The 72089-nt window shown below is 45.9% G+C and overlaps 1 protein-coding gene across 1 annotated transcript; it reads left to right on the forward strand.

The window, feature by feature from the left end:
* The first annotated feature begins 23462 nt into the window (after positions 1 to 23462).
* On the forward strand, positions 23463 to 23846 carry LOC130862969 (60S ribosomal protein L36). The gene has a single exon (XM_057752832.1). It carries the CDS (start codon positions 23494 to 23496, stop codon positions 23809 to 23811), a length of 318 nt encoding a protein of 105 aa, XP_057608815.1. The 5' UTR covers positions 23463 to 23493; the 3' UTR covers positions 23812 to 23846.
* The last annotated feature ends 48243 nt before the right edge of the window (positions 23847 to 72089 follow it).

The following is a 72089-nucleotide window of genomic DNA, read 5'->3' on the forward strand; positions in this document are numbered from 1 at the left end:
AAGTGTGTCTCCAAGCTGACACATTCCAGAGGCTGCCTCTGCGTCTCCCCTCCCTCCTCCTCTCTGCTTCCATCTTACTCCCTTCGGCTCCTCTGTGTGTGCATGTTTATCTTAGGAGAAGCTTATTTTTTTTCTTCACTGAAGATCTTTGGTAGAAAATTATATATAGTATTCTATATAATTACATCAATACATAATTATATGTAATTCTGTTAGTGTCTGTTACCTAAGAAGCAGAGCCTTGCCTGTCAGTTCTTAGTCAGTCAAATTATGGAATGGCTAGAATGGTTTCTGATTGAGACGAACTTGTCTCAATCTTGGCTCTTTTGTTTACTTAACTTTCCTTATGTAGTGAACACAGGAAGGAATAAGAAAATTGGAACAGAAAAAAAGAGGGAGAGAGAGAGAAAGCTGAGAAAACCCAAGCTGAGACCTGAACACAATGAAAGGGAGAAGATGAGTGGAGGGAGGAGAAGGGGACAGAAGAGAGCAGGGGACAAGGAAGGACCTGGAGGGGGCCAGAGGAGAACAGGAGCAGTGTACGGCATATACCCGCATTTGGCGAGCTCTTCTCTGTTGGATCCTCCAGCTGCCCCAAGGGCAGGTGCACAGTGACTTCTTTTTGGCACCCGTGAGTCTTCAGAGGAGCTGGGACACCGCTCTTTAGGGTCTTAGATGCTTGTGGCAAGGGATCGGAAGCCTAGTTCCAGTTCCTTCCTCTTGGGGGTCTGACCAGTGCTCCCTGTCAGAAGCACTGAGGTGCCTTCCAGCTAGAGGAGGGAAGGGGAGGGTAATGCAGGGAGGGGTGGAGAGGGAAGGATGGGGAGAGAAAGGAGGGGAGGAGCGGGAGGGGAGAGGAAGATGGAGAGAGGAGGGTGGGGAGATGAAGGAGGGGAGGGGAAGATGGGGAGAGGAGGGAGGGGAGGAGCCTAAGATGACAGGGAGGGCCGCTGCCTTTACTATGCCCCTTCACTCCAGCCATTGGGTTGTTGCATCAGGGCAGCCAGGCTCAAAGCCTTAGTCACGGACTTTTTGTTTTTCACTTTTCTTTGTTGCCTAACACGGGCCAAAGCTCAGGTTCCAACTCCAGGGTAGATCACAAGGTCACAGGGTAGGGCCACAGTTCCTCCTCACTGAGTCAGCTCACCCAAGGCCACAGGAGCCCGGGACACCAGCAGAGAGGTTTGCTGCAGGAACCTGCGCCACCTGCCAGCAGTTGGGTCCTTTTCTCCTTTCTTGTTTAAATCACCTTAGGCTTTGCTCCCTTGGTGCTGAGCAGAGAGGGCAATGAAGGGAGGAGCCCTGGCTGTCCTGTGCCCCCTGTCTATGTACAGTTAGAAGTGTAGAAAGCTGCCCTCTTCATCTCCGAGGAGGGAGCCATAGAGGGCAGGAGGCGGGGGCCAGCAAGCACAAGTGTGGGCTGGGTGCCAAGTTGGGAGCTGAGGCTAGAAGGGTCCTGGCTAGCATCCTGATCTGTAGACACAGTCACAGGCCCCATCACCCAAGAGGCAAGAGCAGCCATTTCCCCAGAGCTGCCAGCTTCCCCAGGGTCTGCAGCGACAATATTTCCCTCCCAGTCCTACAATGTTCCTGGTCACTTCTTGGCGTGGGTCAGCATTCCTGGGGAAAATGGGCACAGAGGGTGGTGTAGGTACCCACTTCTCACAACTGTGTGGGCCCTGAGCCAACAGGAATGTCATCTGAGGGTCCCCAAACAGGACTGGATGTAGCCAGCCTGCTGGGTATGTGCTTCTAAGAAATCTATTCTCCTGAATAAGCAAGTTATTGGGAAGAATGAAATCTGAAAGAAACCATAAACCTCCTGTGTGAGAGTGGAAGGCTCCTAGTCATAGTTCCTCACAGTCCCCAGAGATACAGACGTTAACTTGCTACTGGCAGCAAGGGGCCCAGCTAGCTCGCTGACCGCTTCAGTCTTCCATGCTCTGGGCTTTCCAGTAATTCAAAGGCTGAGATTGCAAAAGCGATTCCACACCTTGAAACCTCTGTCCACTGTACGGAGCTTCAGCGTGGAGCAGCTTCCACCCATTCTCAAATACAAAAAGGGAAGAGAAAATGCACCCTTCATTTAGCAGACCCCTGAAATGAATTCTCAGGCTTTTGGAGTGAGAATTATGATAAAGAGTGCAGTGGCGATCTTGTCATGTCTGCGTCTTTATGAGTTTGCAAAAATACTATACCCGGGAGGAACTTCCCCAGTGGCCTTGCTTACTTGCTGAAAGATGGAACTCAATCTGGCGAGAAAGTGGACCATACAAGAAGAAAAAAAAGTCAGTATTTTGAGGCATTAGGGTGACATCACCCATACCTCTTCTGGAACCTCTTTGGGCATCTGATTGGGATTTAAAGGCCAACTTAGACAGTAAATGTATTCGTTTTGAGTCAACCCATGTTGCTTTGCATTTCTCTTGCACATTAAGAAGAGGCCATGGGTCCTGAGTGATGTGGGAGTCTGCAGACACAGAAGCCATGTTTGGGAGACCATTTGTAAGGTCGATGGTGCCTAAAGGACCAAGAAGACCTCTTCAAGTTAAAAACTGTCCGTGTTTAGAAAAGTCATTCTGGAAACAAAACCAGTGAGTTTTCAAGAGTTTCTAAAAGTGTCAAGTAGTGAATGTTTCTTCCTGTTGGAGAGCACAGACGTTCATGGTGCCGTTCATTGATTGGGACATACCTGGAGGAACTAACTCATCCTTTTTTTATTTCCCTTTGTCTCTGGAAGAGGAAGATAGCAAGATTCGCCAGAGTAGAAATCTCTAATACAATGAGTCATCCTCTTTGTCTACCCTCAAACATGCCTGGAAGTCAGAGGCAGAGCGTAGAGGGGAAAGTACCCACTATACAAGCAGGAGAACTCACGTGAGAAGCAGCACGGCAGCAGGCGCCCTGTCTCTGCACTGGAGACATAGAAGCAAATCTCTTTGGCTGGCTGACCAATGGGCAAGTTCTAGGTTTAGTGAGAAACCTTGCCTAGAATACAACATGGAGAGTGACTGACAGTGGCTCCTGGTGCTGGCCCCTTGCACGAGCGTACACATGCACTCACCCTTGCTTATTGCTTTGCCTTTGGATATCTGGTATCTCTGTTAACTTTGGTTCCTGAACGAATCCTTTTACTTGTTTCTCATTTCTTTATAGTCTCCAGTTGAGCACGAACATGTTATCATGCTACGCATTATTGAATAACTCCAAAGTTCTGCAGAGGTGAATGAGATCCAGGTCCTAGTGACTTATGAAGGACATTTCTCTGGGTTGGACATTGCTGCAACTCCAGGGCACACAGCCTGTGGACATGCGTGTTCAGTGTGGCAGGGAAGAGAGACTTCATTTATAGGGCAACGGTCTGCCCTGTTCCAGGCTGCCAAGAATCCAGCTCCTTTCCCAGAAATAATACTGTTCCTCAGAGGGAAGATAAGCCTCCCCTCCCAGCAGAGTTAAGGAGAGATAACTGTGGGCACACACACCCAAAGGTCGCTCTGCCTGTAAGTGCATGTAACAGGAACCCCTCATAGGAAATAGAAAGGTTCAGTGGACACCTGGTCAGTGTCTGGGCACAGCAGCCCCAGACCTGGGCACCTGCAAGGGTGGGATGCAGATCAGCAAGTATGGGAAGGCCACCAACTTGCATCCTATAGTCATCATGGGCTGAGACTTCAGGGTGGTGAATCCAATAAGATCTGCTTTATTTACAGTCAGGGTAGATGAGCTCGTGTAGGCGCATACACAGCAGCAGGATCTCCTCCATGCAGGAGCATACACAGCAGCAGGATCTCCTCCATGCAGGAGCATACACAGCAGCAGGATCTCCTCCATGCACCTTGCAGGAGCATACACAGCAGCAGCATCTCCTCCATGCAGGAGCATACACACAGCAGAATCTCCTCTGCCCAAGGTTCTGGAGCTCAGACTGGGAGCAAATGCTGTTTTAAGTCTAAACAGGACTAAGCACCTTGGTTTCTGCTGTGGAGGAAGAAGAGTCTCCCACGGGTCTAAGGGAAAAGCTGAGTATATTCTTGAGGTAAATAAATACAGGAAAAGATTCTCTCAGCCAGAATGTCCAAAGGACTGCAGAGCAGGTGGCAAGTAGGGAATGTGTGGAATGGGCTGTGTGCCAAAGGATGAGAATCACAGGGGAGCTTGGCAGGGAGACATTAAGGACCCAAGAATAAGTTTCTGCTGTGTATGGTGGCTTCTACTGTGTGTGTCTATGTGTGTCTGCATGTATCTATGTCTCTCTGTGTGAATGTGTATGTATCTGTGTGTGTATTTCTGTGAATGTGTGTGTGTATCAGTGTGGTTATCTGTGTGTGAATTTGTGTATGTATGTGAATGTGGGTGTCTATGTCTCTGTGTGTGAATCTTGTGTATCTCTGTGTGTATGTGTGTATATCTGTGTGTGAATGTGTGTGTCTGTGTCCCTATGTGTGAATGTGTGTGTTTCTATGTGTGTGAATATGTATGTCTGTGTATCTGTGTGTGAATGTTTATATATCTTTGTGTGTGTGTGTGTGAATATGTGTATCTCTGTGTGTGGATGTGTGTGTATCTTTATGTGATGCTCCCACAGGCATGGGCTGTGACCTTCCCGATAGTCCCCATGGCTTGAGAAGACAATGGGAAGCCCCAACAGGCTAGTCAGAAAATCCTTGCTGGCTAAAAAAGGGCATCATGACGATGAGGGCTGACTCACAGCAGAGAGCAATGGCCTAAACATATACTGTACGCAGAACTTTATAAACGGAAGAGCTGGCAGTGACGCAGGGGAGCTGGAGGACACAGATGTCCAGAGATTGTAATACTTGTCTCTCCGCAGTGCAGAAGCAAAGCAGAGAGAAGATCCCAGTATCAGCACTCAACCTGGCCTAACATTACAGCATTTCAAATGCTCACGAAATATTTACTAAGATATGGTTTATTTATTTATTTATTTTTTTGGACCTTAGATAAAGGAAGTGTAAATACATGTGCACACAAAGACACACACACTAATGTTTTGAGCTGCTTAAATTTTAACATCCCAGGCTCAGGAACAACCCACTGTTCTACCCACAATTGAGTAGTGACATGTGTGGAGAAGCATCTTGTGGTATGCCCCTTGTGGAGGACCATTCCAGGCACGAGGGAACCACTGACATCATAACCACACAGAGGAATCCCAAATACATGAGCCCCGTGAGGATATTCAGACAGCATGGCCGCACAAAATTATATAAAACATCCATCCCAGATCCCAATCGATGGAGAAAAATCGGGGCAGCATTTTCAGCATTTGCTCGTAGAAGGATAGAGGATAAGGCCAGGGTGTGTTGGGGGGTGTGATGGAGCAGAAAGAGACACAAGGGGGAGAGGAAGCTGGCTTTGCCAACAGTGGTGATGATGTCATACATGTGCCAGTCTCACCGAATTGTCTGTGTTTACAATGTTCCTCATCAAGGCTGGATCTTAAGTCTGAAGTAGAGAGCGGCGTGAGAGTGAGTCTCATGTTGTTTTCCAAGAGTTCTCTTTCCTTCATTTCTTGTGCGTGTGTTCATGTGCACACGTGGAGGATAGAGGTCCCCTTCTGGCATTTCCTTGTTGCCACCTACCTTGTCCCTTAGGCATAGTCTTACAATGCCTTAACTTGCCAGTTGGGCTAGGCTGGCTTCTCCTCAGCTCTGGGATTAAAAGAGTGCGTCACCATGGCTTCCTTTCTCCTGTGAGCTCTGAGGGTCGGCTTATGTCCTTACTTACTGAGCCATCCCCTAGTCTGTCTGTCATTCTATAGTGGGATCTATGTCTGCGGGTCACCTGATGGTAAGAGGTGCCAGAGATTGTTTGCGCTGCCTGTAATCTCCAATATTTGGAGATCCTGCCCCCTCTCCAGCCCCAGTCACCAGTGTTTGAGGAAGAAACGGACTTTCCACTACTGACTGTGGAATACCCTTTTAGGTAACCAGAGACTCGAGGAAACTACGACCAAAGGAACCACACACAGCAAAGGAGGACCCAGCCCATGGTGATTTCTAGACAAGATTTTCCTTTCCTAACCCCAAAGCTCATCACAACCACTTCCCCCCAGTTCCCCTTGCTGACTGCTAAGTCTGATAGGGAATGTGACCTTGACTCATCCAAGGTTTACTTAAGCAATTCATTGTGGTGGTGGCGGTAGCTTGGTTCTGAAAAGCCCTGCCTGGAATCTGGAAAGATCTGGGCTGAGAGCTGCCAAACTAAAGCCACAGAAAAGAATCATCCCATGACCTCGGAGGTGAGAGAGGAGTCTAGGCTCCACCACAGACGAGCTAAATCCCCCAAAACGATTCCCTCTCTCCCTGTCCCCTCATCAGATCCCTGGGAATGCAGAACGAGAAGGAGACAGTAGAGGACATTGCATATTTGACAACTACCTCACGCTTATGAGCCAACTTTCCTGAGGGTGCAGAATGGCTAGCCAGCTATAACCCTGTGCCCATGCCCAAGAAGTTGGTTCTTAGGAGCAAGGCAGAGATCTAAAGTATCTACTCTGTCAAATCAGTGATATATATATTTAGTGGCCCTAAATTATTTTTCCATTTATTATAATAACTTTTTGTTAGAGATAGATAGATGATAGGCAGATAGATGATAGACAGTGAGATAGATAGATAGATGATAGATAGATAGATAGATAGATAGATAGATAGATAGATAGATAGATAGATGATAGATAGATACCTTCTAAGGACAGCAAGGTTTCTTATAAACAAGAGAAATAGACAAAGGTAAAAAACCTAGTGATTTGAAGGCAGAAGTGGTTAAAGCTACCAAATACAGGAACTGTATGGCAAACTAATCCTTGTGGCAGCCAGGGAAGAGTAGGGGATTTCCAAGGCTCTAGGGACTGTCATGCAAGGGTGGAAGGTCCTGGAAGTTTTCAGTAGAGTCATGCTTCTGGCTGAGGAGAGAGTGAACCAGGTCCCACAGAGCCTGAGAGGGGCAGTCATTAGCACACAGCCTGAAGCCTCCTTCCGTGGAAATCAGATCCACACCTAGGCATGATTTCATTAATGTGTTCACATTTCTCCATTCTGATTGGATCTGAAGATGGGCCCTGGGATGTCTAGACAGAAGCTTCCTTCTGACGCTCTGTCAGTGCATCGTGGAAAGCAGGCTGGGCAGTGCTGGGTGGCGGATAAGAGGAAGGACCGTGAGTGTCCGTGGGGGCATACAGATCAGGCTAACTGCAGATTAGGGAGAGACACAGGCTAGATAAAAGTCAGCGTGTCCTTTAAGATATTGGGGAACTTCACATGGAAGGAGGCAAAGAGGAGGCTGCAGGGCACCTGTATGTGTGTGTCCACGGGTCTTTTCTGAGCCCTCAGCTGCAGAGTGGCAGAGTCTTTTGTGGCTCACACATGTCCATCCTGTGATCCAGGGTGTATGTGAGTAGTGCTGGGTCCTGCATTGCCATAGGTCTCCTAAGAAGTGTGGTGGCGAAGGGTTATTTAGCATGGGTCCCGCTAGTGCCGGACATTCAGGATCCTGGCAACAATTGTCTGCAAAGATTTTAGCTTGAGAATACTCCACAGTCAGCTGGCATTTAGCTGGGAGCTTGCTTTCCTCACATCCCTAATATCTGCCCGTTTCCAGCTCCCTTTCTTCTTCGTGTGTTTATTGAGTCACTATCAGAGATCGTATCCTCAGGGATGGGCTCAAACTGAGGAAAGGTTGTGGGAAAGCAGCCCTGAGCTTCCTGCTGGACTCCTGATGTGACTGACAGAAAGGATGAGCCATGAAGATCTCAAAACAGGCTCTGCAACAGCCTGGCCTGGGGATGCTTATTTGATGCTTATGGCTTGACTAGAGAATCCACAGCAGGCGTCTTTGCCTGATTAGCAGGATGCCCTTCTTGATACCAGGTGAAAGACAAGCCGTTTGTCCCCTGTATCTCCTTGTGGTCCGTGATGATGACATGTTTACCTTGCTTTCTGAGCTGCACTTTGTGTTAGCCCGAAGGATGGAATGTGATATGCGGATGCCTGCACACGCATGTTTTTTGTGTGCTCCCATTCACTGCAACCAGGCCATGGAATCAACCTAGGTGTCCGTCACAGAATAGATTCCGAAAATGAGAAAGAGATATAGAGAGAAAGGTGGTCAGTACAGAGAAATTTGGGGAAGAAGGGAAGCACCACGAGCTAAGAAAAGGAACCCAAACTGAGAGAAAACATTGGTGCTGTTCATTTTGTAGTTAAATATTAAGGAAAATTACTTCAAAGATAAAGTCATCAGGCTGCGTCCATGTGCACATCACCAAGGAAGCGACTGACCAAATGGTCCCGAGTCTGATAAACAGATGGCAGGTGAGAACCAGGAAAGATGCAGAGGGAAGGATGGGCAGCAGGACACATCAAAAGGCATTTTTGTTAAAGACAAACGTTTAAGGAATGTAGCAGAAAGAGTTTGAGAAGAGGCAACAGTGTGTGTGTGTGTGTGTGTGTGTGTGCGTATGCATGTGTGTGCATGGCTTCTCAGTCTCCACAGTCTCTCCAGCAGAGAGACTTATCATTCTGACATGGTTCTTCCCTGCTAGTTCTATGGGTGTTAGACCTTTCCCACTTGAATGACAGGTTTTAAAACAACACTCCAAGTACGAGAAGGCTCACTAATACCTTTTATTAAAAGTCACAGGAGAAGTCAACTATTATTGTAGACACAGTGCATTTATGGTTTGAATTATGGATTTCTCTTAAGCGTTGTCAAGGATTTGGTTGAATGTGTGTACATGTGCTAAAGGTAGCCTCGTTATTTTTTTCCTGTCTTGGGTTCAGTGATAGAAGGCAAGACATTCACTACTCTCTCTCTCTCTCTCTCTCTCTCTCTCTCTCTCTCTCTCTCTCTCTCTCTCTCTCACACACACACACACACACACACACCATGGATTCAGAAATAGTTCATCAGTTTTGTTGATAAGAGAACAGCTTCTGTTGTCGACCAGAGTTCATAACCGTGCATTCTGACTTGATGGCCTCTCCTTAATGCTGTGGAACGTCTTTTCAGCTCAGTCTTGTCTTTAAACTCGCAAGATTTAACTATTCAATGATGAAACACAGAAGATCCACGACAAACCAAGAAAGTTATATTGTATCCTGGGATGGGGCACAAACATCTCGGCTTCCCCTTCCTCAGCTAGCTCTGCAGCTGAACTTGCGGCCTCCTAGGTCAAGGCACAGTTGGGTTGGAGCAGAGGACCGTGGATACGGTGTAGACCCCACCACCCTCACAACACAGACGTGCATGAAGTTCTGAAGGGGTGGGGCAAAACCACTCATTTTGCTTGTCATCTCTCATGCCACACACCCGGGACAGGCCAACCTCATTGGCCTTTATCTATGGCTAAGGAAGACCATGCTACAGAGGACACCACGGCTAGGGCCACAGAGCCCCAAGATACTGGTTTAGCACAGACCCTGGGTTCTTGATAAGCCTCCTTCCTGCCCTGCGGGATGGCGACCAGGCTTGTTCAGCTCCTCATCTGCAAAGGCAACCAGGAAAAGCTGACCCCTCTCCTGGGCAAGGGATTCATTAGCTGAAACTGAGCTGTTGTTGGCCTCTCTGGGAAGAACGCTTGCTCTTTCCTTCCCTAGGCCCCTCTACGTTTTATTTATTCAATTCCAAGAATAACTGAGCTGAACACGTGCAGGGCTGGCTGATTTCCTTGCAATGTTTAAAATTACCCATTGAGCGCTAATCTTTAAGGGACTCTGGGGAACCAAAGGGGTGAGTATTTTACGTTTTCTCAACCTATCTCTCTTTGTCCAGAGAGAGAGGCAGCTTTAGTGTTTCCAGAAAGTTCTATTTCTAAAGGCCCTTTGCTTTTTTAGGTTGTGCTTAGATGGACTACATTTGTTAAAGTGTTAGTCTATGTTCTGACATCTTTGCTCATTAACCAGAATGTCCTTGGTCTGTGCTTCCATTCTCCTCATCTCGGTGGAAACACTCAGCACCGTTCCCAGTCTGTCCGCAGTAGAGATGCCATGTTGAACACTTTCAGGGAGGGTGGAAGTAAACACGCCTCTTATTCCAGCATAGCCATCTTGGAGCTTGTGAAATGCTCCCCTCACGCTGTGGCTTAGATGCCCCCCCTCTCCTCTTCCCCCAACTTGTACCTCCCCTCTCCTCCTTCCTTTTCTCCTCCCTCTACCCCCTCTCTCTTGGTTTGCTTTCGTTGTTTCTATCCCACGATCTGCTTCTCTTATTTACAGCTCGCATGCTGGTGAGACTCTTGAGATGGTTGATTGAGAACTGTTATCCTGATGGTTGTGTCCTGCTCAGTCACTCACGTACAGCAGCGTGTGTTTCTCTTTCAGAAAGGCAGCTGCGTATGTATGTATTATGTATATCAGTGAGAGTTGTATGTGCATGTGTATGTGTCCGATATAGACAAATGCATTCATGTATAAAATAGATTTATATGTAACTGAAATGATAGGTAAATTTGTAATTAACACAAACAAACAGAATTGATATTCTGTGTATGTTTACTTGGCATTGTACACACATACATGCATATGTAATGTTTCTGTACCATCAATAGGATATACATGATGGCCAGTTCATACCTGTATGTCTCTCCTGGAGTTCCCAGTGGTGTTTCCTCCTCACTTGTGGCCCTGACGTCACATGAGTGTGTGTACCTATTTCTATAATTGCATTGGTAAGGGAATGCATTCTCCGCCTGCCCACCTACTACCACAGGTGGGCAGTTTCTACTCCTTCTCACACAGATCTCCACTGATGCAGTAGATCTGAGGCCTCTGTCTGCTTCATCATGTAGCCTCTGCATCCCCTCTCTGTCCTCTGCATCAGTTTTCTCACCACTGGACCACTTTTGCTATTAGGACGAACTTTGTGTTCCTATCTGAAAGACTCTGCCCCAGTCGTTCTGTCTGTCTCTCCTGCTGCTGATCCATGTGTGCCTTTTCGTCACAGGTGAGGATGCCCACAAGGTTTGTCTACATCAATGTCCATTTGTCCTTAAATCTAGCACAATGTAGAACTTGTCATGTCCCTCCCAAACTCCCTGAATGATGGACACTGAGAATCAGTGGGGGTCATCTTGGTAGACAGTTCTCCTTAGTCCCTGCTGCCAATTGCCATCTTCTCCCTTGACCTCTGTATGTGCTTGACACAGCATTGCCTCCGGCTCTTTCCTGATAAAACCACTGCTGTCTTCAGTTATGTCTGTCTGCTGTCCCTCCACCTCCCTGCTCTGTCTGTCTGCTGTCCTTCTACCCCCCTGCTCTGTAGAATGTGGGGAAGGCCAGCAGTGGCTGTCTGTGCACGGAAGACAGCTGTATAGCAACATGGAGACGACTCAGCATGGGAGGGAAAGGCAGGATCCAGAACACCGCATGGCACGGGCATCTTCATACTCGTGTCTTGAATCTCTCTGGATTCACTTTTAGCAAAGACATTCAGCCAGCCCATTGTGTCGGAGCTTTGGTGCAGTAAGGATTGGGTCAGTGAAAATGATGCAGCGAAATAAAGAGAAGGGTTCTTGACAGACCAGCAGCCAAGGTTGCCGGCTCATCTAGCCCTTCTCCTGGAGGGAGCTGAGGGAGGGGGTCAGAGGGAGGGCTAAGGGATAGAAGCATAGAGAGGATTGACTGAGCATCAAGTCAGCCTCAGTGTCTGGGGAACTCTGCAACACACGTCAGGGAGTCCTACCGTGAAGGCTACCCTCCACAGGGCGGAACGTGGGGAGAGCTTGTGATGGACTGGGGAGACCCGACATCATACTCTCCTCATGCTGAAGTGTTACTTTAAAATGCTTTGCTTGTGCCCATACACACAATACACTCGAACAAGCATGTGTGTACACATACACATGCTTTCATACAAGCTTGCATGCATGCACAGATTCTCACAAAGCATGCATGCACATACAAAGATACTCATACAAGCATGCATGTACACATGCAGATGCCCCACAGCATGTATGTACATACCCAGATGTTCATACATGTATGCACAGACATACATACATTCACATAGCATGTATGTCAACATACAGATACTCAGATGAGAATTTCTATACATATATGTGCTCACAAAACATGTATGTACACACAAAAATGTATATACACATACACATTCACACACTAAATGAAGAAGCCTTTAAGGGTAGAAAAAAATATGGATACAAAGAAAACAGACCTGGGTGAAGGCAGGCACTGAAGCCAATGTGCCAAGTGCAGAGACCAAATCTTTCACCAAATATCAGTGTGCATGTACACGCATGCACACACGCCCTGCCCACCATTGCCAGGCACCAGGGGAAGCATTCACTTGCTGTAAATGGGAAGCAGAAGCCACAGTGACTTATTTCTGTTCTCTAAGACTCGAGAAACCATACAGAGCAGAATAAAAATGGCCAAGGAAGTGGAGACAGAAAAGAAGAGGAAGGCAGACTGACAGACTATTTCAGAACTGATTAAAATAAATGAAACCAAAGATACCCATGGAAGGAAGTGGAATGTTGCCATTAAAAGAGCAAGCAAAACAAACGTTGCTCTCAACTGCTGTATGCAGTGACTGATCTCCTATAATCAAGAGTGAAATCGCTGTATGTTCAGAGAATAAGAACTAAAGGAACTCACAGTCCCCATCCTCTCTAAAGATACTTGGGGGTTCAACCTCTGGAAGGATGGAAAGCGCCCAGGAGGGTGGTGTGGTGACCAGCAGGAAGTGGGGTGGTCTAAGCCAGCCCTGGATAGAGAATGACAATCAAACTGTCGAATTCAATCTACAACCGACAATACGAGACACTGCACTGCTGCAGTGGTCCTCCTGCTGGGGATGTGAGCTGGCAGCTCCACGTCTGTCTCGTTCATGAGAAGACACCGTGTCTGTTGAGTTTTAGACTTACCATCCTAATTGGAGACGTCAAGCAAATTAGAGAAAGCTAAACATGATACAGAAAGCAGGAAGACAAAACAAGAGTTCAAAAGAAGAGCATAGGGTTAAAATGCAAGTAACTTCAGTGTATAAATTCACAGGATAGAAGAAGATTTCCAGATGGGAAAACAAATCGAATTATGTGTTGTTTGCGTGAGATTTGCCTAAAGCCCAGTATGCAGAGATGCTCAGGTAATTAATTGAAAAATGGATACCAGGCAAAGAAAGAACAAGCACAGGATACTGAGCACAGCAATATTAATACCAGAGAAAAGAGCCAAGAGGCAAAACCACAATCACAGATGAAGAGAGCCATTATGTCTTGATTTAAGTTTAAATTTCCCAGGAGGTTATAAAAAGTCTAAATATTTATGGATGTAATAAAATAGCCAAAGGACGTTTTTAAAAGTGACAGAATTATATGGAGATATAGGCAAATCAATTAATAGATTGGATCTATTCACATAATTTGGTTAGAGATTGATAAATCAGACAAGGAATATTTAATACAGAGGGAAATATTTGAGCCATACAATTAACAAGTCAGCCTTCACCGGCATTCAAGGAAAAGGCAATAATTTCAGAATCATTATATTTATTGCCGCAAAGACAATTTACATAAATATTATGCTGGTGTCACAAAATAAGTGTAAGAGAATTTTAAAGAATTAAATTAGAACAGGTCATATTCTTTGATCATAATGTACTTGTTATATATCCACAAGAGGAAGACCAAAAGTATTAGCGATGTGCACCCTTAAAAAGGAATGCATCCAAAAGTTTTCAAGCTTTGGATTCAGATGTCAATCAGGAGACCTCTTGTCACTTGCTGGACAAGCCTGATTACCTGAACTCAATCCTGGGAGTCCACATAAAGGTGGAAGGAGAGAACTAGCTATACCAAGTTCTCCTCTGCATGCACACTTCCCTGCCCATGATAATAAACAAAAATTTAAAAATGTAAAGGAAAACAAATCAAACAATAATGAAAATGGCATCTATCAAGATATGCAAGAGTGTGTGCACATGGGACATTACATGGAGAGGGCTAGGAAGCCAGCGAGATCCAGGAGCTAGGGTCCTCGTCTACAGCGGCTCACTTTCAAGAGAGCTAACCAGTACCTTCTGAGGGCATCCCTCTAATGGCCTAACTTCCTTCTGCGAGACTCCATCCTCCAAAGGATCTACCACCGAATAATGTGGGCACACTGGAAGCCAGTCCTGCCCTCCTAGGATGAGCCTCCAGCGTAGTACAAACAAATGAACACAGGATATAAGGAAAGAAAAGAGCCCTAAGAGGGGCAATTGAATAGACAGAGCAGCTGTGTGTGTCTGTGTCCTCATTTCATCCATTGCTTCAGGGAAGTCACAGAGGTGGGGCCTGAGACAGACGGTGGCACCACATCTACAGTCAAGAGCAGAAAAAAGATAATGAACCATGCTGTCTGCTGGTTTTCTCCACTAGCCTTCTTTGTCTTACATGGTTCAGGGCCCTGCCTAGGGAGTGACGCCTCCCACAGTGGGCTGGGTCAGTTAACAATGGGGACAGTCCGCCATAGACAGGCCAACCTGATTCAGATAATTCTTTCATTGAGACTCTCAAGAGTTCTAGGCTGTGTAGAGGTGAGAGTTTAAACTAGCCACACATAAACAGTAACCACAGAGTAACCCTGCCCAGTATGAGGTGAAACTAAGGTGAAATAACTCAGCGTCGGGTGCCCTTGAGGATAGCCAGTGGAGATTTGGAGAGGAAAACACCAAACTGGGGTGTTTAGAAACACAGTTGAAGTTATTTATGCATAAATGAGTCAATTCACATCGATTGTACATGTTCATAAGCTGTAAGAGAAGACAGACAGTGAAGACAATGGGATTTAACTTTGCAAAACCTCAACACAGAGGCCAAACAGGTGTTTATCGGTTACTTTTCCATTGTTGTGATAAAAGCACTACGACCGAAATAACTTATAGAAGAAAGTTTATTTTGGCTTTCAGTTTAGGAGGGATAAGAGTCCAGCAGAGCAGCAATGTAGGGCAGCAAGCAACAGGCATGGTGGACAGAGGCAGGAGGAGGCTGAGAGCTCAAATCCTCAACTGTTATTCTTCAGGAGAGAAGGGACTTGGATGTCATGGCTGGGGCTGTCCTGGAACCAACAAATCAGGAAATGGCGTAAGTCAGAAGTAGGAAAGAGTTAGGCTAACCCTGCCTTCCTGATTCCCATGTGTACTGCTGACACCCCAGGCCATGTCCCACCTGCTACCACACTCACGGTTTGAAGTGACGAAACCTCAGACAGAGAGGGAACAATTCAAGGCCAGTTTCCAAAGAAGAGGAAGAGGAAGAAGAGGAGGAGGAGGAGGAGGAGGAGGAGGAGGAGGAGGAGGAGGAGGAAGAAGAAGAAGAAGAAGAAGAAGAAGAAGAAGAAGAAGAAGAAGAAGAAGAAGAAGAAGAAGAAGAACTCAAAAACTTAGGAAGAGAAAATTATGTCATTGAGCATGTCTTGGCCAGCACTGACCCTCTGAAAATGCCTGCAGTCCACAGCTGGAGCCTGCCCCTGAAGCTTGACCCTGTAGTCCATGCCTGCAGACCATGCTTCACTCAGGACAGTCTTCACATTGGTTTTTAAAAATCAAAGCATCGATCTATCACCTCCCCATTTGTTCCACCTGCACAGCCAGGGATGGATGTCCAGACCACCCCCCCCCCCGCCCCGAGTAGTCTAAGTACGCTAAGTAGTTTCTTTACCTAGTACTATAGGTTTGTTGTTTTGCTTTGTTTTTGTCCTGTTTTTATTTGGGCTATCACCAAAATACAGTAGCGCTGTCAGGGATTTGCCGAAATGCCAATGCCTACAGCTTGTCTTTCCAAGTCCAGGTTGTTGCCCCCTTGGCCCAACTCTAAAGTCTCTCTCTAGGCGATCTGGGTGTAGCTGGTCTGAGACTCACACTGAAAAGCACTGCTTTGTGTGTGTTAAGCTTGCCGGAGGTTTTGCATATTCAAAGAAGCTGTATTTGGGCCTGAAGAGAAGGCTCAGAGATGAAGGGCAGTGACTGCTCTTCCAGAGGACCCGGGTTCAGTTCTCAGCATCGACACCGGGACTCGCAATTGTCTGGAACTGGGATTCAGTGGGATCTGATGCCCTCTTCTGGCCTCTGAGGGCATGAGGCTAGCATTGTAGACACGCATGCAAGAAAAATACCCATACATATAAAATAATTAAAAGAAATGCTTATCAGGAAGATATATTTGAGAGCATTACACATCAGTTGAGAAGATGCCTGTGGTCCAGCTTCCTTCTTGTTGCTGTGAGAAAGCATTCCAACCAGAAGCAACCCAGGGGATGAAAAGGTTTATTTGGCCAACAGTACCGGGTTAGAGTCCATCACTGCGGGGCAAGACACAAGCAGGCTACAGTCACAGCACATCCACACTCGGGACGGCGAGAGACAGATGCACCCACGATGCCTGATGGTCACCTCCTTCTGCTCAGCTAGCCTTTTCCTTTCTCATATACTTCAGGACCATCTGCCTAGATAACGGTGCCACCCATAATGGGCTCTGTCCTCCTGTAGGAATTAAGAATGAAGAAAGTCCACCAGAGACACGCCCACCGGGCAACGGCAACGGGATCTAGGTAATTCTTACTCCAGTCTCCACTCAGATGATCCTAAGTTATGATGAGTTGATACTTAGAATTCATCATCAAATATGCCTCTTGTAAGTATCTACTGACTGGGAAGCAAGTGTATCTCCTCCCTGTTCTAGAGAGCCCTCCGCCTTAGAGGTTCTGCTTCTGACAACACCCAGGACCAGCCTGAAGCCTTTTCTCTCTCTTCTCAGACACCCCCACCAGGACTGTCCTTTGAGAGAGACCATGAAGACTGTAATCAACAACCGGGATGGAGTCTATATTCTGAGAGGAACAAAGAAAGAAGAGAAAAAACCACTCAGCCATGGTTATTTGGTAATTTAGATTCTTCCTCCCATTTCTTCACATCTTTGATGCTCGAGGCCAAACCATCGTTTAAAAAATGAAAAGGTAAAGGAATTGGCATGTGTGCTTAAGAACCCATATTTAAATTGTTCATAATTTGATTATTTTTTGCTGGTTCTATTAATCAGAAGAGTAATTAAATGCAAATGTAAGCATTTAAGGCCTCAAAATTTATGCAGAAAAATCTGAGTGGAATTCTAAGAATATGTATGTATATGTGATATATAAATTATAATTGAAGGGCCTTTCCAAGAACATTTGCTTAATAAATAGACACGAGAGTGGAAATTTTTGCAATGCTAATTATCATGTTACTTTTCTCTCTCCAAGTCTTGCAAGATGCTCCGAGGCACGTCACAGGTACCCAGCTAGAAGAGACGCCATCTCTAATGTCTGTTTCATGGGATGAACTGGAGACTCAAGAAAACCCACATGATGGGGCAGAAAGGGCTTCCAAGAACCCTGTGATTATTAACGGCTGTCTGTGCAGCAATGAGGCAGAAACACTCCACTCAGAGGCCCCAGAGAGCATCCAAGTCCAAGTCCAGGACATGATTTGGAGTTAGTCCACGCATCAGTTTAAAAATAGAAGATGGAGAGGGCCAGTTTCAGCCAAGACTGTCTCAGCTACCCTTTCATTGAGGAAGACCGTGTGGCTAGACACACATGGGCTGGCTGAGGTACCACGGAAGCATTCATGCTAGCAGGCTAGCAAAGGTCTCACATCCTTGGGTTGGTTCTGAAGATGCAGAGAGATCAGCCTGGAAGTCTGGGGCAGCCATTGGCACCTCTCTTCCTGGTGAGTACTTTGTTCCTTGCAGGGCTCTGCCAGGGCCTGATCTCAGCCATTGGCGTTGCTAGGTAAAGGCTGTTTTCCACAGTCAACGACTCGTAAACTAAGAAAACACATCGCTGGAGGTTCAGAGCCGGTAACAAAATCTTAACTCCCTGGAAGATACTGAGTGTTGCTCAGGCAGGAATTAAAAGCCGCTGACTGACCAAAAGCTCCACCCTAGGCTTTAGCCACCTCCTCCTCGCTATTATTTGCCCACAGTGACAAACAAGCAGCTGTACCCAATGGGTCCATTGGAACAGTAGCCATGACGGAAAATTATCAAAGTGCGGAGTCATTGACCTTTAGCCACTGTGCTGTTTGCCCCTCTGCTCCCAGTTGGGTCTGTAGCGGGAAAGGACAACTTTCCATATCGGGAAATGTGGGTAGCAACTGGGTTCTTTATCGGCGTCTGTGGTGGGAGCCAGGTGCTAGTTGAGAACGTGGTCCTGGAGCCGCACATTGGGCTAGAAACCCAGTGTGTAAACTGTGGGGTGTATCTAGGTAGCTCATAAGTACAACCAAACCATTGCAACCTTCTGTAAGCAGCACTCATTTTCAGAGGCTGCGCTTTCATTCCTGGCCGTCCAGACCTGAGTAATCACAGAAACTATATTAATTATAACAGTCAGCATTTTATTAGCCAATACAATGACAAATCTTTACAGTGTGCAAAAGCATTATCCCACAGCAGGTAGTAGGTGACACCAGTTACATTCTAAAATGGGAAACATCCCAAAATGGCAGTACCACTCCCGCTCTGTCCTCAGCACCCGCTACCTGTTACCTAGCAGATGAGGTATCAGTGGCACAGAATTCTCTGGAATCCCTGTCACACCTTATTGTGATTGAGTGTGTTAATGTCTCCCACCTGGCTCATGTGTTTGAGTACTTAGCCTCTGGCTAGTGACCCTGTTTTAGAAAGGTGGGTCATTGGGGGTGGACCTTGAGGTTGGGTAGCTTGGGCTGTATGGACTTAGCACCCTCTACTTCCTGTGTGTAGACAATGTGATCAGCCTCCTTGCGTACCCGCTGCCATGGTTTTCCTTTCATGATGAGTTCAGTCCACAATCAACGCAAACCCTTTCTTTCTGAAGTTGATTTTGTTAGGTCTTTCGTCCCAGCATGGGGACTTAGTACAAATCTCTGGATGGGGTGGAGGTTGTTCTACCGCCATCACACAGCTCCTACTAAAAATCCTTCATTTTTCACTGCTCAGTGGTTGCCATTCACCCACAAACTGGCATTAACAGTGACTCTGATTATATCAGTATCAATGCAGGACTTCTTGACGGTTGTTTAGGGAAACACAGGCTCACTCTCTCTGTAATGGTCATTCTCAAGTCTGGTATGATCTCCATTCTTTAAAGCACATGATTTGAGAACCACATACTGTTGGTCCTTGGGGTTCTGTATGGGTGAATTGCCCTACTTATCTCAATTTTCTCATTACTTCCAAAGCAAGACTCTTGGTGGCTTTGCACTTAATTGTGAACTTGTATAATGAGTGGTACAAAACTTGAGATGTCCAAGTTCAAGGTTCTGGTGTCCTGTGGTAAGGGGGAACAGTCCTTTTCAGGGTCGCTGGAGCATGTTTCCACACGTTTATGTCTTTTGTTGTTGACTTCAGTTTAAAGTTTCGTGGGCAGTATGCTGTCTGATGCTCTTTGCATGAATACACATGCGTGAGATAAACTTCTTTTGGATGGAGTTTGGCCATAGCTTCAGGGCTACTGAGTCAGTGATGTACAAAGCTGACAATGTTAAGCAGAAGCCCACAACAGACAAGGTTACATGTTGACCAGTTGATAAATCATGACACACAGAGATTCCTAGACCTGAATCCCCAGGTCCCCCCAGCATCAACCCCTTGGCACTCAAGATGACTTCAGAACATGATGGGTGGAGACATCAAGAATCAACAGCACTTCAAGAACATACCATATCTGACACTCATCTCCCTCCTTTGATGCTTGGATGTGTTATATTCCTGGGTGAAAATGACTTTGAATGAGACAAGACCCATTCCTGTCAGTGAAGGTCAAAAGTAGAGATTCAAGCACTTGCATCTGGATATCACACATGCAACTGTGAAGATGTAGGGCTTGTCCATCTAGGACCACAGGAGTACACAACAAAAACCCTTCTTTAAGGTGCCTTTGTCAATTATTTTCCCACCATACAGAAAGTAACTACGACAGTTCCAGGAGAGTTCGCAGCCGTCATGCTTCTACCCCTCTTTAAAGCTTTGTGGGCAGCAGGTGTCCCTGGCAAATGTGGAGCAGGTGACTCCCAAAAGCTGCATTAGTCCTGCGCTGTCTTAGAGTCTATCCTGGAAGGGAAAAAGTGTCCTCCTCGCCAATCAACTGGCTATTAAACTCCATCTGCTCGTTAGTTACTGTAGGCTACAGACCATCTGAATGTAAAATACACCATTTAATAACTCAGCCTCTTACAGTTTAAAAGATATAACTTAATTGGTCTGGAAACTTACCTGGAGGACTCCAGTTCATTCACTGCCGTGGTGAGCATGAGGAATTGTGTGAAACTTTTTCTTCTTGTTCTCCCCCTCCCTCCATCTGTCCCTCCCTCTGTCTGTCTGTTCATCCATCCATCCCTCCGAGTCTCCCTCCCTACCCCCTCCTCTCTCTCTCTCTCTCTCTCTCTCTCTCTCTTTCCTTCTTTCTGTTCCGTGATCCATTCGAGCCTGTGTTCTGGTATTACCCAGAACATCACTTTCTTTCTAATGTCCACACCATCACCTCATGAAGAAATCCCAGGGAAAATAAGTTTAAAGCCACACCAACTCAAGGATTTCATTGTACTCTTACATATTAATTTTTACCACTTCTTGGTATAAGATAAATGAGAATCAGAGGCTTCTTCAGCAGGGACAATAGTCACGTTTGTATGTCCTTGCTTATTCTGTACATATGAAATTGTTGCTGCATTCAAATGAGGGCATTAGCACCACACAAATATCGATAATTCTGGTTCATGGTGGGATGTGACCCGTGGATGTCCCTTGCCTTTTCACTGTATGAAAAAAGAACAGCAAACAGGAGGGCAGGTACAGTGACCTATCGAATGCTATGTCTCATCCATCACCCAGAAGACCCGCCGAAGTTCTCAGCATGAACTTTGCTGAGCTCGTGAGTCAAGGCTCCTATTTATGAGGTAAGCAGTCACTGCTAACACAACACTAACACCCTATTGGCAGTGCATCAGTCTTATTCCGGCTTTTAATATTTGTGGTTAAAATTGAGCTGCTGTCTCTTTACAGCAATAGCACGCTGGTCATCGGCTTTATGCGGTATCTGATGGCAGCCTGCTTCTGAGGAGGAGAAATGATGAGGCAGAAATTGGTTTTGAGCACTTTACCATCATCTTGACATCTAAAAATCTCTCCTGGAAATCACAAACAGGGCAGCCAGAACCATTCTCCATCTGCGACGATGAGGAGACATCCTCTCGTCACCTGGCCCGGTCCAGAAATATTTCTAGAAAACACAAACTTCTGTGAAATCCAGGTTGTCAGCATGAGGGGAGAGCTGGCAGAACACAGGGTTCCGTTGCTAAGAGATTCCTGGCAAGCAGCACGTGTGTGTGATGACTCTGGGTGACACCATTGGGAGAGGAGAGAGTTCCAAGTGACTGAAAGCGAGGTTTCAGAGTGACAAGGGAAGGCGAGGAGAGGCGGGGCAGGGGCTTCAGTCACCTGGATTGGGAATGATGCTTTCGGACCGAGTAGCATGCTTCTGTCCGGTCCTGCTTCATATTGAGAGCAAGTGTGAGAATCTGTGGTTTCCTAGCGGAGGGTGTCAGAGTGCCACACAATGGTTGGCACAGCCTGGGTCTGTAGTGGTTTTTTAGGGGTTTGGAATACAAAAAAAAAAAAGTAAACAAGTCTGTTGTGCACACCCCATACCTGTATCTCTCCAGAGAGGTTGGGGATACAGTGAACTTGTGACATTTGCTGTAGCTACCATTCATCTGAGGAGCTGAAGTGACTTTAAAATCAGGAGATCCCATCCATTTCTGTGGATGAACCCAGAGGTTAAATAGGTAGGTCCAGGTTGCATAGATAGCTTATGATCCATTGGGACCACAGGCCACCTTATTCCCAGGGTATATTTTGATATATAGACAAAATACACACATGGGCCATGGAGCACCTGAGTCATCGGTCACACCAGTGGCTGCTACCAGCATGAACCAGTAAGGCTCAATGAGAACAGGACCCAGAGGTAGGGCTACTGAACAACCCGAAGGGAGAAGGGTGTTTCCTCCTCTGCCTCTGCACACCCTCTTTTCTCCATTGCATGGCGTGGATACATCCCTTGTTTTTAGTGAAACACCTTATATTTTTCTCGGCCAGTTGCTCTTAAACTTCTGACACATTCTGATGGTGTTTTGAGGAACTCAACTTGACAGAGAGACCCCTGCCATTGACAAGCTCTCTCTGTTTTGATGGACAAACTGCATTTTTTCACACATCCCTACTTTGCCTCAGCTGTGGAACGGTCGCGCTGTCACACGCTCCCCAGGACTTTCAGCAGTCAGGAAACATGGCGGGAAAAGGCAGAGATCTGTGACACTGCTGAGGCAGAGTGTTCAGACTAACATGTTTTCTAAAATGGAGACATCATGCAGGGAAACGACAGAGGCCTGACAGCCCAGCGTTGCTGGACAAGAGGAATGAATGGTCTAGGGTCCTCCTGGTTTCTATGGGGACTTCCCTACCATACAGAGAACAGTGGGGAGCAACATCATATCCCCAGTCTTCACGATCAACACTTAAATTTGCGTTGTTGGCAGATAGAAAAATTCCCCAGTGCAGGAGGATATCTCAATACTATTGCAGAGTGTAATAAGGGGCCTTCGGACATGCGAGCTTCCTCTCTGAGGGTGTTTCAACCTCTGTGGGTTGAGCCCTGACTCTGACACAGCAGTCATGAAATTTGCTGAAGAACAAACTGTATATCAGTTTCTTTGTCTGAAAAAGGCAGAGAATCAAACCCACCATCCTCCGGTGTTGCTGTGAGAATGAGCTGTGTCCCTATGTATGAAGTACCCAGCATGTTAAAGCTTTCCGCTGTTTCTTCTACGGCAAACATAGGACTATGACGACAAGTGTTTCTGGAGCTGTTGTGAGACCTCGGTGGCACATGCTGGTCTGGTCCTAGCAGTTGAGCGGATGGCTGCCTCAACGGTGTGATGGTGAGTGTTCTTCTAAGCAGGTGTCATGGGATCTGCACCAGCAGCTGGGCTCATCCACACCGTTAGGATACATTGTTGTCCCACCCTCTCTGAAAGTGTACCTTCAAGAATACTTTGTAGCAGCAAAGTGAGTCTAACTTGAAAATCTGTATTCACCAAGTCCGGCTCCTGGTCCCTCTGCTCACTGCTAAGTCCCTGGGATCTGGCCCCATGCCATCCACTTTAATTACATGATACGAGTTACACATTGCTCCTCTACAACTGGAGCGTTTCCTCTCCGGCACAGTTTAGTTTCCAAGGCGAAGCGCTAGCCAATCAGTGGCCACCATCTGCAGTCCATGCATGAGGGGTATTATTCAGCTATTCAGGCTATCCGGGCTGGAATCAGTTCCCCCAAATCACCGGTCTAGGGTGTTGCACTCAGGACATAGTTGCAAATTGAGAACCTGTAGTAACTGATGATTTAAGATTTTATAGCCGTCCTGTCGCGGCCGCCATCGGAGAGGAGCAGCCATGGCCCTGCGCTACCCCATGGCCGTGGGCCTCAACAAGGGCCACAAGGTGACGAAGAACGTAAGCCAGCCGAGGCACAGCCGGCGGCGCGGGCGCCTCACAAAGCACACCAAGTTCGTGCGGGACATGATCCGGGAGGTGTGCGGCTTCGCGCCCTACGAGCGGCGCGCCATGGAGCTGCTCAAGGTGTCCAAGGACAAGCGCGCGCTCAAGTTCATCAAGAAGCGGGTGGGCACGCACATACGCGCCAAGAGGAAGCGGGAGGAGCTGAGCAACGTGCTGGCCGCCATGAGGAAGGCGGCGGCCAAGAAGGACTGATCCCCTCCCCGTTCTCAATAAACATTGCTGTGGCGCAAAAAAAAAAAAAAAAAAAAAAAAAAGATTTTATAGCCAAGGTGTTCAGACACACTGGAGTTTAGAGAATTCCATATTTAGTAAGCATTTAACATTGTTTTCCATATTTTGTGCCAACATCATAAACCAGAGTGGCCCTATTTTAAAATACTGTTGGTCTAGAATTGAAAATCATTTAAATGTTTTTCGGTAGAGTGGGGAAGAGAAGAGATCAGAGGCCATCAGAAAAGGAGGTGTGGGTGAAAGGGCAGGGCCCCAGCATCCCGCAGTCTTTCCAGAGCTCATTTGCTACTCAGTGCTGCCTTTGTCCTGCCACAGGGAACTACAGCCCCAAACATTGCCACTTGAAGCTGTATATACACCGAGACAAGACAAACAGTAAATGAAAAAAATAAATATTTTGAGTGTGAATGAGTGTGTGTGTGTGCATGTGTGTGTGTACATGGTGTACACAGAGACTAGAAGAAGGCTCTGCCCACGTGATATAGTGATAGGTGGTTGTGAGCCATCCAGTATGGTTCCCAAGGATAGAACTCAGGGTCTCTGCAAAAGCAGCGAGCACTCTTCTTAATTCCTGAACCATCTCTCTGGTCCCCCAAACATTGATTTTAAACCACATAATAAAATCAAACCCCAAATTTTATAATGGGAAAAAGGTAAGGATTCCTGAACATGGCCTATTAGAATCTATAGCTCACGGCTAAGACAACATAGAAAGGGAAACTGGAGCCTTAACCATAGTAAATCGAGGGACGTAGGCCAAGGAAGCCATGGCTGAACTTCACAAATTAGAAAAGAGCAAAAACCCAGTTAACGCTGCAGATGGAAAGAACCAGGAAAGATAAGGAAGAATCGCAGTTATCAGGAAAGTCGATGTTAAAAAAGGATCTCGGAAAAAATGTAAAACCAGACCCACTAATGCAAATATAACTGTAGGCGTCCCACGGAATATGGGCAGGCTCACACGGCTTTGAAGCAGTTAATGGAAGAGAGAGAGCAAAAGCTTTATTAAGCCTAAGACGTTTGGTTAAATATGTGCACAAAATCCTGAGATCTAGACACAGAGATGAGCCGAATACTAGAAAACTACCTGCTAGCAAGCCTCCTACCCCCACGCTCTCCCCCCACCTCATGCGGATGAACCATCAAAGGAAGAAAGACCTAACCCTGAAAAAGCCTTTTGGAGTGTGTCATCAGGGGGCATTGGGGAACTCTAATACCGATTCTGGAAAGAACAGAAAACTGGTCCTCAAATTTAAAGTCAATTCTTCTCTGAATTGTAAATAAGAAAGGATTTAGAATGTGTGCATTAAACACATTTGAAGAATGATGAAATAATCCTAAACTCAGTTGCTTGTGGGACATAAGTGCTTATAAAAATGACAACCACAAAGAAACCCTGTGGTCTTCTTTTAGATTACAGAGATGGCTAGACGGGAATCTCACAGATAGAGATAGCCTCTCTATGAACGCTGTCTCTATTGATGCTGAGCCTTACATCCGCATCTGTTTAAGGACCCATCTATGAACAAGTATCGCATAGAGACTACCTAGACATAAACAGCCCTATATCTCAATGCCCACTCAACACAGCATGGTGCTCAGAAGCAGCAGCTCACTAAGAGCAGCCACAGGCAAGGAAGACTGGAGTCAGAGCCACACGACTTTATCTGAGAAAAGAAACAAGGGGAATGAATTCTGGACGAAAATAAAAAGATGCAAAATTTAAATAAATTAAGAACTCTATATGTGTGTATGTGTGTTTCACACATTATAATGATGGCATAAGTGGGGAAAGTCAGCTTGATTATTTATGGTGTTCCTGTTGCTTGTCATCTGCTATCATCTGCAGGAAGGAAACTGATGGAGTGTGCCTCCCTTCCTATTACCAATATCAAAATAAGTTTCCTGTGGATAAAAACAGTAGCTGTTAACAACAGCAACAGGGTGAGCGCCTAAACACACACAAAGGGACACACACTTGAGCATGCAACGCACACACACACACACACACACACACACGAGAGCTCCATGCAAACACGCCTATTAAGAAATGAGATTCCTAAAAATGAAACTCAGAAGACAGATATATGTGTTGCATTATAATTTCAAAAGCCTTTTATTATGAAAAAACACACACAAACAAAAATTCCGCCATGACTGCGACTCAGAGATAGAGTACTTGCTTTGCTATTCCCAGACTGTGGGTTTGAGCCCATGCATCATGAACCCAGAAATCAATAAACAAAACCAGCCACTATAAAACCCACCAGGAAATGACGCATTCAGAAAAATCACCCTAACACAAATGTTAGTGCCGTGAGTTCACAATGGTAGATTAGATAGACTCTAAAATTCTTCCCAAGTCTGAATTTCTATAACCTTGCATGCGTCATCCTTCACAGCTTTACCACTTGGGTAGTTATCTCTACTCTGCTAGCCACTGTTTCTAAACCAAAATACTTGCGCTGAACTCCTGCCTAGAAAGCACCCAGAATAAAGCTGAGATGGATGCAACCTGAGGCAACCCGGGGAAACGGCCACCAGGCGTTCTTGAGGCTGGTGGAGGAGTCCATGTTGGTCTGGACCGCATCCAAACACTCAACATAAACACAGCAATTAGATGCCTACCCCAAGCCCTACCAGCACCATCCACAGTTACATAAAGCAGTAAGTTTCCCCCTCTGAACTCAAACAGAAGTTGCTGGAGCAGGTCACCCATGTCCTAAAGACTCCATTAGAGAATGAAAGGGTCATTTCATCATCCTGATGAAAATGACCAAACGTGTCACCAACACGAGTGTTAGACCTGGAAAATCAGAGACAGAAACCAGCATTAACATTGTAACAGACACAACTTTCTTCCAATTAAAACCGAGTTTGAACTTGTGAACTGAAATAGCATGCCATAAATGTAAAAACCCAGCTCAAATGAAATCAAGATATAGTATCATTACAACACTAAATATAGAAGAAAATAGAATTGTTTGAGCACTTGGAAAAATGTGGCATAATATATGCAGGGTGGAAATTAGGATGTCACGAGGTTCTATTTTTGAATGTTTCCCTGAAGTGCGCCTTTGGTTTGGGTGCTTTCTGGGTACATACTTTATTTCATGAACAATTTAGGGCCCTAACCTCTTCCACCTCCACCTTCTGTGGGTCCTTGATCAGCTAAACTGCAGCAAGAGAGGATGTTACTTGACTAAAAGTTCAGCCAGAGCATCTCTTGATGATACTGACGAAAGAGAAAACCTTTGCAACCGACTCTGGAATGGAAGGTAGGGGCTTCCCACCTGCGTAGGACAGGGCCGGCAGGTGCAGGATTCTGAGCAGGAGCCGTGAGATATTCCTGCACCGTTCCAGTTTAAAACAAAGGGTTGTCTTTTGGAACCAGCATTAAAGGCAAGTAACCACTACCTGATGTCTTTGGTGTGCCGGAAGAGACTTTTGTTCCACCTCACTTGGTCCCTTTGTTTGACGCCATTTCATATTGTGATCCCGCGTGGTGATCTGGTTTTCCAGAGGGTCCATCCATCTTTTCTTAAGCACTGCGTAGTAGTGTCAGTGGCTTCCTCCTAGAAGCAGCTGGGAGAGAGGGGCTGAGTCCCAGTACGTGCAGCCGAGGTAACCACCCTTGCCTGTAATCACCTCTCAACTGCAGACTGGAGGGTTCCCGCTCACCATGTCCTGTTTACTCCTTTCTCCTCTCTCTGAGACATGTGGGTACTAAGAATGGAACCCATCACCGTGGGCTTCTCCTCGGTTCTCCTGACTTCTAGGGATAAGGCCTGCATCCCAGCTTCCAGTACCCCAGCCTCTCCCATCATGACAGAATTGGTGAGGATTGTCTCCATGCAATTCAAATACCCCAGCTGTAGTCTGCATATGGTAGATTCATGGATCATGATCACAGAAATTAGAATAGAATAGAATAGAATGGAATGGAATGGAATGGAATGGAATGGAATGGAATGGAATGGAATGGAATGGAAAGAGTGAAGTAGAAGTCAGTCTGTACCACATTTCCTGAAGATGGTATTCTTTAATGATGCTTTGGTTCTCATGGTGTGTGTATGTGACTATACATGTATGCATATATCTGTATAATTGTGTGAATATACACATATGTGCATTTGCCTGCATATGTAAATGTGCGTGCATGTGTCTGCATGTGAGTGTGTGAGTGAACAGATATGTGCGTGTTTCTCTGTGCATGTGTGGGTGGGTGTGAGTATACATGTGAATTTATCTGCAGGTTGTATGTGAGTACACACATGAGTACATATGTCTGCATGAAGGTATGGGTGTAGATGAGTATACATGTGTGTGCATTTATCTTCATGAATATATATACATACACATGTCTGCATATGTCTGAATGAATGTGTACGTGTGTGGGTCTGTGTATGCATGTGTGTATGTGTATGAGCATACATGTATGTGTGCTCATGCTCAGCTCATTGCTTCATTTCATGGTGTCCATTCTTGATCTCAGATCACAGCCCATGATGTAGATAATTTGATGTTTCTGTGGCAGACACGATCACTATTCTCACACACTGACTCTCTGCCTTCTGCCTTCTCTCTCTCCAGAGGCAGTCCCTTGTCCCACCAGAATAAATACCCCTTTCTGCTTTCTCCCTGTTCCCTTCCCTTATCCCTCTTCCTCTGTCTCCTGTCTTTGTCCCTTATTTCCATCTTCTGTCCTTCTGGGGCAAATGAACCTCCTTTGTGCTGAGAACTTAGTCTTGTGGTATCCTGAACCCATGTTGAGGTTCCCTATACTGAGAGTTGAAAGAGCAGAGCAAGGGTTTTCTGGCAAGCGGCTGATGAGGGCCAGTGATCCTAAGGGGTAGATAGAAATAGCAAGGGCTTGCCAGTCTCCAGTTCTTCTGTCAGGAGACTCTCTATGCTGCCCTGCAGGGAGGGGAGTCCCAGGGGGAGATGGAACACGGACCCACAGAGGCCAAGCACACCGAGCCCCCAGGAGGGCTCCAGGGAGAAGAGCTGCAGGCCACTGGAGAGCAAGCTGAAGGCTGCAGAGGCCCTTGGGACATTCAGCCTGTGTCCTGACCAGGACACGACCTCACTCTTGGGAAAGAACCCTTTGAACAGCCAGGAGGAAGAGTCCCCTGAGCTCCCACAGCCTGGAAAGGTCACATGTTCTCAGTATCTGGGTAGAAGACAGCTTGGGCATTGAGAGGATTGGCAGAAGGGCGTTGCCTCAGTAGTGGACAGATTCAGCCCTGAACTAAAGGTCCCTTGGGTCCCACTTTGCAGTGCCAGAGCGCAGAATGTGAAAAGACCCAAGTGTTCCCGAGAGGTTTAACTATGTCCTAGATCAAAGAGCAAGGATGTTTACAGGGACAAAGAAACAACCAACACCCAACAAGGTCAAATATGTAATATTAGTGCACCAAGCAGTCTTAAATATCTGACATGAAAAGGGGGTGCAGATTAACAGAAGCAAAACCCAAATGCCCTAAAATAACGTGCGGAGTTGGTAGGACTGGGTAGCGGCAGTCTCGTGGCTCTGGCCTCTTGACTGAGAAGCTGCTGGAAGACAAAGCCTGTTCGAGGCAGACACACAAAATGAAGTCAGAGGCTAGCAGCTCACCCAAGGGAAGCAGCCATGTCTAAGGAGAGTAACAGGGGCAGTGAGAGCTGCAGCATCCAAACGTGTACACAAAGGCTGGTGGACGTGAAGACATCACCGCAGAAAGTACCCGGAGTGAAGAACGGCAAGGTGATTCCGCAGCCCACGTGCTTGCCTTGCAAACTTGAGGACCTCAGTACAGACCACAGAATAACGGCATCTCCTTGTGATCTGTGTGCTAGAGGCTGAAGGCTTGCTAGACGACCAGTCTAGCTGAATCCGTGAACTCTAAGATACGGAGAGACCATAGATGGGAAGCATCTGAAGAGTGACAGTCTTGGTTGTCCCCTGCTCTCTTTGTCTGTGCATGTACGCTGGTACTCACAAGTGTACCTGTACACATACATGAACACATACATGCACATACATGTGATACCTCACCCAATCACCAGAGCCCTTAAGGACAGCAGAGGGGAAGAAATTGTGAAAAGATGATGTCCCCAAACTGCCCCAATATAGAAAACATGATTTAAAATTTTCTAGGAGTAGAACCATGCTAAGCATTTGCTACCGTGTATATGTGCACACATGTACACAGAATGAAGGAAGCAATGCCGGAACACTTGATAACTCATTGCACAGAGGACTCACAGCCAGACTTCCAGAGGTTTGACATTATAGCATGCATTTCCATTTTGATCCCCAGAGGCATCTTCTTGTCCTTGAGTATGCGGGGACACCATGAAGGACTTGAGACAGGCTGCCTAGACTTCGTCTAGAGGGTCAACTCTTGGCACTGTCCACATTGCCTACTGTCTTATGCACCCCTTGGGCAGTACACAGTTTTCTGACCTGTCCCTAGGCATCTCAAGCCTTAGGGAGTGGTGGCTGCCAGGCGGCTCACCACTATCCTGGCTTCCATCCTGGGTCACCTTGCTCCAGGCTTGGCATGGATGGCCACTGCAGTTAGAATCACTGTGACCTGTGCCTTTATCTGGGCTGACATGGACAAATAGCACATGCTGTCCCTTGTTGGAGGGAGGCCGCTTGTTGGTTTCCAGCTGCTCAGCCCCAAAATAATCACATAGAAACTATATTATTTAAACCATTACTTGGCCCATTAGCTCTAGCTTCTTACTTTCTAACACTTACCTATTAATTTAACCCATTTCAATTAATCTGTGTATTACCACAAAGTCGTGTATTACCAGCAAAGTTTCATTGTGTCTGTCTCTGGCAGCAGCTTCATGGCTTCTCCCTGACTCTGTCCTTTTTTCTCCCAGCATTTGGTTTAGTTTTCCCCACCTAACTAAGTTCTGCCCTGCTATAGGTTCAAAGCAGCTTCTTTATTAGCCACTGGTATTCATGGCACACAGAGGGGAATTCCACATCAGTCCCTTCCTGTCCATCTTGTAGACATGTTTTATCAACATATATGCATGGTACAGGCAACAGGATTTCATGAAGACATTTCCAGTTCTCTTTCAGTGCATTGTGGCGCTGTTCACCTTCCTCCCCCCTCTCCACTCCCCTTCCTTCCTCTCAGCCTACCCACTTCTGCTAGCTTCCTTGCCTCAATTTCCCTTCTGCAGGCACAGGACTTGCTGCTCCTGGGACTACTGGTTGGGCGAGTCTTAGAACAAGTGGTCTGTTCCAGCTGTGAGCCAACAAACAGGAAGGCAGTGGAATTCTTGCATTCAGTCTAAGAAAGGGAAACACACCCCTTTCAGGGAGCCATAAAGTTTTGGCTTCACTGATATAAATAAATAAAATTTACTCTTGTAGAACCACATGAAAATTACATGCGACTGGTAAATTTATGAAATACTACCTTCTGGAGAGATGTTCATAAACTCTTGATTTTAAAAACACAATAGAGAATGAACCACCAAGAGCCCCACACAACTTAGCAATGCATGAGCTGAGTGATTTGTGTTGCATTGACTAGAAATTAGGGATTGTAAAAAGGTGTTAAATGAAGCAGTACTGTAAACCAGTTCAGTCAGCCAGCTCAAGACTTACCTGTGACTTAGGAAGTCTTGATTGTGCTTCTACATTTCTGTACAGAGAGAGTAGACATGTATCCTGCTTTGTGCATTTTAATAGGATAGTCTTCTCATCACTCTGTGCTTCTTCTCTAGATAAAAGTGTGTGGATAAATCAAGTCGTCTGTGATTAGGTCTCATGCTTCTGTGAGAAGCGTTTCAGTAGGTTTTTATGCCCCCACCCTCCATCATTCTCTCCTGCTCTCTCTTTTTGAGCCAAGCTTGACTCTCTATCTGTTGAACTGATATAAAATACTTGGGTAGCTTAAAACACACACACACACGTGCGCACACACACACTACACACATTGCACACTCATTGCATTCTGGGGGTAGACACATGAATGCACAGCCTTGCCTATGCCCAACTGTTATTTGGAGTAAAGAGTAAAATCCCAAGAGTGGAAACGTTGCTCTTAGCAGTGAATTCAATTAAAAATGAAGTGGTGGGTGTAACTGTGGACGAATAACTTATTGGTTTTAATTTTAAGACCACAATGGAATGTAGAGACGCCATGAAAGAGTTTCCAGTCCACTGGGCTCCCTAAACGTTTAATTTGAGAGCACAGGATTATGTTTCCTGGGTGAATAGACAAGAAAACAGAAGAGCCTGTGGTCTGGAATCATAAGCTGGGCAAAATGATGACGATGTGAAGCTGGTTCACAGCAGCTCTGTCCTCATGGAATGCAGAGAGAAGAGAGGTCGCTGTCCACCCTCCAGACTGACCTGTGGTGTGAGTCTCTCCCTTTCTGCTAGAGGATAGATCCACTTCACAGATGTCTTTGCAACATGCAGAATGTGCTTTTGCTCTGCCTAGATTCATCCATGGTGCGTTGTGTAGACCCTGCCAGCGAATGGTCGGCCCCAGGTTCCAGGGCAAACTGATTGTGTGATATTTTGTAGAGCAGCACCAGGACCTGTAACTGGAGGTTTCTCTCCTGTCTGTCTGTTCCCTCATAACAATCAGAGGCTTAATATTAATTACAAACTGTTTAACCTATTACCACAGGCTTATTGTTAACTTAAATTAAGTTAACCCATTTCTATTATATTTTACCATGAGGCTCACGAAATCTTTCTTCCCCTGTTGCTGTCTCCCAGATTCTGCTCTTCTTCTCCTGTATCTCTGCTTGATTTTCCTCCTGCCTCTGTCCCGCCTTGCCATAGGCTAAAACAGTTTTATTTACCAGCCAGTGAGAGCAACCCATGTTCATAGCGTACAGAAAGATATCCCACAGCAAGGACCCATTCAGATGGCTGTCTCAGACATGGTATCAGAACAACCACTGATTCTTCCAGGGGCCAGCAGAAAGGAAGAGCATCTTGACTCTAACTTTATCTTTTTACCAAATCAATTTTAGTTTTGGTTGGGTCTTTGAAACCAAGGTCTCATCCTATAGCTCCGACTGGCCTAAAACCCACTAGGGGTGGTCCTCCTGCCCCAGCCTCCTAAGTGTGGAGAACATAGCACTAGACATGACTCAAAGCCTGTGTTTGCATTTGTGGATTATGTGACAATATTTTCGGTAACTAACAGCTATGGTTTGTTTCTTCTTTTTAATATCAAAAATGGCGTTTGGCATGCTTTCAGAAGTGATGTTCTTTACTTGGTCTCCAGGTTTCGCTAGGTGGGAGCAAGTTAGTGATGATGTCTCCAAGGAGGGTTTGAGTTGGTCATGTTGTCCAATGCTTGACATGACAGATACCTGAATTCTGGAAACTTCTTTAAGAAAATTTTTGTTCACCAGGCATGGAAGAGAATATATCTAGCACATGGGAGGTAGAAGCAGGAGGATTAGAAGCTCAAGGCAAACCTTGGCTACACAATGAGTTTTAGGGCAGCCTGTGCTATGTAAGACCCTGTCTCAAAAGCAACAATGGTTTTGTCAACTTAGAAATGGATTCACAAAATATATCATCCATGTACCCAAACACACTCTCTGTCTGTCTACTTGTCTCTGTCTATTGCTCTGTGTCTCTCTCTTTCTCTCTGCCTCTGTCTCTCTCTCTGTATTTGTGTGTGTTTAGTCTAGATGGCACCCTTGAATATTGATTCTCAGGGGACATCTGTCTTGTTTTTTGAGACATTACCTCTCAGTTACCTAAAGATTGCCAAGTAGACTAGCCTCAGTAACCATGGACCTGGAAGAATCAGTCTGGATCCACTTGCCAAGCCCCGGATTATAAACACACTCTATGATGGTCATGCTTGGGCTTTACAATGTGTGTACTGAGGTGTAAACCTCAGGTCCTCGGCCTTACCCCAGCAAGCACTTCACACATGGAGCCGGCTTTGCTGAGCTGACTGCTTTGCTGAGCTGGGGGTGGCTGCTAGGTTAGAGCTGAACGGAAGCAGCTGAGATGGGCTGGGGTGATCACAGGTGCAGCCACCATCCTCAGAGTAGTGAAACCATGGCAGTCCCCCAAAGGAAGAATGTCTTTCTAGTCACCTCAACACAGAGCACCCTCATGGTTGGTCCACGGTGAGCAGCCTGTAAAGAGAGCCAGAGAACTTTACCCAAACTGCCGGGTGAAGTGGACAGACACCAAGGAAGCTCTGAGCAGAGTTCTGGGAGGCTGGGTGTGTTCAGCGACACCAGGAGCTGAGCTTCAGTCAGGGCCATGCTTTTGTGAGTCCTGCTGATGATTGTTTAGGTTGTAGTTTACATTTTCTTTTCAGATGTAGTGGGAGCTTTTCAGTTCCCAAGTTTCATTTTTGCTTGTTGTTGTTGTGATGATGATGATTCAGTTCAGTGGGCCCAGCAGTGTTTGCCACTCCTGCGTTGCTGTAATAGCATGCATCAGTAATTATGTCTGTCAGGGACATCTCAATCCCTTATCCCCAAATGTATTTTAATGTACTTTAATTTTAAAAACCAACTCACTTAACCACGGTGGGACTTTTCTCCGAGAAGAAAGGACATTGACAAGCTGAATAACGAGCAGGTGAAAGGATTCTGGTTGGTACTGAGATCACAGCCCTGGAGCTCCTGCGGTTCCCCTGGTCTGTTCCCTCCCAAGTCTTGGGTTTTATTTAGACGTACGCAGTTGTGTGGCCAGCTTAGAAGGCCTGCCTACACTTCCAGCAAGCTTTCGTTGTTTCTGTGTTTCTCCCTGAGTCTGCAAACTTGACATCTGGTCCTTCTTTCTGGCTCAGGGCTTCACTTGGTCAAATGGGCTACAGTCTTAACCAGCACAGGGTGGACAATCTTGGCTAAGGATGCAATGACTGTCATTGCTTAGAAGGTCACTGAGCATCATATACCACCTCACATAGGGCAACATACTCTGCTCACTGGAGTTTCTTAGTTCTTCCCCAGGCTGAATCAAATCCCATTTCACTCCGGATCTTCAACCACACAGGAGGGAATCTTTGAGGTTGAAAAGAATCATATGTCTCTCATATCTAGAGGTTCAAGTACCACAACGAGGTTATTAAGGTTTCTAGTTCTAAACCACTGAGTAGTCTGTCTACCAGCCTTCTGGAACCTGGGGCTGTCCTAAGACATGGGCACTGACCACAGCAAGATATCACCAAGGGATGTCCTCTGTTTCTGGTAGTGAGTGCTTTTCATGTTCAAGACAGCACTCTCTCTCATACACATCTTTTGCTCTGTCCTAATTCTTTTTTGAGTTTTTGAGCGTGAACTCGGATTTGACTCTGTCTGCCAGGTTTGTGTAATAGAGCACCACCTCCTCTCTTGGACCACAGGAAAGTGGTTAGCTTCCCCATGAGTCATCCTCCAGACTACTGGTCTACCTCTTCCCTGGTCTTGCCCTTGAGGGAATGTATAAGTAGCCTTAGCTGTGTGGTTTGGGGGCAATATCTAGAAAACAACCTAGTCTGGGTGGTGACTGTATCAATGTGATGCTGTGTGTGCCCCTGAAGGCACAGTGGCAGCAATGTCCCTTTCTAAGTAAGCTGTTTAGATTCTATGCACGACAGTGCTTTAGATCCTAAATTATCAAAAGGTATTTGCCTCAGTTTGGACTGTGACTTGAAACACAAGGAAGAATGTCTTCTCTCTCCCTTCAATGAGCACTCTGAGCACTAGCCACAGTGGGTCCTCCCTGTACTTTAAACCTAGGAACGTTTTCTGGAAACAACCTTGGTCTCAAGATATCTTTGACTCTTTTTCAATTGTGTGCATTGTTAAAGTTTTTCCCAAAAAGACGGAAAGGAAGCAAAATAATATAGATACCGGGGCATAGCAAACTATGAAAATAGAACTTTAGATGGATATTCACATGTTTTTGAACATCTGGGATCCCACATTAAGGGTCAGGAATTTCTACCCAATTTGTTCATGGCTATAATGCTGTCATGGTATCTGGCATAATCAGCAGAAATTGCATTTCAGAAAAGGAAAAATAAACAGCTAAGGGATGGCGGTATGGCCAGTGCTTAAAGGGATGGTGGCCAGCACTTAAAGGGATGGTGGCAAGCACTTGTAAGAACAGGGTTGAAGAGGTAGACTATTGTGGATCCCTAGGACTCCCTGAAAAGTCAGTCAGCCTAATCTCATTGGTGAGTCCAGGCCAGTGAGAGACTATCATTAAAAAATAAAGTGGCTTGTGTCTGAAGACTACCACTTAAGGCTCACCTTCACCATCTACATGCATGTGCACACATGTACATGTATAATTGCACATACAAGTGCCCCCACATGAACATGCATATGTATGTATATATATATATATGTATGTATGTATATACACATAAACACACAAGAACACAAAAATTCAAGAGTCATTAAAAGCTTTTATTACATGTATTTATTTATTTTAGTGGGGGATATTGCACACCATGGAACACATGGTCAGAAGACAACGTGCAACAGTGAGTTTGTCTTTCTATGTGAGCCCTGGGAATCAAACTCAGGTCATCAGGCTTGGTGGGGGTGCCTTTCCCTCTGGGCCATCCCTCTGGCCCCCCAAAACACATTTTTATTAATAGCAAGACTCAGTGTTATCTGAGTTGGATCTGGCTGCATTGCATATATGACTCAAAATATTTTTGAATATCCAAAAAAAAAAAAACCAACAAAACCTGCCCCTTTTTTCCCCGGTATGGTCTTTTTATTTTTATTTTACATTTTGTAACTCTAGCTAAGTGAAGTCACCCCCGCACCCAAGGTCAGCTGAATTGAGAAAACAGAACAAAACACAGAGACCGGTGATTTTTCAGAAGGAAATGGCAGCATTCATGTCCATAGAAGCAAACTTTAATCCTGCAGCTGAGAGGGGGTAAGAAACACAATGGCTGCATGGGGCTAATGGAGAATTCCCAGCTCTATTCTTTGCTGAAATATTTCATGGATGCATTCATCGCTCTTTCTCTCTAGAATGAAAGCAATAAAACAAACGAGAGACCTAATCTTTAGTTCAAATAAATGAAAAGAAATTGAAATCCACTTCATTCCCTGAGAAAAAGGAAGAATACAAATGAGGCTTATTGTGAGGTTTCTGGAAAGGAATGGCGCGCCACAGCTGCAGGAATGTGGCCCCACAGCCTCTGCCTGTCAGCGCCATTAGCAGGGAGCTCTGCTCAGGAAGGCGAACTGCTGCAGAGGCCGAGTGTGCTGTGCACAGGGCAAGAGCAGTCAGAGTCCTGCAATCATGCTGGGGCCCTGACTTCCCACCTGGGATGTATGTTATGTGTATGTGCGTGTGTGTGCACATGCGTGTAAAGTTTATTGTGCATGTATGTGTGTATGTTTAGGTGTGCATGTGTGTGCATTTGTGTTTAGGTTTGCCCATGTGCAGTGTACGTGTGTGTTTAGGTATGCGTATGCATGCATGTTTAGGTGTCATATATGTGTGTGGTTTGGGGTGTGTATGTGTGCATTCGTGTGTGTATTTCCGTTTAGGTATGCATGTGTGCAAGTATGTGTTTTTAGGTGTGCAAGTGCATGTGTGTATGTTTAGGTGTGCCTGTGCATGTGTGTGTGTTTAGGTGTGCATGTGTGAGTGTATATGTGTGTTTAGGTGTGTATATGTATGTGTATGGAGGCCAGAGGATGACATCAGGTTTCTTCCTCATTGTCCACCATATCTTTGGATTAAGGTCTCTCACCAGTGAGGCAGACTGACTGAGCAGCCAGCCCCAGGATCCTCCTCTTTCCTCACCACAGTGTGGACTGACTATAAGCTCAGGGTGTGCAGGATTTTGACATGAGTTCTGGGGGGGAGGTCTGTGCCCAGAGCCTCATTCTTACACAGCAAGTCTTTTACTGACTGATGTAGTGTATATGATGCATGTATGTGAGTGTGCATGGTGAATGCATGTGAGTGTATATGATGCATGCATGTGAGTGTGCATGGTGAATGCATGTGAGTGTATATGATGCATGTATGTGAGTGTGCATGGTGAATGCATGTGAGTGTATATGATGCATGCATGTGAGTGTGCATGGTGAATGCATGTGAGTGTATATGATGCATGCATGTGTGCATGGTAAATGCATGTGAGTCTGTATGATGCATGCATGTGAGTATACATGGTGAATGCATGTCAGTGTGTGATGCATTCATGTGAGTGTATATAGTGAATGCATGTCTGTATATGATGCATGCATGTGAGTGTGCATGGTGAATGCATGTGAGTGTGTGTGGTGTATACATGTGAGTGTGTTTGGTGCATGCCTGTCAGTGTGTATGATTCATGCATGTGAGTGTACATGGTGAATGCAAGTCAGTGTGTGATGCATGCATATGAGTGTGTTTGGTGCATGCATGTGAGTATGTTTGGTGCATGCATGTGAGTGTTTTTGGTGCATGCATGTGAGTGTGCTTGGTGCATGCATGTGAGTGTGCAGATATGCATATGCACAAGTGGGGGCCCGAGGAAACTGCTGCATGTCTTCCTCTATTCTCTCTGTCTTGTTGGTCTGGAACAGTCTCTTACTCACCAGACACTGACCAGCCAAAGAACTCCCAGCATCCTTTTGTCTCTACCTTTCAATGCTGGTGGTGCAGCACATGAATTAAGTTTGGCTTTATGCTGGTGCTGAGGGTTCGAACTCAGCTCCCCATGCTTGTTTAACTGAGCCACCTGCACAGTCCTATGGTTGTCACTTTGACTTGCACCTCACATGCAGATAGAGAGGATCGTGTACTAGTGTCTGTGATTCCCCTCTGTTCTTACACCAGAGACAGGACTTTTAAAAGACTTCATGTGACATCATACAAAGCAGGATGTCAAGGCCTAGACGGTCACTCACGCTGATGACCCACTGAAGGGTAATGCACACCCCTTGGCCACATGTTGTTCTCTCAGCCTTTGTCTGACATGTTGTACCCCGGGGCTGTGCAGTGCCTGAATTGGAATGAACTGAACTCTGACTCATCCTCAACTCGCTATCCCAACAAGTTTTCAATGTAGCAAAAGGCAATAGAGATAAAATCATTAAAAGCCACATTGTACACCATGTAGCAAAAGAAAAATTGACTACGAACTAGAAAGCAAACATTCATTTAAAAAGGAAGATTTTTTTTTAAAAGTATTTCTTAAAAGCTTGGAAAGTTATTCTAAAGTTCAGCCTCCTGTCCGCAAGTGCCCTGACTGTAGCAAAGGCAGTGTGCGCCTCTCCTTTCTGCCCCGGGGAGGGGGTGGCAGGGAGGAAGCCAAGGCCCTGGTGTTCCAGAGAGTAGGCTTGGGGTCTTTACAGTCTTTCCACCGCCTCATTTGCTAAGGGTTCCCTCCCCGCTCACTGCGATTACCTCCACAAAGCAGCGCCCTCCCCCTTCCCTGGGGACTCAGATTTCAAACTTGAGATCTGGAGGACACAAACACACAGTCTGTCACGGAGATGAATAACACATTTTTTTTTTTGACTGCAACATGTTCGCCATAGAGAAGATGAAAAACAACAGAAATGAAATAAATAAGAAAAGATCAGACACCTGCTCTCCATTGAGAAGATGGAGTGTTATGGCCATCCTACCTAGGTGAGCTTATTCACAGGCGCAGTCACACAAGTGAAAGAGCTTGGGCTGTGAATGGAAAAGCCACAATGGGATATAAAGAGTGTAGGGAAAATCTGCCTTGGCAGTTACCAAAGAAATGCAAATCACAGCCGTACCTGTAACCACCTTGTCTCTGCTCAAGAATTTTAAAAAGGGCAAATCCCACCTGGGCCACAGCAGTATTGCCGCGAGAGGCACACAGGCTCCGTAGGGGAAGCAAAGATCAGTCTGGAAACAGAGACTCAAGCTCCATGCTCCTACTGCCTGGATCAGCCTTCCTTCCCCCGACCTCTTAACCTGGATTGGTTCTGGAAAGGAATTAGCCAGAAAGCTGCCAGCCTCCGGAGAAAGACAGTCCCTTTCTGGAGGGCCCACCAAGTCTCACAGTGCCATCGACGAGGCCCATATCATGTCCACCTTTACGAGCTTCATCGGCTTAATCTGGCCATCTGGAACAGCTGTCTGAGAATGTGGTTGCTTTGCGAGGCCAGCCCATTAATGATAGCCAAGTTCTGCAGTCTGCCTCAGTGCCCATCAATGGAAGAAATGCAGTGTGTGTGCATGTGGGATTTTATCTGCCCATAAAGAATAATAAAATCAAGTCTTTTTTGCAGGAAAATGGGTAGAATCAACAGCTAATAGATTAAACAAGTCACACATATATGAGATAAAATAGAGGGGGCATTTAGGACCAGGAAGGATACTGTCTCGTTCTCCTCCCTCCTTCCCATCTACCTCCCCATTCTCCTCTTCCACCCCTCCTCCCCTTCTCCCATTCTACCTCCTCATCCTCCTCCCTACCCTCCTCCTCCCTTCTCCCATTCTACCTCTTCATACAAAAGTGAACAGATAAAGCCAGCCCCATGCTACGATTGCTTTATTGGGATTTCCACTTGCAGCTGAAAGTGACCTATGGACCCTGAAGACTTAGCTGCAGGCTGGATTTCCTGCCCTCTCCTAGGCTCCTTGGAGTTTTCAGTTGACACTTAGGGCATGGTGACGTGGGTGTGAAGGAGTCTTATTGAAGCCATCTACACACAGAGCCTGGCATAATGAAGCTATGGTTCCCTTACCCCTAGGTTCTTTGTTCTCATGAGAATGCCAAGGGGGCTAGGGAGATATGAAGTGCTTGCTTGCAAACATGAGGACCTGGGTCAGGTTCCTAGCACCCACATAAAAGATGCTGAAGTTAGTAGTGTACCCCTATAATCCCAACACCGCAGGTGTGACAGTTAGATCTCCGGAGCCGGCTGGCTGACCAGCCTACGATACTTGGTGGATCCCAAGTCAGTGACAGATTCTGTGTCAAAAGGCAAGGTGGATAGTGCCTGAGGAAAGTCTCCAGGGTTGACTTCTGGCCTCCAAGTGCGCATTTGCATGGATGAACACAGGTGTTTGTACACACGAATACTCCCATAAACACGTGGACACACGCATGCACGTGCATGCACACATTCATGTGCATACACACACACACACACACTCACAAATGCATACACACACCCAGGGGGAGTAAAAGACAATTGTACTCACATTTGTGAAGCTTGAAATCATGGCGGCCATACTGTAGCCAGGATTGGCGCTAGCAAGGAATGCCACTAAAATGAGAAAAATATAAGAAAGTATAGAACGTGTGGTTAAGTATCATACATTTGTATATTACATTTTGATCATATCCATCCACCTCTGTCTCCCTATGGCTTCTCCTAGTGCTTTCCTTCTCAACGTAAGCACATAATTGAAGAGTGGAAAAGTGTCTTATAGGTGATAACTTCCATTTACTAGGAATTATTTGTTAGTTGGGATTTCTATTGCTGTGATAATGCTGATGCAGCTGGGATCGTCTGGCTGTGGAGAACTTGATCTGAGCTGTGGCTTTACCAGAGCTCAACGTGAGTCTTGCCACTGCCTTAGCCTCTGAGTGCAGCTTTATCTCAACAGAAAGGCGGGGCCCCACTTGGGAGCAAGCATCCTGGAGGAAACTAAGATCTTAAACCTGGAGGTTCTAATAGTGCAAAACCATTTCCATAAAGACATTGCTGGACTTTTTCGTTCCCACATCTCACAAGGTACAATGTTGTATGCTAAAGAGTGGCCTTAGAATTCACAGGGCATGAGATGAGCTGTCTGGGTGAGAAACCTGCTGCTGTTTCCACAATCAGACATTTACAAGATCTTCTGTAAATAGGAAACTGCCCCATTTTATAGAGCTGTTTTTAGACAGGTGCATGTAATTTTGAGTTCAACAAGTATAAGTAGAATTAAAGCCCACGCAGAGATTTGCAGAATTCTTCAAAATATCATTTTTATTGCAAAGGGGTCTCAGACCAAAACACTTGGTCACAGCATATAAAGACATGTACTTAAAACATATCTCATTCATTTGATGAAGTGTCATATATTCACACATGGATTTTGATCATGTGATCCACTATTCTCTTCCTCTAGCTTTCCCTAGGTCTGCTTCTTCTCCCTTCTAATTTAAACACACATCTTCTGAATATAAAATAAAAGCCTCTTAACAGTGATCACAGCCCATGGCTTTCATTTAAACTTGTATTTCTGGGGTAATGAACTAACCAAATGCAACTTGGGGAGGAAAGGGCTTATTTTTTCTTTCAGATCGCAGTCCCATCAAGAGAAATCAGGGCAGGAATTCAAGGTGAGGGCCCGGAGGCAGGAACCGAAGCAGTGGCCATGGAGGAGTCTAGCTTCCAGGATCATATTCAGCTAGTTTTTAAAAGACAGATCAGGTCCACTTGCCTAAGGACGGCATTGCTCACAGTGGGCTAGGCCCTCTTATATCAACTGGAATTTAAGAAAACACCCTAAAAACCAGTTTGTCCTCTGGGTCTCTTCTGGTTTGAGTAGGGGCTTGACACTGTACCTCCTGGTCTGGGGTGACATAGGTGGGATGTCCTGTTACACCCTGACCATATATATAGACTTGCTGTGCCTCGTCAGGATTTCTCGTTTCCATGGATTGCAGAGGCTACAGGAGAGTTGATAATTGACTTTGTTTTATTCAAATTCTTAAAAGTTGATGATTCTTCTCATTAACGTTTACCTCCTAAGTCTATGTAATTCCATCTCAAGCATTTGAAGCCTTGGCTGAGGCGCAGCTTTCCGTAGACGGGAAGGCAAACCATTGAGAGCCACCCCCCTTTGGAGGCAGAGCAGATCAGACTAGCATCATCACGAATGCCTATGAGTCTCTGCCTGGCTGCGAAGTTCATATTAAGATGTAATTTGGATAATGAGTTGCCTGCTATTCATTAAATTACCGCATGCCATTATTAGGCTCTGTTGCTAATGCCTTTTAATTTCAGAACGCCATGATTTCCTATGGACGCAGAGGCAAAGACAGAGTGTTCGCTTATAGGAGGCAGGAAGGAAAGGAGGCACTTGAGTTCCAGCCATCGAGGGCTCCCCAGTCCCCATGCACACACAGACACCGTGACAGTGGTGTCTCCCTCGCAGCAGCACATCTGGCTTCTGTATTTACTACATGGACTGAGCAAGGCTGTAGATAGGAAGCTCAGGAAATACAAGTGATTAAGAAGGTAGAGGTGGACCTTCTATGAGAGAAAGGGCCAAGGCAGTGATGGTTTGTCATGGAGAGCGTGAGGGAATCTTTTACCTTTTCACTAGGTCCCAGAGTGATCTTAAGGAGAAGAGCGTGGTGGGGCGGGGACCTCTGCACTGTCTGTCAGACCTTCACCTTGACAGAGGGGAGGGCAAATGCCTTATTTCCTGGGCCCTTGGATGATGATGTCTTGATTCCGGGTGTCTAAACAAAATCAATGATTTCAGCATGGGTCCTGTCATTCTCTGCTCAGATCTATACTGAGGTCAACTATTTAAAACCCATTTTCTGGGAGAACTCTCTGTCTCTCTCTGTCTCTCTCTGTGTCTCTCTGTCTCTGTCTCTGTCTCTGTCTCTGTCTCTCTCTCTCTCTCACACACACACACACACACACACGTGACTGGAACAGTATTTCTTTGCCTCTCCAAGGACGCCTGCTCTCTAATCCCCAGAATGTGTACAGGCTACTTTCTTGGTCAAGTGGAATTTGCATGTGGTGGAGTTAGGGAGGCCAAGATGGGGTGATCATGCTGGGCCACCCAGGTGGGATCAATGTAACCCAGCGCTGGCTGGGTTAAGTGAGGGAGGGAGGCAGAAAAGAGGGCCAGAGGGAAAAGTGGGGAGGATGGGGTCTGAGACTCAGCATGGAAAGGCTTGGTTTGCATTGCTGCCTTTCACTGAAGAGGGGATGAGAAGCCAAGGATGAGGTGAGGGAGAAAGAAGCCGAAGTCTCCCCTAGAACCCTCAAAATGAATGTAGCCCAGGCTGCTCTGTGGCCATAGCCAGAGAGACCAGTTGGATCTCAGATTCTTTATTTTATTTTGGATTTTCGAGACAGGGTTTCTCCGTAGCTTTTGGTTCCTGTCCTAGAACTAGCTCTTGTAGACCAGGCTGGCCTCAAACTCACAGAGATCCGCCTGCCTCTGCCTCCCGAGTGCTGGGATTAAAGGCGTGTGCCACCACCGCCCGGCTGGATCTCAGATTTATAGAAATATGTTTGCACTGTTTTACGTCACCAAACTGACTGTCACCGGCTGCTGCAGTATAGGGCACAAATTCAGTGCAAGCAAAGATCTGTTGAAATCAAACTAAAAGAAATGACAAATGCAAAATATATGGTCCACTAAATACACACAGAATAAGAAAGATCCTAATGGATCTTTAGCTTCTGTTATTGAGTTCTTCAATTTCATGTTTCATAGTTAAAATGAGCTGGAACTTGATTTAAGATCAGAAAACAAGCTTGGCCTGATGACCTCCATCCCTTCCCCACGTGTAAAAACAGCTACTAAGAAGGCCGGGGTAGGAGGATTGAAGTTCTAATCCTGCCTGGGCACTAAGGCCAGAGCTGCCTTAGTGCCTTAGTGCCAGAGGAGGGTTTAGGATTGGACTTCATGTTAGAGCAGGCAATTAGCATGCACGAGCCTTATGTTCAGTACCTGGTACCCCCCAAATACCCCCCAAAAGTCCAGAGGGACAGGGAGGTGGCTCAGTAAAAATGCTTGCTACATGGTGTTGGTGGCCTGAATTTGGACCCCCAGAATGCACATAAGAAAGAAAGGTGTGATGGTGTACCCCTGGAATCCCAGTGCTGGGGAGAAGAATCGATGGAACCTTTGGCCAGTCAACCTTTCAGTGAGAGACTGTAAATAACACCAAGGTAGTGAGCTATAGTGGAAAACATCCAGTGGTTCCTCTGGCCTCCATGCTAACACACATGCATCACACATCTCCTCCTGCCCCCTCCCCCGTTCCCACACATACACAGGTATGCACACACCAGGCTCCCCTGGCCTCCATGCTCACATACATGCACACACGTTTCCCCCTACACACACATACACACACACACACACACACACACACACACAGGCGTGCATATGCCAACATGTATACACACGTACATGAGTTTCAGAAAAGAGAAAACTTCCTCAATTTGAGCCATTGTTGCTAAGCTGAAGGGATAATTATGTATCAACTTCTTTGAAGCATGCCTTGGAACTGTGTTCAGAAAGGACAAGATGGTAAGCTGAACAGAAAACCACTGTTTCCACATCTTTGTCTTCTTTGAAACAGTCTTTTTGTATCTGTATAATGAATCAATCAGAAATTGACTTACTAGTCTTTCTAATAGGTTTTTAATTGGGACTAGTCCTTAGGATTGGATCCTCAGTTTGTTTTTGGCATAAACCAAGTAGGCTAAACCTATATTTTAAAGAAGAGTAAGTAACCGTTTTCTTAAATAAAAACATGTTTGCAAACTCGAAGGCCCAATGGCCCTTGGCATCCAGGAATCTGACAGGAATTATGAGGGAATGGTCTCCTCCTTATCTCTGCAGCACTTAGCTTTATACTAGTTCATTATGGGAAGTGATCATCGAGGCTTAACTCCGAACTCTGCATTTCTATCTGTGTTTTTCTCAGAACCGCAAGGAGAGTGTGTTACTGAAACTCATTTTTCCCCCCAATAGCTGTATAGATCTACTGCTCTCTGATGAGATTTGGGAAACATTTCAGTTTTTGTCTTAAAAATATTTCCCTTTATTATCCTTTGGTTTCTAAAAATAGACTGGAATTAAATGTCATGTACCTTTGGAATTCGTTTTACAAACATACTTGGTAACTAGGGAACTCACATCGTCATTATTTATAATCCAGAAATTATTTCCATGGCAACCGTTAGAAGGTCAGAATTATAGAGTATGGTGGAGGCCGGAGACTGTTGAAGAATTTGCCAAAGAAGAAGGCCAGCTTGCAAGGAGGTGGTGGCTGACATCCCAGCTGCACACGACTCTAGTTCTATCTCTGCTGTGATAAACCACTGACCGAAAGCAACCTGAAGGAGGAAAACGTATTTCAGCTCATGGGCTGCAGCCTGTTATCCAGGGAAGCCAGGCCAGGAGCACAAGGCAGGGACCTGGAAGCAGAAACTGAGACAGAGGCCACAGAGGAATGCTGCTTTCTGCCTTGCTCTGGGTTCACATACATCGCCCTGTGTTATACAGCCCAGGCTGCCTGCCTAATGATGGTACCAACCACAGCGGCCTAGACTCTCCTATAAAGCCCCAGAGATGTGTCCACAGGCAAGTGCAACAGAGGCAATCCATGATCTGAGGGCCCTTCCTTCTGGGCATACCAAGTGACCACCAATCTTAGGTCTCAGGGAAGAGGCAGTAGGCACACTGCAGTCCCTTCAGTCAGGTATGATCCACAAGGCCAAGGAATTGCTCTAGCACACTCGTCCCACTCCCCAGGCTGGGCACACACTTATGGTCTTAATTGAAGGCCACTTGGTCTTGTGGTATCAGGAACAGTTTGATGATGATGCTTTTGGTGCTTAGGATGTAACTGAGCCATGGGAGTCATATTCTCCCTGAGAGTTGACTTGGTTCATACAGAGCATGTAGCATCCTGAAGCTGGGCTGGGCAGTGCCTGGACAGAGCCCTGCAGGAGAAGTTCTGGTCCTGTTTTTACTGAAATCCCCCCAAAGGTGGAGACACACCTCACAGGGCCAGCATCCGCACAATCCCCTGAGACTGTAAAGGAGATGCAGGCAAGTGAAGGTCAGAGGTCTCAGGGAAGAGCCAGGCAGTGGTTCTCAGGGCTGCTCTTCACTCCCGGTATCATCTAGCTAAGTCAGCAGCAAGTTGGTGGTCACAGTGGTGGTATTGCCGATGGTGTCTAATGGGTAGGTCTAAGGAACTGACCTTAAATACTGACAAACATTCCACAAGGCACAGAACCCCTACTTCGTGTGACAGCGACTTAGCTGGACCCAAATGGGAGTAGCAGTGAGACAAAGGGAAGAAGACCTGGAAAAGGGAGGTCGGTCTAGTCCTGGGTCTGCTGCCATCGGGGGGGCAGGAAGAAGCGTGGGTTACATGGTATTCTGCCATGAAACTGAGAAAACATGCATAGAAAACAAACAAAACTTTGAAGAAGAAAGAGGATCAGGTGAGGGAGGAAGAGAAGAAGATGGAGGAAGAGGAGGAGGAGAAAGCAGAAGAGAAGACAGAGGGAGAGGAGGAGGAGAAAGAGGAAGAGAAGATGGAGGGAGAGGAGGAGGAGAAAGAGGAAGAGAAGATGAGGGAGAGGAGGAGGAGAAAGAGGAAGAGAAGAAGATGGAGGGAGAGGAGGAGGAGAAAGAGGAAGAGAAGATGGTGGGAGAGGAGGAACAGAAAGACAAGTTGCAATGTTGCAGCTAAGTTCATGGTCTCTGGTGCTTCCTAGGTACCAGCAGTGGGTCCTACACAGCTTCTTCTGTAGTCTTCAGCCCTGCTCTGCCTTGGTGCCATCACCGAATCTGTGAAAGAAGACACTGTCCACTCTGTGTCCTGCAGTACTCTCTGCACCAGGGAGGGGCCTGGCTCAAGGCCGTTGATTAGCATGAAGGAATTAAGTAGCATCACCTATGGAGATTTCATGGTTTGGGAGATCAAGTGACTAGCTAAAGCTCACAAAACTGGTGGGACAAGAGCTGGGGACCCATCCCCAGCTCTGCGTCGCAGCTAGTGATTATCTCTGCTAGTGTTAATATCTTCCGTGTTGGCTCTGGTGTCTTGGTTGGCATTCTAACTTCCCAGAGCCCATGCTCTTTTTTTTTTTTTTTCAAGAGTTAAGGTCTAGCCCGGCAGTGGTGGCACACGCCTTTAATCCCAGCACTCGGGAGGCAGAGGCAGGCGGATCTCTGTGAGTTCGAGACCAGCCTGGTCTACAGAGCTAGTTCCAGGATGGGCTCCAAAGCCACAGAGAAACCCTGTCTCGAAAAACCAAAAAAAAAAAAAAAAAAAAAAAAAAAAGAGTTAAGGTCTAACCATTCCAAAATGACCTGTTGTCTGACCTGGACCTCCACTTCAGCTGCCACAGCTCTTTCTTTCTGTCCTGCAAAGAACCATGGGAAACAGAGCCTGCTGTGAGCAGGAAGGGGGGGACCCTGTCCTTAACATACAGCTCCCTCTTCATCCCGTCTATAAAATCCCTAGACTCCAGGGCTCCATAATTGAGGGGAGGTAGAATTGAGACATGCAGAAAACCTTATTTATGGGGAAGAGGTGGGAAATGCTGCAGAGCCCGGTCCCAGGCATGTGTTGACTCCGTCGTGGAACCTGATGATGTTTGTTGCTTATCTGGGATATTGTGTGTCACCTTCACACCCATTATTATTATCATGGGAGGGCGGGAAATGTCTCTGATGGAAGGGAGGGCTACTGATAGCCTCCTGATTCCCCTGAGATTCGGCAGACCTTGAAACAATGGAAGAGTGGACCCAGAAAGGACCGTCTCATCCTCGGTGGGGTTTAGCCTTAACACAGGTAGTAGGTGGTTTCCCCTGAACCCTGGTTTCAGCACACTTGAATAAAGAGCACCTGAGTGTGAGGTGGGGTGGGTGCTGTTTGTGAAATGACTGGGTGTGTGTTTGAGGGGTGCTCCAAAGCACAAGCTCTCTCATTATGCCTCCCACAGCTGCCTCATCAGCACTGACTACATCCTAAGTGGTAGCGGGCAAGATCAAAGCTTCGTGGTCCCACCCAGGTCCACTCAGCCAGCCAGGCTCATCATCCCGTGAGTCTGTTAAAGGTGATATAAAATGCAGGCGATGATGTGCGGAATGTCTCTGCTGGTCCCTTTGTATGGCTGAGATGATGGACAGATGTCCTCATTTATGTGATTCTAATTACAGCCTCTTGGATGCTGCAGCCCTTCTCCTCTGCCCGTATGGATGGCACTTCTCTTTATCCACCCTTGCTGCTTTCTCTTGTATCTTTCCTCTGAGTTAATTTCAACCCCTCCAGAATCCTCAGGATTTGCAGACACCCCAGAAGCACATTGTCTTCCTATGGGCTATTTCTTAGATGCTCCCTTAGAAAAGACAGCACACTTAGAAATAGCAGGGGTCTTAGAAAAGCTATACTAACCAGAGATTTCTGGTTGGTACCAAGCTGGGCAAAGTGAGCAGAGAAATGGCCTGAGAGACTTTGGTGCTTCTGAGGCAGAGGAGCTTGGTTCAGGATGCCAATCACCCTCTGCACACTTCTGGAGATGGGCAGCATACCCTTCACTTCTCTGATCAAATAGCAGAGAAGAGGGCAGGATGGGGTGGTTGAATATGGTAGCTGCTTTAGGCCCAGACTCCCCAGGTACAGCCTCACACACTAGGTCCTAGGAACATCTCTCAGATCCTCCAGCACTGTCACCATGGAGGAGAGGCAGAGAGAGAGACAGGGCATCCAGCATCCTGTGGGTGCTTCGTCATGTTACTTCAGTTTAGAAACCCCACGGTTAGCGAGATCCACTGCATTGCCTTGTCTTTGTATGTATCTGCTCGCAGAAGGGCTTCTTTCATTGTTTCTTAAGAGGTTATATCACGGTGTAGCCTGATGGGCTATCAGAAGCAAGCGCATGGCCTGGAGAATCTCCAGTAATCAAATAGTTTACACCGATGTTCACCTCACGGGATGAGATGAACTCACCAGGCCATCGCTGTGCACAGACCCATCAGTCATCTTTCAACAGTGTTCTCGGTGGTGTGCATCTTATTCAGTGAGGGCACCGCATCCTAGCAGCTGCTTCCTGCCACGCGGACTCCAGGCACAGCATGCCCCCACTATGTATGCTTTTTTTAAGTGCTGTAAGTGTGGCATGGAGTCCTGGCCATGAAAGTGATCTGTCTCAACAATAAAGTATGGGATCCCCAGCGGCCAAAGGGAAGCACACATATCATCCATATCCTTCTTACCATACAAGGGCCCAGCTCTTTGAAGGGCTCTGTCATTGTCGTTCTTACACTACTCAGCTTCACATAATAATGGGAAAAAATCCCCGCCCCTTTTAAAATTGATCTGTTTTGTGTGTTTCCATTAAATTGAATTCTCCTGTTCATTTGACCCATGAGCAGTGTGCATGCTCCCTTTTAGGGTCTCACACTTTTTTTATTTTAAGATACAGTGTATGCATTCTGAGAAGTGATGGTCCAGGACCCCTCTAAACACTCACTCCGGCTTTGTGGTTCTAAACAAGGAGGTATATTTACCCTTCCCAACAGCCCTCCAGCCCTCCAGCCCCATCGGGCGTTTCAGAGTCCCTGACAGCGTCACCGCTGGGCACGCGTTACTTGGCCCAATGCTGTACCACAGCCGTGTCCACACAGTTGTCTGTCAGAAATCCTCCACATCTTTTATGTCTGCACAGCACATCAAGAGGTGAAATTCTCCTTGGAGTATGCATATTTCAGACTTTGCAGGCTATTATGTTTTTAACGGCAGACGTGTGCATTCCAAAATATGGTTTTAAACTCTGTTTCATCCTAGGGAGGCTCATGTTTCTAGGGAGGCACCCTGGTGATTACACAGGTCTTGAGGGGGCAGTTCACCTGGGTGTTTGTCAACACAGCTCAGTTATCCACACTGGAAGAACGCTGTGCTATGGTCTGAGGTAGGATTGCTAAGAAAAGGAAAAAAAAAAATAAATGTAATTTGTTCCAGAACGTCAGACCACTTAACATATCTAAGGAGACAGGAGCTGACACATGGATATAAGTGTGAGTGGCTACACACAAAGAGGCCCAAAGTTACCTAGGGTCGGCACAGTGGCCAGGAGCTCTGGAAAGCTCGTGCTGTCCCCCACTTCCCCCAGCCTCTTTCTTCTGTTCTTTCTCAATCACATGCTCCTTCAGATGTGGGATTGGACCCCAGCTCAGTGCCTGTACATTGCATGGCTTCAGACACATTGCTTAATATCCCTAAGGTCTGTTTGCCTCAGAGTGGACTGAAGACAGCAACAGTTCCTTCTTCATAGTAAATTGTTGAAATTCCATTTAAATGAGGTGTGCATTTGAATCTCAGGGCTTAAGGCTTCTTTTTTTTTTTTTTTTTTTTCTTTTTCTTTTTCGAGACAGGGTTTCTCTGTGGTTTTGGAGCCTGTCCTGGACCTAGCACTTGTAGACCAGGCTGATCTCGAACTCACAGAGATCCGCCTGCCTCTGCCTCCCGAGTGCTGGGATTAAAGGCGTGTGCCACCACCGCCCAGCTTAAGGCTTCTTACAGCAAGCAGCAAGCAACACCTGTTAGCAATGACCACTTTGCTTTCCAACTTGTATTTGCTTTAATGAAAGAAACGAAAACACATTGACGTAACCTACGTTTTGGTGCAAGTACGCCGAAAAGAAAAACGGTGTTTTCTTGAGTAGACTGCGCCATTTGAACTATCAGTGTGACAGTTGTCAGGGCAACACCTAGATTTTGGGCAAGGACTGAGCCACTGTGGCTTTCCCAGCCAGTTTGTCACCTGCAGCAACCCTGGAGGATATGGGACAATAAGACCAGGTGAGAGACAAACTTATTCCATAGCACAGGCAACCCTGACAAGGTGATGCTGTGTGAGGGAAGCCTGAAAAGGTCCCGTACCATGAAGCGTCTGCAGCAGGCAGAGCAGACAAACGCATTTGTTACTTACAGGGGACGAGACTTCAAGGCAGAGTTTGGGTGGTGATAAACCGGCACCAGGGAACTCCAACCAGCAGCGCTCAACATCATGCTGAGTCCGCTCAAGCCCACCATGACACACTGCAGAAAGGGACATTTAGGACATGCGCATTAAACCCTCGTGGAGCCGCTGTAGAAAGCATACAACACAGACTTGGAGCTCTGCAGACGGTACCAGAGCTGGAGAGCTGAGGATCCGCCAACGGTTTTGTGGGATTTATTAAACAGAAAGAGAGCCAAAGGGCACATACCACCCTCCACAGCATTCACACCACATTCACACGCATGTGCGATGCACACGCACACACACACACACGCACATACACACACAATGACAGGTTGACTATCTCTGGCAGCACAGTCTGTTCTGAGTCATTGGAGGAAATGTGTGAGTTTGCCCTCAGGTGAATGGTGACAGTTTGAAGGAGACTAAAATGTCTCTAAAGACACGTGTTTGGACATGTGGTCTCCAGCTGTTTCAGGAGGTGTAGAGCCTTCTAAGTCTGGGATCTCACTGACCAGTATCGGACCACAGCAGCCAGGCTGGAACATGTAGCTCTACTTCCTGCTGGACTTTCAGGTCCTGGCGGACTGATGCTGCCATGTGGACCCCCGTGACCCCTGCCAGGTCTTCCTATGGCAAAGGACTTGATCCGCTCAAACTGCAAGCAGAGGAAAACCTTCCTCTAATAAGCAGCTTCTTCCAGGTGTCTCCTCACGCCCTGAGGCAGCGCTCCTCGCCATGCTGGCCACAAAGAGACACGTCCGCTGCGTCCAGATCTTCAGTACCATCAGCACTGACACAGAGTATCTTGAAGAAACACCAGCGTGGCTAAGACAAACAGTTGAGGCTACAAGCTTCCGAGGCCTGATTCCAAAGTATAGAGGGCAAATCTTACCAAATAAAATTAAAAGGTGCCATCAATGCTCTTAACTTTTAGACGGCATGGGCTGAATTGTATGCAGAAAAGTTGGTGTGTGGATTCAAAACCCCAGCACCTCAGACTGGGTGCATGTTGGAGGTAGGGTCCTTATGGGGGAATTAAGTTGGGACAAGGTCCTTATGCTGGACTTGGCAATAATGTCATCAGTGCCCCAATGGGAAAGGAAAAACAGATGATACTGGGTTGAATTGCAGAGTGAAGGCAGCTCCCTTAGCCAAGGAGAGAGAGCCCACGATGGAGAGCCCCTCAGGCTCAGGAGCCAAGCCTCCAGACAGACACCTTGATCCAGGACTTTTGGCCTCCTAAAGTTTGAGACAATAGATTTCTGTTGTCTAAGAAAACTGTTCTACATAGTGTGATGGCATCTCAAGAGAGTTAATACGTGAAGGAAGACATCAGTTAAAGCCTCCACGTCCTTCCAGGTAAGCTATAAAATGTCACTGAGCTGTATAAGGCTGAAATGGAGCCAAGGAGAGATTTTGAAGGCCTGGGACACAGACACAGTCAACTGAAGGGTTAAGGGCTGTTGAGAAGGCAGGAATTGATGGGGGATGAGTTCCTAATGTATAAAAATGGGTTTTAAGACCTAAGGCTGAGTGATGCCAATATTTAAATAACTTTTAAACATCGTTCTTAAACACAACGGATAGGAATCATGCAGATTGCAAAAGAGAAGAGATGACATTTAATCATTAGATATTCCCAGAGCATCGTCTGACAGGGTGTGAAACTAGAACAGAACGGAGCTTCTTTTTCCAGTGTGGGAATAAGTTCAGCTTCCGTCTGAAGACGGCAAAAACAGGAGTATTGCACAGTGACAACAAAATTCATGGCCTCGTTGCGGCTCCGCCATAAATGTGCAAGCCTTCCTTGAACCTTCGATCGTTAAAGGGGAAATGTGCACTTTTCGATTATGTTTTCCTCACAGTGTGAGCTGTAGCACCCTTAATGCAGAGACAGAAATTGGAGCTCAACCTCAAAGTCAGAAAAGTAAAACAGTCAGCTCTTACCTCAACCTCAGTTCAAAATGGCAATGCTGCCTCCAAAAATTTCTGAATTGAGACTGTGTCTGAGAGCTGTCTCCTCCTGTCTTATATTCCTCTTCAGTGCTGGGATTAAAGGCGTGCACCACTACCCCTGGTTTCTATGGCAAACTATGTGGCTACTGGGATTAAAGATGTGTGCCACCATTGCCTGGTCTGTAAGACTGACCAGTGGGGCTGTTTTATTCTCTGAACTTCAGGCAAGCTTTATTAATTAAAATACAAATGAAATATCACTACAGTGAGCAGAGAGGCTTCTCAGTTTCCAGGAGATATAGGACCATCAATGAACGGGTGTCCAAATGCCAGCACCAACCGTTTTGTTGCAATGAGGGCTTGGATAATAGAAGTCCTTAGAAATTTTTGTCAAAAGTATTGGTAACCTACAAGAACATATTTAGAATGTTGTCAAAGAGTGCTTTATAGTGTTTAATAGGAACTATCAATCATTATTGAAATTAAATAGTAAATGCTACTTCTAAAATAAAGATTAGGGCTGGCCCTAGTGATACAGGCCTGTTATCTCAGGTGCTCAGGAGTCTGGTGCAGGTGAATCAGAGGTTCAAAGTTTGCCTGAGTTTAAGGTCAGTCAAGGCAGTGTAGTGAGACCCTATCTCAAGTGAAAAATTAAAAGAGGATCCTTCAGTTGGTAAAATTGCTTGCCTAACATGTGCGGAGCCCTAGGTTCACCCCCCCCCATTCCTAAAATAAAATAAAACCATTATGGAGACTGTGTTGAAAATTAAAGTTTTAGATATAGTTATCATGAACACTTTACCAATTCAATGTCACAGTGACATTTTGGGAAAAAAAAAAAACATATGTAGATCAAAGTACTGAAAATTTGACCATTATTGGTGTTAAGAACTTCACATAAAGCTATTTTACTGACTTTTCAAACTTAAAATACAGTGTTTTTAAAGTTAGTCCTTTTTCAGTGATCTTGGATAAATACAAGAAACTTGTTTTTTATTTAATCCCAGCACTTGGGAGGCAGAGGCAGGCGGATCTCTGTGAGTTCGAGACCAGCCTGGTCTACAAGAGCTAGTTCCAGGACAGGAACCAAAACCACAGAGAAACCCTGTCTCGAAAAACCAAAAAAAAAAAAAAAAGAAAAAAAAAAGAAACTTGTTTTTTAAGAGCAAATTTTACTGTTTGCACATGAGGCCTATCTCAAAGGAAGAGATAGAATGAGCCTTTCTGAGTCCTGTAAAATGGCCCTGGGATCAATCAGCCAAAGACTCAGCAAAATTTAGAATTATTTGCAAACACTTGAGTGTGGCAGCATGCAGGCATCGCAGACACAAATGGATGAACTAGAGATGGCACAAAGGTACCTTACAGAAGCCCTCAGCGGTTAGCCCAGTGTGGTGACTTGAACAGGTGTGGCTCCCATAGACTCCTGGGTTTCCATGGTTGACCCAGAGGGAGCAGAGTAGCACTATTAGGGGTGACCTTGTTGGAGGAAGTGTGTGTCTGCGGGAGCAGGCTTTGAGGTCTCATATAAGCTCAAGATTTGCCCGATATGGAACACGGTGTTCACTTCTGCTGCCTGTAGATCAAGAGGAACCTCCAGCTCCTTCTCCAGTGCCATGTCTGCTTGCCTGCGTGCCACCATGTACTGCAATGACATGGTGGATTAAACCTCTGCAACTGTAAGTAACCCAGCACCGAGTAAATGTTTTCTTTTATAAGAGTTGCCATGGTCATGGCGTCTCTTCACAGCAATAAAACATTAAGACAGATGTTGTCCCAGGGACTGGGGTGTAGTTGTGATAGGCCTGACCATATTTGTGTTTGGAAGAATGAATCTGGGGAGTTTGGATTAGAAAGGCAGTTGGATGCTCTAAGTGGGGCTTAATGGGCCAGCCCAGCAGGAGCATGGGAGACAGTGGTGTTGAGGATGCTGATTGGAACTCTAGGGCCTGGCTCAGAAGGTATCAGAGGAGAAGAATATTCGTGTGTTGCCTAGAGATCATTTTTTATGATACTTTGGTAAAGAACATAGTTGCTTTTTGTCCTTGTTTAAAAAGTCTGCGTGAGACTGAAGTGAAGAGTTTTGGCTTAATTCTAAGGGCAGAGAAAAATCTTAAAACAACCTTGTGTAGACTCAGTCATGTGGCTAGCACTAGCGTTGACTCCAATGAAAAGAAGCAAGGTGAGCAAGAAGAAACACAAAATTTACAATTTGAGAAGGAAAGTGGCACCAGGAAGTGGAATGGAGCTAAGCCCTGTGTTCAAGGAGATAAATGATTAAGAAATGGAATAAAGGGAGTGCTGGCCTCAGGCAGAGACCCCACCCAACTCAGCTTCCGTCTTACGGAAGGAATTAAAGAAAAGTTCAGAACTGGGTGTGGTGCCGTACAACTTTAATCCCAGCACTCAGGCAGGAGCTGGAGGATTGCTGAGTTTGAGGCTAGCCTGGTCTAAAGAGTGAGCTCCAGAACCATCAAAAACAGAGAACTGGTGAAGATATCATTGAATGAGGGGGGCCATGTTCCTGCCCTAGCAAGCAGGAGAACTTGGCAGCTTTGGCTATGCGGTTTCAGGACTAAGGAAAGCTGCTGAGGTCAGGTGTGTGGCAGGAGTGTCCCTGCTTAGAGGCCCAGAGATGCCATTGTGTGAAGCTGTGAAGGTGAAGCCTGGAGACCCCAATATGTTAGAGATGTCAGAGCTGTGGGATACCTGCCAAGGAGAACTATAGACCAGGTGTGGAACCAGCCCAGGAGAAAGAAGTGTGTTGCAGTCGAGTTGGAGATCCAAAGAACATTTTGACATCAGACGTGGAGATGCAGAGTTTGGAGTTTGCCCAGCTGGTTTTCAGTCTTGTTTTGTGTAGCATTAGGTCCTGCTTGTTGGAGTTTCTGTTCTGTCTGGTTCCCACAGGTGTGATCCCAAAGAATCACACAGAAGGTTAATATAAGTTATAAGACTGTTTGGGCCATTAGCTCAAGCTTTGTATTAGTTCTTATAACTTATATTAACCCATTATTCTTATCCATGTTAGCCACATGGCTCAGTACCTTTTTCAGTGGTCAGATCACATCCTGCTTCTTCCATGGTCTGGACAGGACTGCAGGAAGAGCTTCCTTCTTCCCAGAATACTCCTGTTCTCATTGCCCCACCTCTACTTCCTATCTGGTTGTCCTGCCTATACTTCCTGCCTGGCTACTGGCCAATCAGCATTTATTTAAAACATAATTGACAGAATACAGAATTGTCCCACACCAGTTTTGGTCCAGTATTTCCTCACTATGCTCCCTTCCCTTTATTTTGAGGGTATCTGCTCTTCCGTGTGACAGATCATTCCAAGGAAGACTCAGAGCCCTCCCTTCAATCCTCCTTCCCCAATGGTTTTGGAAGAGTCCTGTGGATTCCCATGTCTAGTGGGACATCTGAGTAGCCTCATATAGCAGTGGCCATTGGTGTCCGGATGTTCACAAAACCAATTGTAAAAGTAACAAACTACTTAGAGGTTAATATCACTTTTGGGAAAGCTGTGCCAAGCACACCACATGTTAAACATGGAAAATACCTATAACTCAATTCAGTTAAACAGTCTACAAAGGCAGGTGTTGTTAGTACTCAGGCATCCTACTGGCCTGCCCATAGGGTTCTGACAGGATGCATCCTCAGCTGCAGCCACCAAGAGCACCTCCTGTGCACATTTGCTATGTTCCCTTTAAAATGTGGGCCTTGCCCACTTCCTATCTCTTCCCCTCTTTTCCCTCCCCCTCCCTCTCTTTTTCTCTTCTGCCACTCTTGTCCCCAGGGACTCTTCTCTGCCTCCTCCTCTGTCCCCTTCTCTCTTCCTCTTCCAATAAAATCTCCCATGTGAGCCCTGTTGCTTGGTGTGGCCTCTCTTCACTGCGTTTTTAAATTACAACAGGTATGTTTCTGTTCGCAGTGCTTATATCTGACAATTAATGTATGATCATTGTTACGCTGAGTACATTGGGTATCATCTCTCCTGCTGTTAAGACTGGTATCATCACAAAATCTCCAGTCTTCCCAGTAGCCATTAAGAAAATGTATAAATGAGAGCTGAAAGAAGAAAAATAAAATTTTAGAAAGAATTTTTTTCCTTGCATAATCAATTGAAACTTTGGGTTCAGTGTGGTATCTGTGTCTTATCCTGCTATGATAAAGTACTCTGCTGTAAACAGCAGAGGGAAGGAAGAAAGGAAAAAAGGAAGGAAAGAAAGAGGGAGGAAGGAGGAAGGAAAAAGGAGGAAGGAAGGAAAGAAGGAAGGAAGGAGAGAAAGAGTGAGGGAGGGAAGGAAGGAAGGTTTACAACTCCAGCTCTAGTCCGTTGCTGCAGTGAAGTCAAAGCTGGTCACATCACACCCATAATCAGCAAGAGCATAGTGACAATGAACACACACCTTCCCCACTTAGGTGGTGCAGCTCGCCTACCCAGGTCATTCTAGATTGTGCCGCGTTCACTCTGAAAACGAGCATTCACAATTGGTCTAAATTCCCGTGGAGAAATGTCAGGAGGGGATGCCACTGACTGACAAAGATATTCTGACATTCACCAGGAAGATCACTCAGAAGAAATAAGAAGACTAAAATTTTGGGGGAAAAAAAGAGTAAGGAAGACATATTTGTCTACATGTAAAGGTTTAGTGAATCAGTTGTTATGGGTTATTGGGGACTGTGGGGCTCCCTGCTTCCAACAATCTGATCAAGGAAATCCCTCCAGGAGTGACCAGCAGTGTGCCTTTAAGTTGATCCCAGAACCAGCAAAGTTGACAATCAAGATTAATCATGCCATGCGGACAGCATGAATGCCTCTAACATTCATAGCATAGCAGATGATTAAAAAATAAAAAAATGTAGTCTAGTTGTCCCAGGGAGAGCGGATCCGGATTATGTCATTTGGGGGAAAATGGACTGAGCTGAATAACGTCGTGCTAAATGAAGTAAGTTAGGCTTAGAATGACCAACATGTCTTAGAGTGACATCTTCCCTCAAACATGGGATCTAGATTGAAACAAGCACACACGTATACACATGCAAGCACACATACATGCACACTTAGAAGGGAGGCTATGTAGGGCAAGGAGGAAATTATTAGGAAGGAAAGAATACTATCAGAGAGGGTGGGGGAAGGGAACGGGGCAGAGCACAGTGACAAGCGTGGACAGAAGTCTGATCGTGTAATAAAAGAGAGAACCCACTGGCTTACTTTGGCAGTTGCCAGTGAGACGAGCTGCCAGTGTGGCCGTTTGAATGTAACTGGCCCCCATAATCTCATAGGAAATGGCATTGTTAGGAGATGTGGCTTTGTTGGAGGGGATATAGTCTCGTTGATGGAAGTGTGTCACTGTGGGTGTGAACTTTGAGGTTCCCTACGCTCAGGATACCGCCCATTGTCTCAGTCGCCTTTCTGCTGCCTGTAAGACGTAGGACTCTCAGCTACTTCTCCAGCACCACATCTGCCTGCACGCTGCCATGCTCCCCACCATGATAATAATGGATTGAACCTCTGAAACTGTAAGCGAGCCCCCCCAAACTGAATGTTTCCTTTATAAGTGTTACTGTGATCATTGTATATTTTCACAGCAATAGAAACCCTAATGGAGACAGGCAGTATTGTTTAAAAGAGAAGAAATGATACTACATTATTCTAAACTATGTATCAACTTTTGAGGGAAACGCCCACAGCTGTAGGTTCCAGTGCATGTAGGGAAGACACAAGGGGATATTTTTCAGTTTCCTAGATGGTAACAAACTTTATAGTCACAACAGCAATGAAAGAACATGGTGGACGTGGCCAACACATCAACACTTCAGGCATGAAAATGAAGTGTAAATCAATATACTAAAAACAATAAGATAATCAGAGGTTGTCAATGGATGGCTTATTAAAGAAATAATACATATAATTCATATATATGGTAAAGTATCTGCCTCAGGAGACTGGGGAGATACACACTCAACGGTTGACACACTTGTCGTGCAAGGAGGAGCTGAGTTCAGATCCCCAGCACCTTTGTACAATCTGGAAGTGCTAGCTTGTGCTTGGGGTCACAGCACTGGGGCGGCAGAGACAGGAGCATGCCCTGGGGCTCACTGGTCAGCCAATCAGACTGAATTGTTGAGCTGGGGACAGTGAGAGACCCTGTCTTAAAAGCAAGGTGGGGAATGATTGATGAAGGCACTGAGCATCTCCACACACATATGTACACAAACACACAATATAAAAAATAAAGGATATTTATCCCAGCTTTCAAATTAATTAATTTTATTATATTAACGACTGCTTCCTCTTGATACAATACAAAAATTACTGTGGTGTTTGCTATGGTTCGACTGTAGAGTTACCATTTTCCACGTTGTTAGTAACAGATATGAACTGTTTGAGTTGTGGTAATGCCGGGTTCCTGGATGGAATGCCGGTATCTCTTCCATCCAGTGGTAACCGTTCTCGGTGGAAACGGTAATTACCACGGCATTCGTTAATGGGCGGAACTTTCTATTTCTGTTCTCTATCAAAGGCCCGGAAGCCAGATTCCTGCTAAAATTAAGATTTCTCCATCAGCTGGTTTTCTATTTCTGCTCTCCTTCCTCTTTCAATTGAAAGAGTTCGTCACCCGTGGAAACACCAGGCAGGAAATGAAGTGTTCCAGGGAGCATAGCAAACTTCACCAGTTCCTGGGTTCCTGCAGCTGCCTTTTCTGGTGTGTTACACCAAGCAGGAACGTCCCCTCTGCTACCGAGAGGAAACCACAAGGCAACAGGGAAGGGATGTGGATAAGGCATCTCGCCCAGATTTACCTAAAGGGCTCGGTTGAGAGCAGGTGAGGCAGATTCGATAGCGTGGCACTGTGGGCGTCATATCCTGAGCCAGGGATATGAGTATGGGACAATTGGTGAAATCTGAGCACAGAATGCGGGTTGCCTGGGAGCACTGTGAGGACGTGGACTGACTGCAGCGTCGCGGCCCCTGGGAGGCTGTCACTGGGACAGCTGAGGTGCGAGATGAGCGGAATTCTTTACGCGATGGTTGTAACTCTTTAATGGTCGGTAGTCGTTGCCAGATAGCAGGCTAGGAAGCCCTGCTGCAGGGAGGCCCTTCAGCTAGATCCTGTCCGCTGCCCCTGGGTTTTCACCACTTCCTTCCCCCACTCTGGTAATGACCCTTATGAGAGCGCCAGCGTTTCTGGCAAACACATGTTATCGTCACATTCGTAAAAAAGTTATTACCATCTATGGTTGCGCAGAATAATAGGTTTCATTTTCACATTTTCATGTATACACATGGCGTTCTTTGATCCCATACACACTCTCCATTATTATCCCCTTTAAAATGTTTGACAATGTCAGACTTGAATATAATGTCCGGTGATTGCATCCACCCCTGGCGGCCCCCCCTTACCCTCCGCTCCCGCACGCTTCCTTCTTCCCGACTTCTCTCTCCTACCCTCATTTCTCTCCTTTATTTTCTCTATTTGTTCCCTGACCCTGTGCAAACGGTCACAGCTGCTGTGTGTTTGTGATTTTACCACCAAGCTGTATCCAGAAGACAGTGCCCTGCTAACCTCTCCATTGTTCTTCGTTCTGACGTCCACAGTTCATGCAGCCGGATGTTCCCTGGGCCTTGGAGAGTCTGACATGGATGTATCCCCGGGGACTTAGTGCTCAGTCATCACCCATTCTCAGCACTCTGACTAGTGATGGGTCCCCATGGAACCCCAACTGCACTAGTTACAAAGACTTACATACATTTAACAGAATGACAAGTACTATACAACAGTGTGATGCTTGAGAGTTTGAGCTATGGCTTCCTCCACAGGACAATCTCAATCTGGACCACATCCCTGACAGAAACACCATTTAAAAGAGGTGTTTGAAGCTCTTCAGATGTTGCTCACTGCTAAACAACCTGAATTGTTAAGATGCTATGATCAGGCCGGGTGGTGGTGGCGCACGCCTTTAATCCCAGCACTCGGGAGGCAGAGGCAGGCGGATCTCTGTGAGTTCGAGGCCAGCCTGGTCTAGAAGAGCTAGTTCCAGGACAGGAACCAAAAAGCTACAGAGAAACCCTGTCTCGAAAATCAAAAAAAAAAAAAAAAAAAAAAAAGATGCTGTGATCATGTGAGTCACTAATTGAATAAGCACCATACACCCCCAAAAGAGGAAAATTGTTCACTCAGATTACACAGTGGTTATGTTTAGCTCTTTTGGTCTCCTCTGGATAGTCCAGCCATCAATGACTCATACATCGGTGGCAACCATCAGATGCGTAAGAACCATTCAACAGGAGGGAAATCAGGCCTTCTACTGGAAATTTAACCAGCTTTCTGGGGCTAGTGAGGTCATGGGCTTTAGAAAAGAATCTGTTACCACCACTTAGCTAGAACAATGTAATCCCTTTCCACATTCTAAATCTTATCCTTCTATCCGCAATAAGGGTAGCCACCACACCTCATCAAAGCAGTCTCTCTTTGAAACAAACGGAGGTAGCCACAGACAATCACAGCTGCAAATGATGTAGAGAACGGGCGGTGGGGAGCTCAACACCAACGAACACATCACATCACCATCCTACTCCTACGGCTCAAGGAACACTGCCGAAGATGGGGTGGAAAGACAGTAAAAAAAGGATCCAGTCAGTGTGTGATGAAATAGTAGAAATGGCTGGATAGACAAGACTGGAACAGCAGCAATATCCACAGGGTGTTAATGTAAAAGGGGGGACATTTCATGAGGTGCCAACACCAGAAAAAGAACTATAGGTAACGGTCACTGTAATGACTGCTCAGAGAAGGACAATTAGCCTCGCCCAGGGATGAGTCCCCTTCTTGCTTGTGCAATGCAGAGTGGCAGCCTTGAAACCATATACACACAAACAACAAAAATGGACTAGATATATTTATGCATATATGTACATACATGCATACATAATACACCTAACAATAATACCACCAAAGGAAGAGAGGCTATCAACTTGAGAGTTGGAGAGCGTAGGAGGGATTTGAGGGAAGAAAAGGAGGGAGGAAGTGATGTAAATATGTTTCAATTAAAAATTTATTTCAAAAACTGAAAGAGATTTCTGGTCATTGTCTCTGAGAGCAGTGGTGGAGTATGCTAGTCAGATTATAAACTTTGTCCTTTCAAATAAAGTGGAATCAGTTGACCATCATCACACAAGAAAATGTTTTGTAATCTACGGTAGAAAAGGCAGAATTTAAATTTCATGATACTGATGCCAGTTGAAAGCTACAGCATCTTAGATGGGTTTGTACTGGTACCTAGATTAAAGAGCAAAGAGAGACATTACAGACAAGCTAACAGGCAGTTATGGATGGACAAACGGGTGACAAGAAATTGGGTGGACTGATGCTTGGATGGATAGATGGATATGTTAGTAGATGATGGATGGATGGGTGAATACATGAGTCGATGGAGAGATTGCTGAATAGGTGAATGAATGGATATGATGGATAGGTGGGAGGAAAGATTGAAAGCTGGATAGATGGGTGAATGTATAGATGATAGAAGATAGATAGATAGATAGATAGATAGATAGATAGATAAATAGATAGATAGATACAAATGATCGGTAGTTTGATGATTAGAATGGGTGGGTAAATGGATGGTTCGGTAGATAATAGGTAATGATTGATGATAGATAGATAGATAGATAGATAGATAGATAGATAGATACAAATGATCGGTAGTTTGATGATCAGAATGGGTGGGTAAATGGATGGTTCGGTAGATAATAGGTAATGATTGATGATAGATAGATGATAGATAGATAGATAGATAGATAGATAGATAGATAGATAGATAGACAGTAGATGGATGCAAGGGTGGGTAGGTGGATGGCTAGATATGATTAGGTAATGAGTGATAAATAGAATGATGAATAGGTAGTTGGATAGACAGACACACAGACAGGTAACACACAGGACACAGAATGCAGGGAGACATCTGTGCTGTGCTACACTGTCCAGGAAAGCTGGAGGGTGAAAACCAAGCCTGTGGTGGTCTCAGCTCAACCTTTGCACTCTTCATCCAGGTCACTCACATGGGCTCTGTACAAGTTCTCTACTGTGATACTCATGTACTGCCTGGGACTTCCTGCCTTTTTCCTATTGCAAGTGCTCTCCTACAGGCTTCTTTCCAGGGGGAAACTGAGGCCCACATGCCTTCCCAGTGCTTTCTGAGCTCTCATGCATGAAACAAATGTCTTCCTCAATGTGTGAAGCTGAGGCAGCTTCATGGGGTGCCTGCAATCAAACAGAAGCTCCGAATCCTTGGAGAGAAACCATCACCTCCTCCTGCAAAGGTGGAAAGAGGCTGGGATCCAGCACTTCGGCAAGCCCCAGAAATCCTCCTGCCTCCATCCCCTACTGTACTGGAGTTACAGGCACAAAGTGACCACATCCAGCTTCTTACATGGGTTCTGGGGATTTGAACTTGGGTCTGCATGCTTACACAACAAGTGCCCTTATCCACGGAACAATCTCCCCAATCTCTCTCTATTTCTTTTTTTCCTAGATTTTTCTGGATTAAATATTTAACCTCACTGATGGAGGAGTTACTTTCATTTAATAAAGAAACTGCCTTGGCCCATTTATAGGCCAGCCCTTAGGTGGGTGGAGTAAACAGACAGAATGCTGGGAGAAAGAAGCCGAGTCAGGAGTCGCCATGATTCTCCCACTCCAGACAGACGCAGGTTAAGATCCTCCCTGGTAAGCCAGCTCGTGGGGCTACACAGAATATTAGAAATGGGTTAGATCAATATGTAAGAGCTAGCCAATAAGAGGCTGGAACTAATGGGCCAGGCAGTGTTTAAAAGAATACAGTTTCCGTGTAATTATTTGGGGGCATAAGCTAGCCATGTGGACGGTTGGGTGGCGGTGGGAAGCAGCCCCGCCGTTCCTATTACAACTGAGTGGCGCCCAGCGTGCTAATGAACTCCACGTAAAACCTGAGAGGGCTTTAAAAGGACAGAAAGAGAATTTAAGACAGCTTTTTGCTGTTTGTGGGTTGCGTGCCGCAAAGAAATTGCCCTGACTCAGCAGCAGGAAAAAACTGGCTGTTTTAAAATGCCGGCTTTCTGGGCTGTGCCGCCATTGCGATCTCTGTCTGGCTCCTGCGGGAGACAGAGCTTTTGAATGGAGCATTTGGAGTAAAGTGCTATGGCTTGCTTGATGGCAATGTGGACTGCTGTGTGTCTGGAACTGTGTGTGACTCAGGGGCACCAAATGGCTCTGAGGCAGGAGGGCTCAGCTCCGCCTGCTGAACTGTGCTGGTCTCAGGCAGGAACTACCATAATTACTGTAATAACAGCGCAGTTAAGGTTTCAATTGGGCAGGACACAGGCGGTACCGTATTATCTGTACATGGTGCAACTTAAGTTTTTAAGAAGTACTTAACATTTTAAGAAATGCTCCTGGATAGTAAAAAAATTACAGACTCACAATAGAACAGATTTCAGACATAGAAGATCTATAAATGAGTCACAGTGTTGGATGAGTATACGTAGGCTTGAGAGAAAAAAAATATAGAGAAAAAATAAAGTTAATGCCCTTAAAAAAAGGGGGGGGATAAAGTCTTTAAAGAGACAGAGTACAGATAGTTATAGATTAAAAGAAATAAAGAAAAATAAGCCACGTAAAAATGGAAAATTCACAGAGAGTCTGGATTCTTTGTATTATTGTATTTTCTTTAAAATTTTTGACTGTAAAGGAGCTAAGTGCAGAGAGACATTTCATTATATGGGCTGCCAAGCTAAACCAGAATGGATATAAGGGTATTATGATTTCAGAATATGGGTCTAAGGATATGATGCTTTGGAGAGGGTCTTCTTTTGTTTTCACAGAGGATGCGACCCTGTGGATTTCTTCTATCCCAATATGGTATGATAGACCACGCCCTCCTGAAAGGTTGCTGTGAACACCTTCAGAAAATTACTTCACTCAACTGCCGACTGAGATGACCCTGACACACAGGTTACACCATGAAAGATCTGAATACAGCGCCCCCATTCAGCAGGAAGCAGTTTGGAGAAAAAAACTGCGCCCATGTTCCCAAATATGGTTTATAAATGTTCTTTTACATTTAAAGGGGGATATGATATAGATATGAATAATTTGCATTGGTGTGGATTTTAAGGTCAATTTTGTTATATGTATATATATTTCTGATCTTGATTAAGGTATTGTGATTGTGTAGTTCATTTAAAATGTAATGTATAATTAGGAAATATAGGTTGCTAATGGATAATCATAAATAATAGTCAAGCTTATAGTCATGTTAGTTAGATTTTCTAGATGTGCATAGATATATTTCAGATAGGCATTCTTCATATCTTTCAAAGGCTACAGAATATGGCATTTAAGTGTTTTAATAACTTAGGGCTTTTCATGACAATGAGACACATCTGCTCCTGGCAGCACCAATCTACTTCAAGAGGATGATGGGCATCGAAGAGGCTCCTTATGGAGTTTGATAGCCATTTGGGCAAGAAACTACTCTTGCCTGGACTGATGCATAAACTGGACACAAAGAACCCGCAGAAAGAGGACTGCTGAACTTGCCTAAAGGTGAGATGGTCTTTCGGGGTTCCTGATTTATAAAAGAGTCTACGAGACATTCTGCAGGACACAGCAGATAGTGACTGAACTGTCTTTGAAATTTCCTGCTTCATGGAAATGTCTGCTGAATACTAGGGCCTGTAGGCTGAAGATGGATGCCCCAACAGTACAAAAGAACTTTGGGTGACTGTCCAGGCAGTGAGATGTTTCTGTCATTTCTAGAGTTTTGGATCTCTTGTTTGCTTAGGTAATATTATATCCTTCTGGAGTCTTTGATGGAGTTGAAGAATGGATAGATAGTTATAGTTTTCCTTAGTTATGATAAGAGATAAAATGGATATAAATATTGTAACTGTAATTCTTGCTTGATAACCATTTTGTTATATGTAATTTTACTATGTTAAAGTTAAAGCCTTTCTTTTTGTTTAAACAAAAAAAGGGGAAATGATGGAGGAGTTACTTTCATTTAATAAAGAAACTGCCTTGGCCCATTTATAGGCCAGCCCTTAGGTGGGTGGAGTAAACAGACAGAATGCTGGGAGAAAGAAGCCGAGTCAGGAGTCGCCATGATTCTCCCACTCCAGACAGACGCAGGTTAAGATCCTCCCTGGTAAGCCAGCTCGTGGGGCTACACAGAATATTAGAAATGGGTTAGATCAATATGTAAGAGCTAGCCAATAAGAGGCTGGAACTAATGGGCCAGGCAGTGTTTAAAAGAATACAGTTTCCGTGTAATTATTTGGGGGCATAAGCTAGCCATGCGGGCGGCTGGGTGCCGGGGACGCAGCCCCGCCGCTCCTATTACAACAATTACAGTCAACACCTCACATTCAGGAAAAACATAATCTTCTCCACTCAAAGTGATCAGAGCTATGTGGGAAGACAGAAAACAGGGTGAGAGAAGCTGTGTCTGCAAAAGATGTGGTTAGCCCAAGGGGTAGGGCCACCATGCATAGGCTGGAATCTCTGTTCTTTGGGAACATTTTGATCTTGGAGAACACACTGAGCTCCACCAATCACGCAGAGTGCTGTGTCCTGAACATCACAGCCTCACCTGTCTTTCATGGCACCTCAGACAATTTATGACTTGCCACGGATATGCAAAGATATAAAATCAAACAAAACTGCTCTTTTCTCCAGAACATCTGTCTCCCGTATGTGGCAGTTATTGGGCAATTTCCTGAAGAATTTATTATTAAACCAGGGGGAATAAAAGAAGTCTCGGGATAGCTATGGAAATCCCACTGTGTAAGGCACAGTTGAGAGAATGTGCCCCAGCGTTGGAATGCTACACAGACTTGGGAGGAAGGTTTCCTCACCTTCCAGAAGTAACTCAAACTCATCCTTTGCCCCGGAATGGGAGACCAGGTTAAAGAGGATGCAATTGAAGTGGCCATAAGTCCCAAGCCCCTGTCCAGAGGCTTGAAGCATTGCGATGTCCATTTCTTTCAGAAGCTGTCAGCTAAGTTGATAGCTTCTCCAAGATCCCATAAGAAGTACCAAGTCAAAAGACGGATTCTGTAAGGGGCAGCTCAGTGTCTTTAGGACTGGGTTTTTATTTGACGGGAATATCAAGGTCCTTGGAAGAACAGAGTGTGAGGAAACTTTGCTCTTGACCCTTCCTTCCTTCCTTCCTTCCTTCCTTCCTTCCTTCCTTCCTTCCTTCCTTCCTTCCTTCCTTCCTTCCTCCCTCCCTCCCTCCCTCCCTCCCTCCCTCCCTCCCTCCCTTCCTCCCTCCCTCCCTTCCCTCTCTCCATCTCTTTTTCCTCCTTCCCACCTTTTCTTGTTTTCTTTCTCCCTTGCTTGCTTCCTTCTTTACCCTCCCTTGCTCCCTTCCCACGTTTCCTCCCAGTTTTTCTTATTTTCCCTCTCATTTAGCTTTTTATTTGTTGCTGTCGTTCAATAGCAATTAACTATAAAAGGATTTTACTGGTTAATGTACATATCTTTTGATTTTTTTTCTTAATTTGGCAGAAACAAGGATAATAAACTCAAAAAGGCTAAGATTGGCCGCATTGATCTTAACATGCTGTAGAATCCTGGGTCCCCACATCTCTGCATTATTAATGTCACATGGGCATTGTATGGCTGCTGTTGTGACTTATATTTTAATAAAGTCAGAGAAAGAAGAAGATCAGTTGCTTCACTGCCGTGTCCATAAGGGTCAAAGGTTTACTGAGGCAGACCCTCTGATAAAGCTGCGTGGAGGGTCCTTGGTGGGACTGGGGTGGCATGCTCGCTGTCCCTCCTCTGTCTGACAAAGCTGCATGGAGGGTCCTTGGTGGGACCGGGGTGGCATGCTCGCTGTTGCCCCTTCATAGGTGCTGAGCCAGGCTGGGTTTCTGATGTCCACTTTGTCAATGCAGCTGAACGGAGGTTACCCCAGAATTTTTGCTCCCCCCTCCACCTAGAGGAACATAGGTAACCCTTTTGTTCCTAAATAATGAGAGGCGTGGCTGAGACCACCTCTTTAAACCTTGTTGGAAGATAACGCCATGGACCCATACTTATTTTCCAGAGTCTAAATACTGCAGCCCCTTAGGGGCCTCCTAAAGGTCTGAGAAAAAGAGCTGTGGTTTTTTTTCTTTTCTTTTCTTTTTTTTTTTTTTGCCAGCACAATGAAAAACAAAATAAAACCCCCTTCGCTTCACGTGCTTAGAAAGCCTCAGAATTATTTGTCCCGAGGTGTCTGCTCTGGAAAACTTGCCAGCTGCAGGGCATTTCAGCTCTTTGAAGGTTTCATTACGGCGAGTTGAATAACCCATCATATAAAGACCGAGTGGACAGGTTGGAAAAGTTGCAGCGTATAAACTTTTACTGAACCAAGTTCCTTCATTAAAGGGCCGCAGCACCTTGGAACTGCGGGGCGAGCGTCTGCGTAGTAATAAGCTTCATGCGGCTTATGATGTTTCTATTTGATGTTTAACGGTTCTTGGAATGGCCCCGCATATCTAAGAGTCTGGCAGAGGTGGGAAACTCGTGAGTTTACAGCAACATAGCTGAGAGCCGCACTGGCCTGCCCAGCTTTCTTCAATATTAACCCTGGTTCTGACGCTTTGAGGAGGAGCCCTGGGCCCTTTGCAAACAGCTGGGAGGAATCTTGTTCAGCTTTGCAGGCCCCTGGTCTGCTCTCACAGACGACTAGGGTGCTGGTGAGAACAGCCTCTGCTTGTGGCTGTCCCTCCCCTTGGGGAAGGCAAAAGCGGAAGAGGACAAAGGAGCAGGAGCTCCAGCCCCTAAGCAGGCCCAGTCGCAGGAAACACAGACCACACTCCAGTGAGGGTCTTGACAGTGCATTCTTGAAGGAAGCTTTCGGCCGAGGGCTGGAGGGAGGTGCTCTTGGCGCCGAGAGTCACAGCGGAGCAGATGGGCTCTCCCTGTCTAGACAGAATGGTACTGTCCCAGACGGAAAGGTCTCCCAGGCCAGACAGTCCAGAAGCACCACCCCGCCGAGGGGCCTCTGAGGCCGAAGGGGAGGAAAACAAGAGAGCAACAGCAGTGTCCTCGCTGGGAGGGTAATGAGAAGCACGCGCGTGCGTGCGTGCGTGCGTGCGTGTGTGTGTGTGTGTGTGTGTGTGTGTGTGTGCGCGCACGCGTGTGCATGTCTGTGAGTGAATGCATATGTGTGTGTACGTGTGTGAGTGCATGCTTATTTGTATGTGTGTATATGCATGTGTATGTTGTGTATATGTGTGTATATGTGTGTGCGTGTGTGTGTGTGTGTGGCTTGCGGTTCTCTGAGCTCAGAGTAACAGCCTTCCACCTGTTTTTAGAAAGTAAACCATTCTGCAACTGGATTTGCATCTCACACTAGACAAAGAAACTCTTTTTCCACAGTCTGTTTCACAAGCCTGGATTTCTAACACAGAACTCCCAAACTCAAAATCCAAACAGTGATGAGGTCAACAACTGAGTTGCCTCAGATTGCGTGTTTAAAAGGATGTGTAGGGATGATTGGCAGTGGGGAGGGTGCGTATTTTCAAATCATGGACTCAGCAAGCACGGACGTTTTAGAATGACGCACGCCTCCTTTGAAAGCACAGGCCCTTTGCAGCTTTTCTGTACTGAGGGCCAGGCTCTGCTGTCCCTCCAAAGGGAATGCTCCTTGTATGCTTCTTGTAGCCATTGGCTTTTTTCCTTTTATGCATACATCAGCTTGATGGTGTTAGCATAAATTTGAATGCATTTAATTTCTGTAAATCTTGGTTTGCAAAGAGCACAGGGGAAACTAAGTTGGTCCCTTTTCTGGTGATGTACTGCAAAGAACACGGCATTGCGTACCTGCCTCAGACAATGTGTGTCTTTGGTTAGCTTATACACAAAACACAAAGCTATCCGTGCATCTCAGTGTATGCTCTGATCAATGCCTGGGCCTTCTGCTAATAGATCCCGGGCCATTAATTGTCTTTGTCTAAAGTTGAGACAGATTTGAGACACATGGTCTGTGCTGGGCTCATGGGGGTTAGCCAGAGACCTGAAGACAATACTTACAAAACAGTGCAGAACACGGATGCTGAATGCGACATTTCCTTCACGGCTATTTCAAGACGCCTTTTAAACTGTGACTAGGTCTTGGGAAAGATGCTGCGTGCTGATGTGCGGAATGCCGTCCGGCTTGAATGGGTTCTACAGCGGGCAGAGAGATGTGCGTGATGGCAGAGTCATGGGGTGCCATCCTGCTGCACCGGGCTCTGTGTTCTACAAAGAATATCCACCTCGCCGTTCTAGAACAACACCCCCTCTCTCCCAGCATCCTGATGTCCTTGAGGAACGCATCCCAGGCAAATGAGGTGACGTGGCAGTGTATGTGTGAAAGAAGTGGTCCCTGTCCTCAGTTCTGCCTTGGTCCTTACAGAATCAAGTTGAGAAAAGGATAGAAGCTTTGCTACACCCTGCGTGCGGACTGCGTGGCTGCCAAGAGCGGCCAAGGGTCTATTTCAGTCTGTGTTTTGTTGATCTCAGCACTTAATGTTATTCCTGAAGTGTAATCTAAGGTTGCTACTGAAAATAAAATCCAAATAGGTCTCTAGAAACAGGACAGACAAGGCAATCAGATAACAAACAGTGTCAGCCTCCACACCATAGGCCCTCGGCACAAACTGCAAGACGCAGCTGTTGCTCCAGAAAATACGTGTTTAGAACAGATAAACCTCACTGCTAACAGAACTGAGATGCTGCTGTCTTTGAGCTTGGGCCTATAAAAATTTAAAGTTATATAGTGTTTAGTAACTTAGGGAAAATTATTTTGAAGTCAATAGAAGCATACCTATCATGAAATAATTTCTGTCAGAGAGAGAACTATTTTCTACATTCTGTGGGAATATTCATTATTTCCCTGTCCTCAGCATCAAACTAATGAATGAATCTTTTCTCAAAAACTAAAAGCCCACATCTCTCCATAAAATAGGAAAGTCAACTACCACCGAAGTGCAGTGCAATCATCTCTCAAGCTGCCCCTTGCCAGGTAGCGCTGAGGTTAAATAGACGCATACTTGAGATGGCTGTGGAAATGCTGGGTGTCTGGTTTGGCAAGCTGGGATTCTAGGGAAAATGTTTTTTTGCTATGCATGAGGTTTTCTGCTTCCAGGTTTTTGCATCAGCAATATACTGTGTAAGTTTTAAAGCCACAAAAAAAAAAAAAAAACCTATCAGTTGATAAAAGAAGATTGTGGAGAGGCTGGAGAGATGGTAGCCCCCTCGATGTTTCTAGGCTCTGATAGACATGAGTGGGGGTCCTCTGCAAATTCTTCCCAGAGCCCTGCATTCCCTCTGGAGCCTCTGGGTATGCCTTCTGGGCTTTGCACATTGCACCTGCTCCCTAGAAAGCAGCTGCTAAGCCTAAGCCACCGCTCACCTTATTGCTACCACTGTCTGTAGCCAGTTCAGTCTACCTCACAGAACATCCCAGCCTCCCTTGGGCATCCCATAAGGTATTTGATAGAGATGCCTTCCCCTCCCCAGGCTGAATCCAGCTGCATGCTTATACCTTCCTTTCTGCCTTGAAGTCACATTGTGTTT

Source organism: Chionomys nivalis, chromosome 20 (genome assembly GCF_950005125.1).
Source record: "Chionomys nivalis chromosome 20, mChiNiv1.1, whole genome shotgun sequence".
NCBI lineage: Eukaryota > Metazoa > Chordata > Mammalia > Rodentia > Cricetidae > Chionomys > Chionomys nivalis.

Bases quoted from the DNA above. Each gene is read 5' to 3' on its own strand.
- LOC130862969 (XM_057752832.1), top strand. From the start codon at position 23,494: ATGGCCCTGCGCTACCCCATGGCCGTGGGCCTCAACAAGGGCCACAAG.